The sequence below is a fragment of the Emydura macquarii genome, unplaced genomic scaffold, assembly GCF_026122565.2.
Source record: "Emydura macquarii macquarii isolate MOO-44397 ecotype Brisbane River unplaced genomic scaffold, CSIRO-AGI_Emac_v2 contig_1253, whole genome shotgun sequence".
Taxonomy (NCBI): domain Eukaryota; kingdom Metazoa; phylum Chordata; order Testudines; family Chelidae; genus Emydura; species Emydura macquarii.
Genome location: NW_027131390.1, coordinates 20,852,549 through 20,924,637, shown reverse-complemented (window position 1 = coordinate 20,924,637; position 72,089 = coordinate 20,852,549). Strand labels below are relative to the sequence as shown.

General features: G+C 42.1%; 1 protein-coding gene and 1 long non-coding RNA gene across 2 annotated transcripts; one reads left to right on the top strand and one right to left on the bottom strand.

The window, feature by feature from the left end:
• Positions 1–19,179: 19,179 nt before the first annotated feature.
• Positions 19,180–29,500, bottom strand: LOC137153941 (G-protein coupled receptor 83-like). Its single transcript, XM_067549732.1, has 5 exons — positions 29,120–29,500; positions 27,606–27,731; positions 25,106–25,239; positions 24,063–24,560; positions 19,180–19,561 (listed from the first exon to the last, which is right to left on the bottom strand). Exons 1-5 carry the CDS (start codon positions 29,498–29,500, stop codon positions 19,477–19,479), a joined length of 1,224 nt encoding a protein of 407 aa, XP_067405833.1. The 3' UTR covers positions 19,180–19,476.
• Positions 29,501–46,934: 17,434 nt separating this feature from the next.
• Positions 46,935–71,208, top strand: LOC137153196 (uncharacterized). Its single transcript, XR_010919718.1, has 2 exons — positions 46,935–47,012; positions 70,807–71,208. It is a non-coding gene; the product is annotated as an uncharacterized lncRNA (long non-coding RNA).
• Positions 71,209–72,089: the final 881 nt, after the last annotated feature.

Below are 72,089 nucleotides of genomic sequence, written 5' to 3'. Positions count from 1 at the left end.
GCTCTTACATAGGCAGAAAGGGGCTCAGATTCCAGGGATGTTGGTCTGTACCCTCTCATCATCTCTGAGTTTACTGTTCAGAAAGTGAAATAAGTATAGCTCCTGCCATTTACTCAGAGCTCATCCAGTTGTGACTGTTCATTACATTTCCATAAGAGGGGGGAATTGTTTTTGTTAAGCAGCTTAGCATGCTATCACAGAATTAAAGAGGGAAGCTGAATTGTTGCTGGATCAAACAAAAAAGTAATTCTGATTTTCTCTATGAATTAAGTGAAAATGTTATTAGTGTGCAATGAACCACAATCAAAATATCTCACCAGCTCAGTAGGATATACATATATCCTAACAATTAAGTGTGTGGCTGGTTTACAAAAGCACCTAATCTCTTTTGCATCAATGGCCTAATTTAGAAGACTAGAGAGAAAACAATATGTGTATGTACTGCAATGCAAAGAGAATAATCACGTCAAATCTTCCACATTCATATGCAAAGCTGCTAACCATTGTAAATATGCTATTTTTTAACGCCAGAATTTTGTCTTTAAAATAAATGAATGGGGATTAATGGAATTCAAAGCATTCAAACGCTTGAATTCAAGGCTGGTGAGAAGGGAAGGACAGACCATTCCCGTAATCTGTATGATGATCGCATATTAACACTTACAGGGAAAAAATTGAAGTTGGACTGAATTAAACTTTGTGTGAATGGGAGCAACTCTATTCACTTCCCTAGAGTTCTGCTTTCTCGTACCAGCTCTGAACTTGGCCTTAAGCAGAGATGCTTTAGCGCTGTGATGCCTGGATGTTAGTCCTTGATGTTCAGAGCTGGAAGCGGCCATGATTTAGGCCAGGTCAAACTATGGGGTTGTGAAATACCCTGCTCACCACAGTGCTGCGCTGTCACTGCCCCATGTGGACTCTGCAGGAGTGAACTAAGGGTTCCTAGTTCATGCTAGCGAAGAGCTCTTCAAACAGGACGACATTAACACAAACTAGGAAATTTTTAGTTCTTGCCTCTGGCGTTCATGCAAGGTTACAACAGCGCTGCCCTTTAGTGGTGTGGCACTGTTCACACCCCTGTAGTCTGAACTGTAGGGCAGTATGGATGTAGCCTTTGAAAAACTTCCAGGAAACCAGACTATCTTCTCATCTTTAACTTTTTTTAATATAGTCTTTACTTTGTGAATAAATTTAAGCATTGTAAATTTATACAACCTTTGGAGGTGGGACCTGGTAACATGCTTTAATTCAGCTGTCAGTGTGTCATTGCTATTCAAGGCAATAGCAGCTTTAAAATATTTTTCCTTACTAATGCTTTTGATTGTTATTTTTTCTTTATCTCTTTCAAAAGAATATATGGATATATAATGATTTTTTTTAAAAACTTTATAGCACATTCTATTTAGAGATTTCAGAGTGCTTTCTAAAAACTGAGTGAATTCGTTCCCAACTTATATTGGTATAAGTGGGAATAAGATGGGCCCTAGAGATTTAGAAGAACAGTAGCAAGCCTGTATCCTCAGGGTCTGGTAATACACAAAGAACATTGGATTACACCAGTGTTTGAAAAATGGGCCCATAGGCTGCTTGGTTATCTGTTTCCTATCAAAGACATTTCTACTGTGTGTTAGGTTCAAGAATACCTTGCTGTAATCTCTATTAAAGTTACAGAACAATAACCCATAATAAAGAACCTATTAATTTGTCTGCAGAGCTATAAAAATCCCTTGTTAATGCCTTTTCTGAAAGCTTTGGAATCAATTGCTAATTTATTGTAATTACTCAGGTCCAGATTCTGCCACCCTTCCACACAGGGAGCAGTGCCTTACTCTGAAAGCACTCCATTATCTCCAGTGGGGTTACTTTCAGAGTAAGGTACTATTCAGTGTGAGTTAAGGTGGCAGAGTCAGGCTCTCTGTGCACAAGACAGCAACGGGCTGTCAGTGGAAGGGAGACAAAATGAAGGTTCATGCAGAGAAATAGTATAGAGCACTTTATATGTTGAAAACATTTTACAAACATTAAGTAATTAATCCTCAAAACTCTAGGGAGGTGAAGGTTTAATAAGGAGTGGGTTGGAGATGAAACTCTTTCCTGCTATGAAAGCTTACATCTCTATTAACGCAAAAAGAGATGACTGAGTTTAATTTCTGTTTCTCTCAGGCACTGGAATGGAGATGAGGGGCAGATCTGAAAATGCAGAATGTCTCTTTTTATTTAAATAGAACAATGGAAACAAATGTAGGGAGGCAATGAATAAGGCTTAGGGCTGAGCCAGGACACACATTGAGGCAGTGTGGTCTAGTGGCTAGGACACTGGGCAGGGACTCAGGAGACCTGAGTGCTATTCCTGGCTCTAGCCCTGACCTGCTGGGTGATCTTGGGCAAGTCTTTATTTGCCTCAGTTTCCCTATCTGTAAAAGGGGGATAATAGCATTTAAGGCCAAAGGGGACCACCAGACCATATAGTCTGACCTCCTGTGCATTACAGGCTGTAAGATACTGACCTCCTTTATAAAGTTCTTTGATATCTACGGCTAAATTATGCCATATAAGAGCTAGAAGTTATTGTTTCCCAGCTTTGCCATAGGTAGTAGCATAACTGAGTTCCAACAGCCCCGCTTGGCCTGTCTGTGTTGTGGCCACAGTTGAACAGTGGCTGTTGGACATATCTGTCGTAGGACAGGGATAACCAATAAGAATGATGGAATTGGCTGATTTGCAGGAAATACCACGTTTCGACAGAAACACATCTGGGAATAGCTTCACTAAAGGTGCTAGTTCCAGGGATGGTTCTATTTTTGAAGTGGCTTCTACACACTTTTGCCGTGTCATTCCATTTCATGCCTCAGAACTGTCCTTTGAGCTCTACTGTTGCAGGAGAGAATTCCCTTTGAAGCTCTATTTGTAAGGAAGTGAATCCGTGATCAGATTGACTTACCTCATGTAAGATGGTAAGGACCTAATTTTTATTTAATGGATCATAAATTGGGTAGTAATATAGACATAATGTAAATGTTGGCCTAATTTAATGTAGCCAATAAGTAAGGAGTGCAAATGATGCCCTCTTGTCTTACTAAATATCCTGTTGTTCAGTTTTTTGAATGTGCCTGACTTGGGTACAGGACAAAGAGGAGATCATTGTGACCTGCCAAATGCAATCAGGGTAAACAAGAAAAGTCCCTGTCAAATAATAAAATCAATAACTTTGTTATTGTTAATAAGTAGATAAACATGTTGTATAATCTAGTGTGTAATTTGGAATGTCACATGGTAATAACTATTCATTATTAAATAACAGCCCTTTCTCTGATTTGTTAATAACAGTTAGGGTGTCATCTTGGGTATAAAAAGATTCTACTAAGATTTAAGCCTTTGCCTTTATCTGTGTGACTGTAGCCAATTCCTTGGCCTGTCATATCCCAGATGATCACAGGGGTGTGGCATTCTGTACTTATGCTAAAATAAAGCTGTTATCTGGATTTGAACTGAAAGTTAGCAGTGATTTGTCTGCTACAGCCAGCAATGGCTATCTGTTTTGCTAGGTTTGTAAGAAAACCTGTGGGTTTGATAGGTGGTCCTGAAATATCCTTACACTGTTATACTTTTTAAATACTTTGCTTTAAAAAAAAAAAAAAAATTCAGTCTTTTTATCCTTTGACTGTTAAATTCCAGGCTGCCTAGACCACTCTGTTCTCTCTCTCTCATTATATATTGCTTATCATTATACCCAGTTGAAAGTGAAGCAATAATAAAATTTAGAGCCATTTTTCATAATAGCCTCTTAATCTCTTTTGAATATAGCTAAGAGGTTCTCAAAAAGATCTTTCTTCTTCTACTCATGATAATACAAAGAGGAGTGAGAACTACTACATCTAAGGACAATTACAAGTAAATTAAAAACCCCAAAATTATGTGTGACTGAAGCCTCAGATGTAGTAAGGAAACATGAATTTTATGCTGAGTATTAAAAGTGTCTTAATTTATATTATCTGAGAACATGTATGCTTCTGTGAGTATCTGAGGGCAGAATGTGGCCTGTTAATGTCTGTCTGAGACTCTTAGAATGCTTGGGTCCTTACTCTTCATCCCCATCAAGTTATCCCAGCGCTACCAAACTGCCAGGGACAAGCATGGACTATTTGAGTGACCCACCTGTGAATAAAACTGACTGAGTAACCACAGGGACCCATGGTAGGATGGAAGAAACCACTGGCTATTCTCTCTGCCTTTTATGGCCCATGGATGGGTTAGAACCCCAAGGCTTCTCTTACCCTAGGGGGGCCCAAAATATGGTGAATGAAAGAAACTTTGACCCTTCCTCTCACTTTTCTGGTACTCAATGCAGGCTAATTGAGGCCTAAAAGTTTCTTGATGGTTTCAATGGGGTGAAGATCTGACTCCCACTGCTTCAGTTGCAAGAATCTCTGCCTAGGGCTCACTTAATTCAGAAGATCAAATTTCCCTCAGCACAACATTCACATTCTGATATAATATATTTTAAGTGGCGGACTTTCTCAGGATGCTCGCTCACTGATCAGAAATGTTGTCCCAGGGCAGAATTTCTAGGAAATGTCTGATTCACACATGCCAGAGAAATATTAATTCCATTCAGTGTTTAAATTTAATAATGGCCTTTTATCTGAAGGACAATCAGTTTTGTCAGGTGCTTCTACAAAACCCTGAGAGCTCTTTCTTTTTCTCTTCTTTTTGGATAAATGGCTTTTCAAAAGATTCCAATTTAGTTTAAAATAAACCCTCTCAGATAATAGGCTCTATTGATGAAGATCTAAGAACCCAGTGTATCGGACAGAAGTAATAAATGGCCTTGAGGCACTGAGTGCTTTTCAGAAGAGGACAGTTTGTTTGCCCCTGTCCTGGTGGAATTCCTCCAATAAAGTATCAATCATAGAAATGTAGGACTGTAGGAGACATTCACCTGGTATACAATTACTGTGAAATTTGATGGCAGTCGACAGGAGAAACGCAAACTACATAGGGTAGCTTTCGTATCCCCCATCAACTTCCTACATTCTAAATAGCGCGGAATCCCCACTATGCTGCTCTGATGGGAAATGCCTTCCTGTCAACGCAGCATTACTCTTTTCTGGGGGTGGATTTATTTGGTCAACTTCTGGATCAGTTGAGTGGGTCTCCACTTCCGTTCAATCGATCCCAGAGAATTGATCCGGCAGCGCTGAATTTGCTGCCATCTGTATAGACATAACCCTAGAAAGGTCATTAAATCCAGCCTCCTGCACTGAGGCAAGACCAAGTAAACCTAGACTGTCTCTGACTGGTGTTTGTCCAACCTATTCTAAAAAGCCTCCAATGATGAGGATTCTATAACCTCCCTTGGAAGCCCATTCCAGCACTAACTACCCTTTTAGTTAGTTTTTCTTTATATCTAATCTAAATCTCCTTTGCTACAGATTAAGCCCATTATTTCTTCTCCTACCTTAGTGGACAATGATCAGTTCTCCATGTCCTCTTCATAACGACCCTTGACATGTTTGAGGACTATCAGCTCCCCCTTCAGTCTTTTCTCAAGACTAAACATGCCCAATTTTGTTTAACTTTTCTTCAGATCAGGTTTTCTAAACCTTTAAACATTTTTGTTGTTCCCCTCTGGATTCACTCCAGTTTATCCACATCTTTCCTAGAGTGTGGCACCCAGAATTGGATACAGTTCTCCAGCTGAGACCTCACCAGTGCTGAACAGAGTAAGACAATGAACTCCCATGTCTTGCATATGACACTCCAATTAATACACTCCAGAATATTAGCCTCTTTCGTAAGTGCATTACATTGTTGATTCATATTCAATTTGTGATCCACTATACTCCCCCCAGATCCTTTTCAGCAGTATTACTGCTTAGCCAGTTATTCTCCATTTTGTAGTTGTATATTTGATTTTTTTTTTAACTTCCTAAGTGAAATATTTTGCATTTGTTTTTATTGAATTTCATCTTGATGATATCAGATCAATTCTTCAGTTTGTCAAGGTTGTTTTGATTTTTAATCCTGTCCTCCCAAGTGCCAGCTTGGTGTCATCCACAAATTTTATAAGCATACTCTTCACTCCATTACCCAAGTCTTTAATGGAAATAGAGAATAGTACCAGACCCAGGACTGATTCCTGCAGAACCCCACAAGATGTGCCCAAACCATTGAAAACTACTCTAAGTATGGTCTTTCAACCAGTTGTGCACCCGCCTTTTAGTAACTTCATCTATTTCCCTAGTTTGCTTATGAGAATGTCATAAATGTGTCAAAAGCCTGACTAAAATAGATATATCATGTCTCCTCCCTATCCAGAAGGCCAGTAAACCTACCAAAGAAGGAAATTAATTTGGTTTGACATGATTTGTTTTTGACAAATTCATGCCAGCCGTTCCTCATAACCTTAGTATCTTCTAGATGCTTACAAACTGATTGCTAAATTTGTTCCAATATCTTTCCAGGTATTGAAGTTAGCCTGACTGATCTACAATTCCCTGGGTCCTCTTTGTTCCCCTTTTTAAAGATAGATACTATGTTTGCCTTTCTCCAGTCCTCTGGGACCTCACCCATCCTCCAGAAGTTCTCACAGATCATTGCTAAGGGTTCTGAGATTGCTTCAGTTAGTTTCTTAAGAACCCTAGGATGCATTTCAACAGGCCCTGCCAATTTGAGTACATCTAATTTATCTAAATGTTCTTTAATCTGTACTTTCTCTATTTTGGCTTGTGTTCCTTCCCCGTTGTTGTTAATATTAATTATGTTGAGTACCTATCATCATTAATCTTGTTAGTGAAGACTTGAAGCAAACTAGGCATTAAACACTTCAGCCTTCTTGATGTCATCAGTTAATAGCTCTCCTTCCCTGCTAAGTAGAGGACCTATACTTTCCTTTGTCGTTCTTTAGCTCTAATGTATTTAAAGAACCTCTTCTTATTGCCTTTTATGTCCCTTGCTAGGAATAAGTCATTTTGTGCCTTAGCCTTTCTGATTTTTGTCCTTACATGTTTGTGCCATTCTTTTGTATTCCTCCTTAGCAATTCACTAATGTTTCCTTTTTTTTTTTTTATTTCTGTTTGATTTTTCAAGTCATTAAAGAGCTCCCGTTAGAGCCATATTTGCCTCTTATCGTTCTTCCTGTCTTTTCTTTGCATTGGAATAATTGGCAATTGTGCATTTAATATAGTCTCTTTGAAATGTGCCACGTCTCCTGAACTCTTTATCCCTTAGGTATTTTTCCCATGGAAATTTACCTACCAGTTTTGAGTTTGTCTGCTGGGGGTTTTTTTTAAGTCCAATTCTGCTGCTCTTACTCCTTCCTTTCTTTGAATAGTGAAATCTATCATTTCATTATCACTTTCACCCAAGTTGCCCTCCACCTTCAGATTCACAACCAGTTAATCCATGTTGGTATTTATAATGACCAAATGTTTCAAATTTGAGTACATTGAACTAAGTCCTTAAATAAAAACAATGCAACAATTATTTGGCTTAAATATCATAGTTTTAAAAAATCTTCTCTCTTGATTTTTGAGAACCTGACTCATTCATTTTAAACAGTTGGGGCAGGGGTTCCTGAAATACTATAGGCCAGGCTTTCAAAGGCTCACAGAAGGGGTGAAGCGTACACCTTCACACATCACATGTGGTTCAAAAGGAAATGCAAGTAGAATGTAAGGAAATGCAATTGTTCCTGGAAGGGGGTGATTCTCAGTGTAGAGTGGTTAAAACTTATTTACAACTGTGTATATTTACTTTACTCTCCCCTTTCTTCAAAAATAAAAGCAATTGAAGACTGAAACAATTACATCTCCAGTGCTGGTGATAATATCACATTGCAAGTGGAAGCATTGGTGAATGGAAAAGTGGGAGTTTTTGCTCAAATCTTGCAGCAACATGGAATTTCAAGAGTACAGTTGAAGATGCCAGAAGCCAATTGCAAATGGTGTCTTTTCCTTTATCTGCCACTGCCCTGCTGTGGAACATTGGGCAAGTCACTTCACCTTTCTGTGCTTCTATTCTCCAACCTGCTATTTGTCTTGTCTGCATAGACTGTAAGCACTTTGGGATGAAATTGTCTTTCTACGCATTTGTATAGCACCAACACATCTGCGCCCCACTCTCCACTGGGGCATCTAGACTCCATTGTAATATAAATAGCTGGTGCTCTCTGGCTACAGTCACAGTTAAATTATGTTCAACATCTGTTCAACACCCACTGTTCACACTTGCTGTCAGCAAAGGGCAAATGTTGTTGGAGTTTAAACAAAGCTAAAGTGATTTCTGATTCCCAAGCAGCTTCTGTTGCTATCAGATGATTCCTAGGCTGTCGAGCTGTAGGACCATTCTTAGCAGAGGAGATGCAGTTTTATTTTCACACATTTTGCTGTGTCCTCATTTTCGTCAGATTCAGGAGCTGTAACCTCTATCATCCTCTTGCTAAAGCAAGGCCATTTCCATTGTGGCAGATTCATCACTTCTTCCCCTCCCCTCCGTACTAATCCATGCTAATTGCTATTCCATTTTCCTGAGGTGTCCTAGTCTATCTGTCTTCATCTGACTTTTTTATCTCTATTTTCTAATTTGTTCAATGTGCCAGTGGCAGGTGGATTTTTAATGTGTCTTTGGAAGGTGCTGTAAAAATTTCTATAGAAGATTGTTTTTAATTGGCAAAAAATGCCAGTGAAAGAGAAGGGGAAAGTAAGGTTATTTTCAGTTAGCAGGGAGCGAGTCTTTAACAAGAAGAAGAAAATGGAAAATCCGAGTCTTGAGGACAGAACAAGATAATAAAACAATTTTCTGAGACTCTCTGTGGCACCAAGATGCAAATAGCTTTATATGAATGTTGCAAAGAATGAAAATAAAACTCGGCTTCCCTGAGACCAATGGGGAAAGTGTTATGATCAGCTAACCAAGACCCTTCTAGAGAGTATCAAGGAGGATTCTAGAGGCTGCTTAAAAACAGAAACATGTACAACTGACAACCCTATGTAAAAGGGAATGATCAACCTGTTAGCATGCAATCTCCAAGGCGGCTAACAGAGAAAAGTGGAGACAGAATGAATGACAGAGCTGGAAATGTTGACTTTTATCAGTGAAACAAGCCCTGAAGACCGTAGTGAAATGACCAGACTGTTAGAGGATAGTGTTGTCTAGATGCTCTCAGTCTGGGGCTGAATTCACTTAGCATTGAAGAACACCAACTCCAGAATCTGAACTCCTGTATGATGATGAACGTCCTCTTCTGTCTTAGCCCACATTCATCCTGGAGAAGAAGGCTTATGCAGCACAGTGAGCAGGGCTATATATTGTGAAACCTATCATCACAGCTAGTTAGAGGTCAAGAGTTTGCTTGTGCATACAGAAGAGGGGGAGGGTAAGGACGATGTACTATGTGGGAAGCCTGTAGTGTACCTGTTCTGTGGATAACAAAGCACTGACTCCTTTTCCCTGCTCTTTGGGCTAAACTCTGCTCTGAATTCACAGCACTTCAAGAACATGTGCCACATCAGAGTTCCTGCTAGTCTGGGGCTGAATTCACTGACTCATTTGGAAGAGAAGAGCATTGATGAGGCAGATCAAGAAGAACACAGAAGACCAAGTAGGTAGACATGTGGGTAGAGATGGAGATCAGATTTAGGCATGCAGCTAGACACTTTAACATCAATGGTCTTGGTCAGGACAGGTTCAGCGGAATCCAGGCTGGATGGGGAGAGGAGATGAGTCACAGATGCTGCCTTGAGCCTCACATGTTCAAAGAGGTTTTTCCTTAGTAACCAGATGGAGAGACGTTGTCATGGCTAGAGTCCATGATCATTCACAGAGCAGTGCAGATGAGGAATGAACTTGGGGAGGAGTGACAACATGGAATGAGGATTCTTTCTTTTGTCTGTAGTCTCCACTACTAGCCAGGCCTTGTCTGGTTAATTAAATGCTCTGGGGCCAGATCTCAAGTGATGAGGCAGGTGGAATGTCTGTTATGCTACCACTTTGTTACTACTAGTAGTTATTAGTAAACAGCATTTAACTCTTTTGCACAGAGATGGACCAAGTAGGTAGAATGTGGGTAGAGATTTGGATCAGATTTAGGCATGCAGCTTCCTAAGCCCTTTTCACTAGTGCGTTTTGCCTTAGTGGATAACACCAGAGAGATCTGTCTCTAAGTAGGCGGAGAGGGAGTGTCAATGAAGTCAGTTATACTGGAGCTGAGCCAGTGAGATCCATCCCCACTCAGTAACCTCCTGCAGGAAACAATGAGCCAAGAGCAGATGGGCTTTCCCTCCCAAGTCAAAGGAAAGTTCAGTTTCACCCAGGGCACTTCCCTAGGGTCACCCTAAGAAAGAACAAAAGTAGGCAACTAGGCGCTTTGTACCAAACAGTGTAAAGATTACTGCCTGAAGGACTTGCATTGGTTAAAAAAACACAAAAACCCTCCTGCTATTACAGACCTGCTTATAGACTTAAAAGAAAATTGTCTTTCCACAATTATGTGATTTTTTTTTTTGTGTGTGTGTTAATGCTCATTCAGTCAATGTCTAGGAGGATTAGCGGGAACGTTATGCACCCTATTGTGGCTCTATTTAATAAAGCTATCCTATTGTAATTCAAAGGCACTTGCATCTATTACTACCCGATGTCTCTCCTTCAAAAGGAATCAGACTATTAGTATTTCAAATCTGTTTCATGCAGTCTGTTATACAGATGAGACAAGCTACTTTTGCAGACCCATTTACCATACCTTATTTTTTTTTACTTACAGCAGCGATTGTGCGACTGCCTGCTATTAAATTTCTTTGGGTGTAGGAAGGCGCTGTGGCCTTCCCCAGAGTCTGGACCCGAGGAAGGGCTGCAGTGACCAGGGTGGACCGAAACAGGCCCAGCAGACAAGTCTGCCCAGCAACAGAGAGGCTGGGCTGTGATAGGTCTGGCAAGCCAGTCTGCCTGGCAACCAAAAGGCTGGGCCGTGATAGGACCACCCAGCCCACCCAATCAGTGACAGCGGGGCGGAGCTCCTACAGGAAGGGGCAGTATAAAAGACATGCCCCAGAGCTCAGTCTGGAGGAGACTGCTGCCGGAGGCAGATGTGCTGCCCTGCTGGCTGAGGCCTAGGCTGACCCGACCCAAGGGACGCTCGCCTCCCAGAGCAGCGACCCCGACCATTCCCCAATCCTGCCTCAGGGCCTGGGGACTGGGTAGGGCCTACGGGTAGCTGGACCAGGCCACGGTGACTGGACTGAGCAACCAGATCCCCAGGACTGGACCGAGACCCCTGAGCAACCCGGATGGGAGATACCCCTCGAGGCCGGATGGGACTTGGAGGAGCTGCCTGATGCTGAGCCCCCAGAGACAGGACAGGACCTGGACGAGCTACCTGATGCTGAGCCATCCCAAGAGCCCTGTGACCTGGAGGAACTGCCCCTTGCCGAGGAGTGCCCTGCCCTGCCACCTGTGGATGAGAAGGGATTGGCGGGCCTACCCTGGACTGCGTATCTCAGCAACCCCAAGGACCCTGACGAGACAGGTACCTGGGGATACGGTGAGGAAGTGGCCCAGGGACAGCCATAGACAGTGGCTGAGTCTGGGGCAAGGGACCCCATCGGCTTGTTGCGGCGGGAGCCCCGCTGACTCAGTGGCAAATGCCGTTGCCACTGCTAGGGCCCTGGGCTGGGACGCAGTGGAGACAGGTGGGCCTGCATCCCCCTCCCCCCTTCCCTAGCCACCCCAGGAGAGCCTCCTCCTTCCTACTGCTCCAAAGAGTGGACCCACTGCGTGCTCGCCCGCCCTGCCCAGGGGCTAGACTACGACTCGTATGGAGACACTATTCCTCATTTAGGAAGACACTGTGGCCTTCCCCTGAGTCTGGACCCGAGGAAGCACTGCAGCGACCGGGCTGGATCAGAACGCCATCCAACACAGGGAAATACAGTATAACATTTTCTTGATATGAAGGATATAGGGAGAGAAGATACTGGGGTTCTCCTTGGCAAGATGTGTTTAGAATGATCTTTTCCCCACTGTCCTATCTTTTGTGGGTTTAAGGATCCACACCAGTTATGGTGATGGGTCTAAAATATTTCATTCTGTGGACCCCTGAGTAAGAAATGCTCTTCCCTGCATCAGTCCAATCCCTGACAGCTTTATACTTAAAATATTGTTCTCATTTTTGGCTCATGGGGTGATCCAACATTCAGGGCCTTGCCAGGTTGTTTCTGTTATGAGGAGAATTTGATGATAGGGACTTCACTGGTGCAATCCTGTTTATTTACAAATAATGTACTCAAAGTCCTGTCTCCCTGAACACACTAGAAACAGGTGCCAGTTTCCTACTTTAGAAAGTCTGCCTTTCTAGAAAGTCCTGTGCCCAAAAGAAGCTCTGTCTTTCTGCTTCCTCCCAGGACCATGCTCATCACCACTTCTTCTCTGGCTTTCTGCTTTTCATGCCCGCACACACATACAGCTGCAATCATAAGAGGATTTATACGAAGAGACCAATTTATGAAATGACAATAGTAGGATTGAAGTCAAAGTCTATGTGATGACTGATGAAACCCAGGAAGCATGATTTCGCTGGATTGGACACATACAGAGGATGATTGAAGGGGACCTAGTAAAGATAGCATGGCAGGAAATGGCGATAGGAAAGAAACCCCCAAGGAAAGCTGAGGACAAAAGAATCGAAGAAGATGGGAAGCAGGTGGACCTTAGTGCTGCTTCAGACAGACCAAGATGGTGGATGCTTGCATGATGACGTGACCTCAGTTGTTGGGGAGAATGTGATGAATGTGGATGAGCCAGAAGTTCAGAATGTTTGAACATTGGTTTTTGTTTTATTTTACTGCAGAAACCAACAAAAACCCTGGAGTTGGTCAAATAAAAGACATTACCTCATCCACCTTGTCTCTCTGAAAACTCTGGAGAAAGACACCACTCTTTATGAAGAATGTGACCGTTTTGGAGTTTGTAGATAAAGGCATAAGTGAAATAGATCAAGTCAAAGCTAGAAGGTTTGTAAAAATAACAGACCACTTAGTATCAAAACCAATATCTCAAAGTCAGTTTCTAACTTCAGCTTTGATGGAAAAACCTTCTGTCATGAGATCATGGGATTTACCGATCTTAAAAGAATTTGTGTTGGATTTTTTTTTTTTTGACTGGGTTGGAAATGGGATCAAAAACAGCCTTATAAACAATCTTAACTACAGGAAAGTGACTGATCTCTCCATCCTGACATAATTTGCATTGGGGAAAGATTCACATTTTGCCAGAAGATGTGTATGGCACACATCAGGATTTATGCAGATGCAAAGTTCTTTCATTATTTATGTGCAAATTTCTCCATGTCCGAAAGAAATCAGTTCACTTCAGAATAGTGAGCGGAAAAATCCTACTGACATAACCCTCCTCCTGCAAATTCACGGCACTGAAATGACAAGCCCCTAAACACCAGCCCTCACATGTCCAATTATGCTTATGTGAGATCCAGAGCCAAGGAACACAGCTCTCTGTTCTCTGAAATGAGACAGTACCCCAGCACACTCTGAATGGCAGTACGGGGTGACATGGTTGAGCATGACGCAGAGTGAATGTGCTGCTTTCACTTGTGTATTTGCATCGTTTTCAGTGCGATTGAAAGCACAGAATCTTCAAACTGTTTCCGAACACGTTCTAAAGCTTTTCCAATGTCTTCCTGTCACTTCAACACTCCAGACTGAGCAGCAGCCAGGCAAAGAGAAGGTGTATTTTTAATAACCTTTCAGTGTAGGGAACAGGCAGCGGTACTGATAGGCTGCTCAGCACAGAGGACTAGAGAATCCTATGCTTCCACTATTGTTAACGCACCCAAGTGGCCTGTATCCTGTGTCCTGCAGTTCCTGTGAGGCCTTATTAATAATCAGCCAGGAGATCTGAGTTTATAATTCCTCCTGCTGGCAGTAGTTCTATATGCAGTTTCCACAGGCTACTTCCCTGCTGGGCTAGCAATCTTAGGAAGGAATATGGATGTGTGGGGTGTAGGACATTACCGGTGATAGCAGTGTTATTACTCACAGCTGAGAAGACTGTGGACAGCCCCTTTGGCTGCTGTTTCTGTCTCATCATCTGGGGTGGGGGTTAGGTTCAATGGAAGTAAAAATGTGGTGTTTCTGTTTTGTAACCAATAGTGACAGAGGCTAGTGTTTGCCCTGTAGAGTGACTGTGGGGAGAGCTGATGATCTAGAGCGGGATGGGAATTTTTCTATGAAATGGCCGGCGTTCATCAGAAAAAGCCAGTTCATCAAAATCCTTTTTTTTCCCCCCGCCTGGAAATGTATTGGTTTTGACAACTTCTGGGAAGATTTTTTCCTCTGAGAGAGTCAGAAAAAGAGACACCCCAGAATTTGCAGTAGCCCAGGAGTCAGGACACTCACTTCGATGCAGAATTAAACGAAATGTCAAAAACTCAGTTTTTCACAAGGCAGCCCTCATGTGTGAGCGCTTGCGGTTTTTTTTTTTTTGGTTTTTTTTTTAAACTCTGATAACATTTCATCTCTGTTTACCAGCTCTCACACTTCTCTGCAGGAATACAAAAGATATCTTCTACCAAACACTGGAAGCCTGTACAGCTGCCAGTAACTCAGGGGCTAATAGCACACAGCCTAAAGGAGCTTACATATGGCACTTCTACAGCAGTCAAATGGCATCTGAGTATTTCTACAGTGCTGTAACACTTTCCACTGCCAGACTGTAGGACTATTGCAGGCAGTATTGTTGCAGCCATGTTGGTCCCAGGATATTAAGAGACAAGGTGGGTGAGGTAACATCATTTATTGCACCAACTTCAACACAAGTAATGATATTACCCTCACCCACTTTGTCCCTCTGAGGTTTTTGACCAAATTTAGCAATCTGATTAGGAATGTTTTATGTATTTTAAATATTTTTAATCCCTCTTTTCTGAAAAAGGTGGTTCAGAGCTCCTCACAAAAGAGTCTCCAACCTTCTTTCTACCAAAATTTGGGGGTCCTGGCTGATGAAGGAAGGGGAGAGCGGAGCCAAGCAAGCTACGTCGCTCTCAGCTGTTATGAAAAATCAGAATAGGGCAAATGCCAGACTCTGCCCTACCTAAATAGCGCCTCTGATTTTCAGGCATCTTAAATGGCTTTACAACCAATACAGAACAGATCTTAATATCAATATAGACAGTGTATTGCAAACAAATTAGAAAGGCCCTAATATGAGACATTACTTGTTACTAAATTATTTTATCTAAGTTACTTATTACTGCACACCGCTAGCCGTTCATCATTGGACTTCCCTACCATCACTGTTTCTTTGTCTTCAAAAGTAGAAGGTGAAATCTTGAAGAGCTTCTTTTATAGAGAGCTCCTGCCAGACTTCCTAGAGATTATATTGATTGGACAGCTCATTTCACACTATATCCTGTATTATTAAAACTCTGTCAAATGCAGAGACTCAACTACAGCACATGAATTGTTAGCTCTGTATCTAGTATACCAGTTGCCACTTTGGTTAGTATGGAGACACTTGGCCAGTTTCTCTACTGCATGCAATTTAGTCTGAGTGGCATGGAGGGGACGGGAGGCATCTTGTAGCTGGTTATGGGTCTCTGATTTTTTTTTTTTTTTTTAACCCAGCCCTGATTTCAGGTTAGACCAGCCTGAGCCTGAGAGTCCATATGCCAGCTGGGGATTGCTAAAACACATCAGTCTGCTCACTCACTGCCCCATCCTTTGCACCTCTAACATGTTCCCTGCACTAAGAGCTGTGGGGAAGAAGGTAGAGGAGCTGGCTATGCTGGCTTTATGCCTCGTGGGGACTCCCCCGTACTAGCAGTTTATAGTCGGTCTCCATTCCTTCATGCTGCCTGAGTGGTGCAAAGGGAGCAGACCAAGGAATCTGCCCTGCTGTCTCAAGGCTGTTTTCATAACTAATTTATAACCCTTCCTCTCACTATTCAGAACAATCCCTCAGAAGCCTGAAACAGACATTTGTTGCCTGATTGGAATCTTGTTTGTCTTCTATAATGTATGCACACTAGTTTGATATTGTAGGGTGACTGGATTGTGCACAAAGGTTTGCCGAAGAGTGGATGAAAACTTCAGAGTAAGTTTCATTGCTGCAGATCTGTAACATAACCTCTTGGGAGGAAGGTTTTTGTTCCTCTAACAGAGGTTGACACTGCCCCTCTCTCATGACTTCTTAGTAAATAGTATTCTCTTCTTTGAAAAGAAATGTGGAATCCTAGCTCTGAACATCCTGAAAGGTCAGATTCAGATCCTGACCCAAACATCACCACTTGGGCCTGTCGTTAGATGTATCCTAAAAAGTACCCTAAAACTTAGTGAAAGAACACATGCCTTGCACCAAATTCAGACCTGAAGTCAGTGAAGATACACCCCTTAAATCACTGCATTTAGTGGATTTAGAATGTGTCCCCTGCACTCTGAGTGGGAACTCTGACTATTTTATTACTTAAGTGCTATTTCTAAGTAAATTATTACTTATTTCAACACTCTGTGAGGTGCTTTACAGACAAGGCCCTTGCCTAAAGAGCCTACAGCCCAGAGAGATAACATACAACATTACTGCAGGGAAGAATAGGCTTTAAAGGCCTTTTTTAAAGATGTGCATTGTGAGGAGGCTTGATGGACTGTGTTATAAAGGATGTTCCAGCAAATAGATGGGAATGGTAAAGTGTACATAGAGGTCAGTAGGACAGGGCATGTTTATTCCAAGCGGCAGATGGCATGGTCATACTCCTGGACTCACTGAAAGTAGCTCATGGTGAGTGGACGGCATGACCAAAAGTTTCAAATTGAGCGCCCAAAAGTCCGGTTACTCACTCAAAGCCAAGCTAAACAACACCAACCACCAGCTTGCAAAATTGGTCTAGAAGATTCACAAGAGCAGGCTTTTTTCCGAGTTTACACATACATCTGACTTCCAGGTGGGCCTGGAGTACTCAGAATGAATCTGCATGGTATTTTGATCGATCCACTCCTGGATGGGACTAGAAAAGGTAGCAGGAGGGTGAAAATGAAGGACAAAAAAAAAGGAAAAATAACTTTCTAAAAACTTTGCCGTGGTTCCTGCAGTTCAGGGGCTGATATTTAGTCTATCTGAGCCATCCAAATAACCTACAAAAATATCCTGATCGTGGCGCTATGTGGTACTCACCATGTAAGAAAAGATGGTTTGTCATATTCTTTTAATCAGTCTTTTCAAGTCACCGTAGAGTGTGAAGCACCTGCAGCCCTTGGAGATGTTTGAAAGATCCCTTGCCAGGAAAGTCTATAACTCGTAGAAGCACAGAAATTGTTATAGGTGGATGTCCAAGCATGCTAGAGTCACATAATATGGAGCTGATGAGGTCTGGCTAAATGACTTGCAGCTGGCAGTTCATTATTTTCTTTGTAAGAGTCTTTATCAATGGGGAGCTACAATGAATGCAGCTTTATTATGTGGTGTCCCATGTGGCTTCCTGTGGGAATTTTTGCCTTAATTTTAATGTTTTGAAACAATAAAGGATGATTTTAACTAAGACTTTGGGACTGTCGCTATGTTTGGACTCTTCCTCTGAGTGTCCCTCATAGGCTATGACAGGTGCTTTAGCAAGCAGCTGGCATCCAGAGCCTGTAAGCTTGCTTAGGTTTGCTCAGTCTGTGACTCTTAGCCAAGGCTGTAAGTCACATTTTCACATTTTCTAAAAAAAAATAACCATTAGATCAGTTCTGTAGCAGATTCTCTCCTGCCTTCCTATTCAAGCTGACTTGGCCACAAAACCTAGTTCCAAGACCACACAATTGACTACAGACTGCAGAGGTGTAGTTGAAATGCCACTAATAATTGGGTGGTGAAGAATAATAGATCTGTACATTGGCTGATCTTTAATCTATATAATTATAGCCACACTTTTCTAAAGGGCTATTCATTCTGAAAGATCCCAAAACATGTACAGACCGTGGGCCAAGTTGTAGCCCTGGGAGCCTCTGACGTACTAGGTTTGGGAAGCACTGTTAGTGCTCTAGTAGTAGTGAAGGAAGATATGTATGAAGCAAACTGTCAGCGGGGTGATGAGGTAGGGATGGAGGCAAAGCTGGCAGACATTTTCAAAAATATTCTAGGGAGCAAACCCCTGGATCCCATGGCGCCCAAAGTTGCCATGCTCACTCCACTACAATTTATGCCATCCAAACACTGTGTTTCACTAATACTCAATGTATTTTCAAGAAATAAGTGTAAATATTTCCCAGAAAATTCTGCATCGGTTTGTTTTCTGCTTCCTTGGTTATGGTTTTGGGAGCTTTTTGTTCCAATACATAGATTAACTGGGTCCTCCCCATTCGTCTCTGCTGCACATGGGCTCCTGGGACATGGGATTTTATCACAGGTAAAGAGGGAAATTGTTAGACAAAGCCCCTTGTCAAAGTACTGGCAGTAAATCACGCATCATTAATTCTCAACAAGAGCCACAGCAGAAGAATGTTATTAAACAGACATTTTTATTTGGCTTTTACCTGTCCCAACAACTTTGTTCATTGTTTCTGTTGTATTATAACTTCACTGAAGCTGCATTCTCTGAAAGCAGCAGCACCAAGTGGAAGTATATGAGACAGCAATTGGGATTGTCAGAATTCTACAAAACTTCAGCTTCAAATATTTGCCTTATGGAAAGACCTTTATTTTGCTTTTCAAAAGAAAACCCAACGTTGGCAGCTCATCCCAGCTTGGATTTGTACTGAAGAAAACATAAGTCAACTAACAATTAGCACAGAATCCTGTGACGCTTTTTTGGTGCTTCCTGAACTGTAGGTCAACAAGTTATACCCCCTCCACCCCAGGAAGAAAAAGTGCTGAAGTGTCAGTCGGTTCCCTGACACTCACAGTCTGATAGCCACCCAAACAAATTCTTTAGGACACTGCTAACCCTTTATTTTGCTTTGCTGGTTAACATTTAGTGTACCCCAGTTCCCAAACTCTCCAGAAGCATTCCTATGTGGTGTCCAACCCCTGTCACTGGACACTCTCAGTGATTACCAGGCAAGCTGTCCCCAGAGACACAGTGTACACACAGCTGGAACATTGCAACTCAGGATCAGGTTCTTTATAACAACATCACTATAATCCACCCATGATGAAAACAAATATAAGTTTATTAACAAAGAACAGAGATCGACAGATTCAGGTGATTTTCAGTAAGAATATAGGAAACAGAAATAGTTACAAATAAAAAAAAAGTATAACACATTTCCTAAAAACTAAAATTTAACTTAACAGGCTACAATCCTTGTCTAAAACAGTCTCACCTAAGCTTTTCTGCAGTGCTTGCTAGTTTTCAGTCATAGCCAGGATCCAGATTATCATGAATACCCCTATGCCCTCAGAGGGATTTCCTCAGGAAATGGATAACAAAGAAGTTCTTTTCTTTCCTCTAATAGTCTACTAAACCGTTGAAATGTATCCTTTTGAAGTGCACCCTTAGATGAGACTCTTCTTCCAGTTGCCTGTTCTCGTGTGTGGCACCATGTTGAGTTCACATGACGCCTTGCCCCGACCCGTTGACCTGTTGACCAAATATGTAAATCCTTTGCGTTGGTTCCACAATGCTTAATTTACATTAGAGACAGGGAGATAATTACCTTCTCTCCTTTCTGGAAGAAACCAATTTCTCCCTTTATAAAGCATAATATCAGGAAGTATCAATAATTCCTTAGATTGTGTGACTACATTCATTTCGCAATGATATTAATGACCAGCGTGTCACTGACTATCATTTGATACCTCACACAACGTTCTTTAAAGATCAATAATATGACAGCAATGAGTTAGGTGTAGTGAATTTGGCAGGTCTGATAGGAGTTGCTGACAGAACAGTGAAACTTTTGCTAGTAGACACTGAGGGGTTCCTCATGTCAGAGATATGCAGTTAGAAAATGGATGTAAACAAATGTATTCAACTCTTTGAACAAACTATCAGTTAACGGGAGGCTACAGCTCAGAGTATATATACATTACAGGGGTGCATTAGCCAAAGATATAATGTGAGATATATACATATCATGTATTTCTGTAATATCTTAAAGAGATCAAAACTAACTAATTCTGCAGCTAAGAAAACACATATCATAACGATGGGCACTGAGCCAGCGCTGTTGCCCTGCTCTGCTTATCCCATATACCATGCGTACACGTATAGTAAGTAAACCAGTGGGATCAGAATGTCCTTACCCAGTGCAGATGAAGCTTTGTTTTATGGCTTTTGTTTGTTTGTTTGTTCTCCCCTAAGTACCTCCTTTCTTGAATGTGAATTTTTTTTTTCCATGTGGCATTTGCAGAACATTTCAGTGTTTGGATTTTTTGACTTCTCACTGAGCTTCATATTGTTAGCAAAAAAATGTATTTCCAGTTCAGTTAACCTGGCTTTAAACAAGAAGGGGGATTATTTCCAAAAAGGAAGAAATAAAAATACATGGAGGCAGTTAGAACCTTTGGACCTAGTTTACAAGCAAAGGGCTAGTCTCTACAAACTTTAATTTACTTCATGGAGTCCCAGTGACTTCAGTGCAAGCAGGTGTGGTGGTACACTTGTGGTCTCCTAATTCACCCCAACTCAAACTTACTCCAGATAAATATCATGTAGGAATCATTGCTGGCAGTTTTAAGGAAGTCTGGTGAAACAATCATGCTGTAAGTGCAAACTGATATAGTTGATTGTGTCAAAATTTTCCCAGTGTAAAAAGATGAGGATTTTTCATATTATTAAAAGAACCCAGCACAGTAAAAAATGTTTCTGTAAACTAGTGTCCAGAGCAAAGTCATTCTCTGGTTTTTAACACCGCATGACTTGGTTGTATAAATGTTTCAAACCCCTAGTTAAAAGGCACATGAGATTTACACAGCAATGCACATCCAGCCAGTAAACCTGTAAACTAGTATTATCATTAGTTTTATGCTACCACTTATATATAACAAATTAAAACGAAAGAGTAAATTGTTTACATCTCTTGTGCAAACTGATTTGAACTCTGTTTACATACATCTACTGGTCATAGAATTTACTCATTAAGAAAGCAGACACTTGAAAGTCCATATAAATCACTAGTTTCCACATTTTTGAGTGATAGATACTTAATCTTTGTTAAAAAAAAAAAAAGTGACTTCTTCAATTATCTTCAGTTTCATGGTCACATATTCTTGTATAATATTCTGTATGTAAATGTGGGTTGGAAAAGGCACTGAGTTAAGGCAGAGTACCATCATTAATAATATAAGAGGAACTGAATGTTTATTAAAAAGATTTGAGACAGAAAAGCCAATGGGTTTTCAGTATCTTAAGGAACATGACATCAATATTTCCTTTTATCTTAAGTGTTATTGAGAAGCTCTGGTCCTTCCCCATTGCCACAACTTCCTAGTATGGATCAGAAGAGGCATGAATGACCCTACCTCATTGTTCCTTGGCTTCCTGGTTTCTTCATGAACGACAAATGAATTACCAGGTTACATAATCCCAGTCTGTTTCAATATCAAAGTACTTTGATTTCCACTTTAAAAGACTCCGTAAATTCTTAACCCTGTTCAACAGTGGGCCCAGATCCTCAGCAGGGATCAATTGGCAGAGCTCCACTGAACTCAATGGAACAATGCTGAATTACACCAGCTGATGATCCGGCTCAGTATGTATCACACTTAGGCCTTTGGTTAATAAAGTGAAATGTAATTATTCTTTTCATGTTTCAGATAGAAGTATAACTCAGTAGTAAATATTAATCTAATTCTCCACTCATACCAATGTAATCTGAGAGTAATTCTGTTGAAATCAGTAGTCCCATCAGTGTAAAACTGATGTGAGAGGACTGCTGATTTATTGTAAGAAAGTGAAAAGTGTTAATGCTCACTTATGGAGTGATTTTTCAAAGCCAAGAATGGTGATGTGCCCACTGATATTCACGGTTATTGAGCCAAATTCAGTTCTACCTGCTGACTTCAGTAGGAATTGCAGCTTTATACATCAGGATGAATTTGGTCTGTCAGTTGTCTAGATCTCTGTATCCCTTTGAGGATGCTCTCCTGAGTGTTCTGAAACACCATATCTATCAACTATATATTTTCAGATGTTTCCCTAAATGAAAAAACACTATAAGTCACAAGCACAGTAGAATTACTAGTGTAAGCTGCAATGTTTGGGGCCACTGCTGTAGCATAAGTTAATGGTGTGTGTGTGTGTGTGTGTGTGTGTGTTTTATATAAGGGTGAGTTCATATCTGAGCTTATGAATGAATTTGACACCATTTAATTTCATCATTTCTGTTTCAGTCATCAGGTTTGAAAAACCTGCACATTTATTTCTTACTTACAAAAATGATTTTTTAAATGTAGGTTACCACCTGGCTTCTTGCAAAGCATCATGCTTTGTTCACAACTGTCGAAGTACTAGCAGTTGTCATGCTTCCTATGCTGGAAGAGTCACTAATTGTAGCAAGTGACATTTGAATGACAGTCAGTCCAAGTCCCACCAGAGTACTGAAGCTTACTAACCAAGCCATGAATAGTGCAGATATACTTTAATATTTTGATTTTATAAAGAAACTTCAAAGTTACATCTGTAAATAATTTTAATCTGCTAATGTAGGTAAATGAAGGTAAAATGCCAATTAGTGACAATAATAAACCACAGTACTGGTTTCCCTAGCGAGTTTCTAGTACTGAGAAGTGCTAGATTGATAGCTCTGGAGGCTGTAGAGTCCTATATTTATCTAAAGAGCAGGTACAAATTGGATATAGAAGAGTCAGAGCACTTCAACCATAATCTAGAAGGGTGAGATAGCAAGTTTAGACTCCATGGGCCATTCAGTCCCTGGGTTCTCCCTTGAGTCTGCCAAGATTGCCAATTGCGATGGTAGAATCTGTATTGTGGACACCTATCCATTGGGAACTGTATTTAGATCACCAGCTTGTTTCATATAGGCCAGTGAAAAGCTGTTGAAAGGCAATGACTTTGACTAACTACTAACCTGTGTGAGAGTCAAATGGTCAACTTAGTGGTTGTAAGTATGAAAGGCCTCATAAAATGAAATATGCTATGAACTTCTGCACAAAAAGTTAATATTTTTCTGTGTAGAGAATAGAAAAACGTGGCAGAATAGAAAAATTGAGAATTCCTTTCACATGTTAATATAAGTCCTGCATTCGACTGAGACCCAAATGTCTTGTTTTGTAGAGAACAAGTAAGGTGGTGTGCATGCATATGTTTAATTTTGAGAGCACATGTTAAACTTTGTGTGACTATAAATATGAGTCAGTTTCATCAGCTCCTTTATTCTTGTAAATTACCACATCTGAGATGCTTTTACTTGATCAGAGATTGTAAGATAAATTTTCATTTGTTTTGTTTCAAAGAAACTGTATTTATTTTATTCTCAAATAGAGTACTTTGTGTTCTAGCTTGTGTTCTTATTTGATTTTTAAGATCATCTTAAGTATTACTGAGAAGCACTAGTGCTGTGATGAAGGAATAAACACTACATTGAGTGGTTCAGAATAATCAGTTGTCCTGGTTTAAGATTACTAGCTGAGTGACAAACATATATACTGGATGATTCTCCCCTTGACCTAGCAGGCAAAGTCCTGGGTCACAAATTCAAAAGTGGTTGAAAAAGTTACAGATCAGTCTTGAATAAATTATTAATAAATCAAAAGCATTAAATCAATTTAGTTTGTTCATTTTCTCCATATAATAAACTGCACATCCAAAGTATATATACTGTAGTAGTAATTAGGTCTTCTTTCTCTTCTCTAGATTTAAAGGCTCTATATCCCATTACCCAGTCTGTTGAGTTGCTCCTGCTTGTACTGTAATTTAATGTAAATACATTTAATATCCCAAATTTTCTAGATTCAGGACCCAGGGAGCTCCACTGACTGTCAGTTCAGTGGCTTAACTTCCTGTCACAATTGGCTGGACACTCAATATGTCTGTCTTTGCAGAGTTCCTTTGGGAAGATGCTCTTGCTTTCTGAGAACAGCTGCCCCTTTTATAGTGACAATTCTCAACCCAGGCATACCTGAAACGAGGGGAGATGGACTGCAGTGCGTGACTCTGGGCTGCACTCTTTCGCTGGCACACACACAACAGGGACTTGAGCTCAGAGCGGAAGCTCTCATTAAGCCAGCAGTAAATGAAGGGGTTGTAGCAGGTGCTGCTCATAGCGAACCAGTGGAAAGCAAAGTACAGAGCGTTGTTGCTGTGGATGGCCCTGCAGGAGATAAGCACCAGGTAGCAGTTCAGTGGGAACCAGCAGACAGCAAAAACCACCACCACCACCATCAGCATCTTCAATGTCATCTTCTTCTTCCGCTGATGGGCAAAGTATTGCTCCATGGTGACATCTCCAATGGCATTCCTCAGCCAGAGCTTCTTGGCTACCATTGTGTACGTGATGGAGATCACAAGCAAAGGCAGGACATACAAAAGGACAAAAGTAGTCAAGTCCAGATACTTCCAGAATAGATCAGCAGGGGGAGGGAAGCTGGGGAGACAAACCATTCGTATAGTTCTGTTCCTGGAGCACAAAAGGAGAAAACCTGTCAATTCCACAATCAAAAGCATGTAGTACCAAGTGGACAGGCCCCTTATAAAATATGTATAAGATTTCTGGGCATATATGAAGAACAGAGAGAGGAATTCATTCAGACACAGGGATTAGTGCCTCTTTAAGTGAACAACTTCAATGAAACTTTGGCCCAAAATGTAGATTTTATTTACTTTTTTTGGGGAAAAAACCCCAAACTTTTATTAAAGCTTCACAGAAACAAATAAAAACCCATTCCAATATACATCTGTCAGTTGTAATGGAAATAGTTAAAATTAACCTCCCTCTGTAGTGTCTGCTGCACTAAAAAAAATGAAGGTGAAACTGACTAATTAAGATTGAAGTGACTTGATTTTCATTGTCCATTGTCTGAACTAAAAGTGAAACAGACTTTTCAAGTTTTCAATTTTCAGCTAATTTTTACTAACAAAGGAAAATAAATGTGTGTGTTCATAATTTATGGCTGTTAAATTGAAGGAGTCCCTTAAAAAAACCATCCTGTTTATATATCTTACCCAATATAAAATCTTGCTAGATTCTGGTAGATGGCATGGGGCAGAGAGAAGCAGCTGGCCATAACCCAGATTATAATGATGCAAATTCCTCCTTTAGCAATTGACATCCGGGGTTTCAGAGGATGCATTATAACCTAAGGAGGACAAATAGTTCAGAGGATTTTAAATCTTCTCGTAGCAGGCTTTTAAAAAAAAAGTCCATTTGAACCTTTCTGAAATGATAACAACAGGGCTAGCTGTTTAAAAACATAGATTACATCTGAAAAGTGATGTATCACACCAGCAACCAGACACTTCTCTCCTACCCCCATTGCTGCATTTAGAAGCAGCTAGGAAACATGTTCACAAAGACAACAGACCAAGTTCAGCACCAGTGTAAACTGTGGTGCAAGTTACAAGCCCAGGGCTTGGGCTTGCTGTGAATGGTAAAATGTCTATTACTGTGGGAACAGATCAAACCTCAGCTGTAAGGGATGGTCATGCAACTTGGTCATGTAACGATGCCCACATTGGCATTCAGTAGATGTGAAAGATGAGTGGGACTTATGCTGATTTGATGACTGTGGGGACCACTTTTAGTGTCTGGCTGAAGTGAGTACAACTCCCACTGAAGCGTTTCTCACTTACACCCTGTCTGTGTTTGTCCCCAAATTGTGTTGGCAACGGTGTGGCACAAATCAATGGGGGAGGAGGTGAGGAACAGCTGCTTTTTCTTCCACCCTCCTGCTTCTTGCTTTTGCTGCTGAAGGAAGCTCACAGGAATTGTGGTCTAGTCACCCTGATTGCTACTTTTTCAAATGCTATTTTAGCTTTGCATTGTGTAAAGACCTGGAAGCAAAACTGACTCAAGCTTTCCACAGCTGAGACAGTGTGATTTTGTGGACTGAGCACAGGCTTGTAAATAATCCCAACTCTGAACTGATTCCATCTGGGCCCTAGAGCAAGTTGCTTCACTTCTCTGGGCCTCATTTTTCCACATCTGTGAAGCAGGGATGATGATACCTGCTTCACAGGTCTTTGGAGAAAGATATTTAGGGTGTACAGTGCCTGGAAATATAAAGTTCTATGTCAATACTAAGTGTTGTTATTGGAACAATAGCTTGCAACGGGGAGAAACACATTTGATGCCACCCACAAACACAGCTTCAGAGACCAGCAGAGATGACCTTTGAGCAACAACAAATGTATAGATTATTATGTTAACCACTGAAGATGAAAGAGGCCTATTCAAATCATCCCAACCCATCTCTTTTCTAATGAAGGTTTCTTCTCTCCACTATTTTCTTGAGTGCTTTTTCCAATTAGCAAAGTCCCAAGTGATAATAGGGTTCCTATCACTGCTTTTGAGCAGCTGCTCCACACTCTGATACATTCCAGGATTAGAAAATAAAACTCGTATCAGGAAATGACTTTTCCTTGCTCAGTTGCATCCCGTTACTTCTAGATATATCCCATTGGACTTTATTCAACAATTTCACTCCTGAGCTACATGCCAATATTAGAGGAAATTATCATGTTCTCCCTTAGTTAAACTAATATTTTTTAATAGCTAGCAGAGCTCTGCAGTCAGACTAAGGCTCTGGTTCTTATTTCCCCAATCATTTGCAATTTTTGATCATGCAATATATAAAATATTGTATTTCAAAACATTTTTCTTGTGAAATGCAATGCTATGGTGCTGGAACGTCTGATGACCAAATGGGGGAATTTGTTAAAACATTAGCAGTAAATCAAAACCTTAAACATTTCCAGCAATTGCTTAAATTTTCTCATAGCAGCTGGCATATTCGACTGACAATCTGAGCACTTAGCAGGCTCCATCATTCTTTCAGAACTTTGTCTAACTGTAACATTTGTCAAGTGAAATTTCTTTTCAGTAATAGCTGTTAATATTAATGCCAACTGTGCTAGAAATATGTGCAACCCACACCTGAGTGCACTCTTATGCAATTTAACATACTAGTGCATGGTATTTAAGATCAGAAACAATAGTCTGGATTCAGTCAAATGCTAAATTATATTATCATCCATGGAAAGTAGGTTTGAACTGATATTGTCTGATGCAACAACACTGTAGAGTTTTTTCTTTTCAGTATTTGCAGGGAACAACACCTTTTGGGAGGGACGGGAAATGTGTCCAACTTCAGCTGAATGTACAGAAAAATGGTATAGACCTCCATGTTGCCAACTTCACTCATCCAAAAATCATGAGTCAGGTCTCAAAAATCATGAGTGGCTTAAAATCATGTGGGGTTTTTTTTTAATTAATTTTTTAAAATTATTTTTATTTGCTTTCTGGATTTTGGCCCATTAGGGCACCCTGGGCTCATGTTTTCAAACTTTTCTCCACAACCATGATACCTTGAACATTTTTTAAAAATGAAAGCTGAGATGCTCATGAAATGACAGTGTGCCAGGTGCTGGGGCATTAGAGAAAACAACCAATATTCATCCCTGTATTTACTAAAGTTTAAATTCAGGATTTTTATGTGTTGCATACCTGGTGTCGATCCAGTGCAATGGCTGCCAGGGTAAGCACAGAAACATGGACAGAACAGTACTGGACAAACCGGCTTATGTGACACATCAGCTTCCCAAAGACCCAGGTACTGCTTACAAATCGTACCTGAAGAACAAACAACATTTAAACACACAAGACATGTCAAATGTAGATTAAAACAATAGGCATCATCAGAAAAATCAGACAGTGGATGCAAAATGAGGATAATAAAACTTGTCTTCCAGGGTTATAGTGAGGATTAAATAGTTCATATATTTATAAAGTGTTTTGTGGCTGTACCATGCCCATTTCTGCCCAACGGTAAACTGAGGGCACAAGGGGATCTGAAGGAGGGGGTAGAAATATCAAACAAACCAATCTGTAACAGCCCTGCTTGAGCCAGGAGCAGTGCTGTTAACAGGTATGTGTAGTCCCTGGAGTTACACTGTTGTAACCAAGAGAACTGGGCCATCCTAGTTGAGAAAGCAGCTAACACTATAACATTGATTTTTACATTGCACTCCTTCCTGTGGATTCTTTTATGCAGTTTGTGGATGGTATGTCTAATCACACTGACTTCAGATGGGTGTGGGTGTTCTGCAAATGACCTGTTCATGGCATCACAAACTGTGATGGAAAGCAGAGCACACCAATGTTTCAGATGAAGATTAGGAGTAAGACACCTGCGTCTCCCCCTGAAGCCTGGGAGAAAGTCAGGTTCATGCTCCACAGGCTTATCCGCTCCTCCCGGCTGTCGTTTAGACCGGCTGCAGCCACTGCCAAGCCAGGCTCGCTCCAGCAGAAAGGAGAGAGAGAGACTGTGGAGCAGGATGGGCTGCGGTGTGCACACAGGAATAGAGGGAGCCGGTGGAAGAGCGAAGCATGGTCCCTGCTGCAGCAGGCAAAGCAGGGATGCTTATTTCATTTCCCTGACAATAAAGAAGGTGAGGGAGAGCGGAAAGAAAAAGAAACAGGCTCTGTTCAGGCATTGATTGCATAGCTCCCCCCCACACACACACAAATCCACATACAACCACAATCACAAATGAAATCCTCACACACACACACACACACACAATCTTTCTCACACAGACACACACAATCTCTCACAACACACACACACTCACACAGACACACACACACAATCTCTCACAACACACAATCACACACATGCACACACAAAATCTCTCTCACACACACACAATCTCACACACATGCACACACAAAATCTCTCACACACACACCCACCATCTCTCTCTCACACACATTTTGCAAACCTGACAGCAGCTGAAATGGAGCAGGACTAGGACTCGCTTTCCAAGTGAACCCTCCAAAGTTCCCCGCCCCCCTCGATGGGCCACCCACCCCTTGCTAGCTCCAACCGCCTCGTTAGAAACCTCTCTAGGGCTCCGTCCCTTTGCAATGCCACGGCCTGCTGGGTGCCTGCCCCTGGCAAGCGGGGGGCAGACGGGGCCATGGCAGAGACGCGCGGGGAGCTGGCGCGGGCTGCCTACCAGGGTGAAAGGTGTGTTGAGCAGAGTGATCATGATGTCAGCGACGGCCAGGTTGACGATGAAGAGGCTGGTAGCCGAATGCATCCGCCTGTTCTTGATCACCACGTGGCAGACCAGGATGTTGCCGAAGAGTGAGATGCCGATGATCACCGAATAAGCCACGATGAGCAGCGCCTTCCCCGTCCGGCTCTGGGACTCCCCTTCGTACCGGGCGCCCCTATCAAAGTCCCCCATGTCACCCAGGTCCAGATCGCCATGGAAGAAGGAGGATCGGTTGCGGGAGCCGTAGAGGGCAGAGAAGAAGTCGGTGCCATTGCGATCCGGAGCCCAGCGGGAGGGCTTGGAGATGTACTGCAAGGGGAACCACACGTGTCTGCTCATGGCTTCGAAGCAGCCCTCACGGGCGGGGCAAACCCAGAGCGTCGCTTTCCTGCCCTGGAGGGAGATGAGGGTGGTGGAGCAGGGGTGTGCTCAAGGGGGGGTAAGCAGGGGCACGCCCCTCTCCCCTCGCAATAATCGTCCCAAAAGGGTTGCACGCCACGGGGCTGGAATGATTCCCCTCCTGCTCCTACTCCGCTAGGCAGCTCGGAGATGTTAGCCGGGAGGGAGGGAAACCGGCTTGCTTTCCAAAAGTCGCTCTTTTGCTTGCGAACTTGATACACTTCCCCTTCCTTCCTGCACTGTTCTCCCCTGGGCTTTACTCCCAGGGGCTGGGGCCACAGGAGGCAGCTGCTAGTCTTTGAAATTCCTGTGTCTCTTGCATGCTACAAGGCCAAATCCCAACCACTTTGTCTCTGGATTTAGGAGCTCCTGTTCTGTACTTCCAGCTTGGCTGCTTCACTCCTTGTGGGTCTTTTCTGCTTCTTTCCCACAAGCTGTTCCTGGCAGTTTGCTTCCTTGCTTTTTCACATCGTCCTTTAATCTGTCAAATCTCCGTCTCCCAAACTGCTTCTTAAATGTATCATCTGCGCTTACAAGGACCCCCCAGAAGCTTGTCAGATTTAAGTGACAAGAACACCTGTTCCTCTTCTTTCAGTCCTTGCAAGAATCCTTGAGCTCTGCACGGGAGGCTGCCTGGCATTAAGTACTGACTGGTCCCTGCTTTTCTGGTTATATGCAGCATGCTGGATGACATGCTGCACGTACGATAGCCAATAGTGTCTCTCTCCCTAGTTGCTACTGCGGTGTATTACAGCCCCAGAGATGGCTGTGGGAGAGCTTGACAACAGTAGAGTTACAAACTAGATTGAGCCTTTGTTTTTAACCACTTCCCTCTTTCCCACCTCCCCTCTCTACACACAGCTACACGAGGCGAAGCTGCTTGCCTGGCTAACCTGCAGCGTTCCATCCTTTACGATTTCAGATAGCCAGAGCGCAGACCCAAAGCTCTTTGTCTCCGGAAAGCCTCCAGGTTAATGTCAGGCCCTATTCTCCCCTCCAAGTTTCCATGATGCCTGCCGAGCACACCAGGGTGTAAGAACCTGAACGGGGTCCACAGAAGAAAGGGATCGAGAGAGGATTTTTTTTAAATGAGAAAAACTCCTAAACTAATGTGTCTCTATTCTCGCCCAGGCAGGAGAAGAGAGACTCCATCCAACCAGAGCCAGAGCTAACCTGCAGTGGGGAGACAGCATGAGCAGAACCCCCAAACCTTAGGGGTGCCTATGGCACTTGACACAGGCATCTCCATACACACACCAGAACCACATGGGGAAAGAACCCCCCATTCCATCCTCTAGGTCTGGGGCTTGAGCCCGGGAAAGGGAGGATGACTGCCTGGTACTTATCAGAGATCCAGCTTGGCTGCGGGGGGAAGAGAGGGAGCAGTCTGAGCAGGGCAGGAAATAGTTTTCCACTCCTGCAAAAATGGGTGAGGTGTCAAAAAACATCCCATTCCAAAACCCGACTAGGAAAAAAAATCTCAAACGGGTGTAATCCAAAAAATGGGAATTTGTTTTATTTCAGGGATGGAAACAAAGCAAAGTGCTGGGGAAGAGAGAGAACAGTAATTCAATCAATAGTTCCCCTAGTGAGGGGAGAGAGCTATTCACTTTGAAAAGTCACTAAAGGTAAAAGGCATTCACTGTGGAGCGAGGAGGTCAGAAGAACACAGCACAGTGCTCTGCTCTGCATGCTCCACCTCTGGAAAGGCAGCAGATATAAAATGCTTCGCCTTCTAACTTTCCTTTTATCCAAATTCAAACTTTCTTCTAGTTTCAAATTTCACTGAACCCCAAAGGGCAGCAGCATCCCAGCGCCAGGTCCAGGTTTTCATGTGGTCTTGCACAGGGGTATTCCAGGGTCAAGGAAGGTATGGTGCAATTGCCACCACTAGCTTTGTTCTCCATTTTGGTGCCAGAATTTGGGGCGCTGGGGCTAAAAACTGATAGAACTGGGCTAGATCCAAAGGGAAGAGGGCTCGAGGGAGGTTTTTTTTAAATGAGAAAAATCTCCCTCTTCCCCCACTTGTCCTTCAGATCCTTGTAAGTAGGCTAGGTGTCAGGGAAACAAAGGTCTCCTTGCGAAAAACAACTCAACCTTGCCTTTCACCACCATTTACGGCTTGACAGAACAAGCTCTTTCCCCATACCTGGTGGGCCGGGCACGTGCACACTGTCCCTGGCATGGGAGCTCGCTAGGGCTGACTGAAGAGAAGTACGCTTACATTACTGTTGCAGGCCGGGCCATCACTTGATGTGTGGCGTGGTGCTCCCCTACCCTTTCTCCTGGTCGTGCAAAAACACATTTGGTCTGAAATCGTCCCTGGTGTTTCCTTCACAAAGAGTGACGCTGAATGCAGGTTAAGTTGAACAAGTGGAACTTTAAACCCTATGCGCTGCTCTGTCCGTGTGGTTGCAATGCTCCAAGCTTCACTCCCCACTTTCCCTATTCCCCTGCTCTCAGTAACAACCCCTCCAAGGAACGTGAGCCCTCTGACTACAGTTCCACTGTTCGTGATGCCCCTCAGGACTTTTCCTAGATTTTTAAGTGAAGTGTAGACAGCATTCCTGGTCGTCATGTCCCACTACAAGACAGACAGGTCACTCTGCAGTGGAGCAGGCCATTGTGTTGCTTGTACTTTGACGTTCTATTGACTCCTGGTGCAAGGGAGGCCTAACAGGTGAGGCTGGTAGTCAGGCTTCTCCCTTTGGACAGTGGAGTCTCGGGGTGCCCTCTCCTTTACCCAGCTGCCTTTTTTTTCCTCCTGCTGGTTCAAGCTTATTGTGGGAGGTTAGGCTTCTCTTTCTGCCTGATGCTTACAATAGCTGAAATTTGTGTGGACAGCTAGCTGAGGGGAACCATCTCCATGAAGCTAGGTGCTCCAGGTCAGCTGACTCCTCTTACCAAGCAGTAAAACTGAAGGTTTTTCCCCCTATCTTACCCTGTACAGAGGGGCTGACCTTCCCCTAAATATTGCACAGGTCTGGGCTAAGTGCGCACGTCCAGGTGGCCCTGGCCATCTAGAGGCTGTGGAGTGGGTCATTTAGGCATGTCAGTTTAGGTTTATAACCTAGTAATTCTTCCTGTTTTTTTCCCCAGCCTCTCCCTCTCCCCCCACCCCACTAACCTGGGTCTCAAGCACACAGGTTAGGCTGGCAGATGTTGTTTCACTTTCCCAGGGGTTAAGTCTCTGCTGCTGTCTGTCTGGATACTGCTTCTCAGAAGTCCCCCAACTGGCAAAGGGCTTATAGTTGTTATTATCATTTATATTACGGTAGAGCCTAAAGGTCCCAGTCAAGGGTCAAGCACCACTGTACTAGAGACCTACACTCAATAATTAAGGAAAAAAGCCCCGACCCCCAAAGTTCAGGCATCTGATGAGAGATAACAGCTTGATACAGCAAACAAGCAGGGGAAAGGAGAAGACAAGGTAACAGTAAATCTGTCATGTTGAGTAAAACAGGCAGTAATCACAGCACACCTACTGCCTAGTCATGGTCAAGTGCTTTGTAGGCATCACAGCAAAGATGAGTTTTACGAAGGGATCTGAAAGAACAGATTTCATGAGGAGCTTCTCCCAAGCATTAAGGGCAGCATGAAGGTGTTTGTGAGAAAAAATGACTAGTAAGTGATGAAGGCTGGCATAGTTGGCAGAGCAGAGGTGGAAGCTGACACAGAGTTTATAGGTAAGATAAAGATACTAAAGCAGTCAGTTTCTGATGTGGTGGAGAAGGGGAGCCAGTGTGAGACATGCGAAGGTGTGGTGGGTGATGTAGGCAGCGTGATGAACCAAGATGAACTTAACAGCAACCTTTTAAATGGACCTGAGGTGGACAAGATTGTATTTGTTAAGGCCAAAAAGGAGGAAGTGGCAGTTATCAAAACACAAGATGACGAGGGCCTGGACAATAGTTTTAGCTATGTGGACTGAGCAAATACTGAATATTAGGGATGTTGTGGAGAAAGAAGTGGCAAGAATTAGACATGGTCTGGATGTTTGGGTCTTGAGAGAGGGCTGACTCAAAGATAACACCTAGATTATAGACTGAATAACGAGGAAAATGGTGATGTTGGCCACAATGACTGAGCAAGGAGGGATTGATTTGAGGGGAAGGTTTAAGAATTCACTACTGGACATGAATACCATAAGTTGAGAGCAGGACATTCATGAGGAGATGTTAGAAAGACAGGCTGAGATTTTAGTTTGGACAGATGGAAACAGTCCTGGAGTAGAGGGGCAGATCTGTGCATAACTAACATAAAGATGATAGTTAAAGGGGTGTGTTTGAATAAGCTCCCCCAGTGATAGGCTGTAAAAGGGGGATCGGCTCCTTTCCAAGGATGAATGCTTGTGAGCCCCCCTACGGAGGCTGGAGAGGGAATGAGGAGGATCCACCAAATGAACTACTAAATATCAATTCGAAAGGCAGGAGGAGAATACAGCTGGATGGCCTAGAGGACAGTGTTTCAAGAAGAGGTATTCATTGGTGGCAAAGGAGAAGAGGTGATGTCATATGGGGAACTCAGTGAGAAGAAGGGAGAAAGCAAATCCAGGGAGGAGAGGGCAAGGAGGTAGGAACTTCATCTGTACAAAGTTCTGAATGTCACAGCCCCCTATATTGATACTAGAGAAACTCTTCAGTTTTGGTCCCTTGACTGGAAAGTTTCTCTGTGTCAACAGGGACCTATTATGTGGAGGGGAGGAATGGATCAATTAAAAAAGATCCTGAATCTTATTTGCCAGGCAGTGATTCTACAAAGGATCACAAATACCGAGCTATATAAGATTTGGAACTGTAAAATACTATTAATATTTTTTTTGTTCCCCTTTGAGATTGGAAGGTTTCTCTGTGTCAACAAACATGGGGGAGGGGGGTATGAGTGCATGCCCTCAAGGCTGCAGTCCTAGGAGCAGAAACCTAACATCACCCCACTGTCTCAGCACCGAGAGGGGCAGAGTCACTGGCCAGAGCTGAAGCAGCAATGTGGAGTTTGGGAAGAGTGGAAGAAGGCTGACCTGAAATTTCCACCGTTCCTGGAGTAGCAGGAGTATCAATGGGCTAAAGGGAGCCTCCTCTTTCCCCACTGGTTCTAAGGATATCACTCCTGTGATAGGCTCCAGCCAATCCACAAGCCAGGAACTGGTCATGTGAATACCAGGCCAGTTATATAAGCCCCACAGGAGGAACAACAGCTCAGTGTCACTTCAGGATTTGGAATTCTTTCCTGTCTGACAGTGGCAACAGACTCCCCAAGCCTTAGCTTGCTGCTGCCCTGCTCTCAGTCCTGCTCCAGCCTGGCTCTGGACTCCTGATTCTAGTTCTGACTGCTAGGCCTTACCATTTCCATCCCGGTTTCTGACATTAGTCCTTGGACACAGCAAGCAACAGATGAGAGAGAGGGAACTTTATGCTTCCTCAGCCCCAGGCAGGCTTGCTTCCACTTAGTGATATTGTGATCACCTTCTGCAGATTTGTGTCAGAGGAGGGGAGTGACCTAAGAATGGGGACTGGAGGCTCTGGGGGTAGGGAGGGAAGTAGGGTGACTAATGGACAAGCAGCATGATAGAGATTTAGTATTTTATGAGGAGAAAGCAATAGTGTACGGGAAGGAATAAAACAAAAAAGTGAAAATCTACAAAAATGGAACAGAGGTTCTAAAGCAACGGTGCATGGAGTAGAAAGGCAGAGGGGCAGAAATTCTGTGTTAATGGAGAGACTTTTTTTTGAAAAAGGTGTGGATGGAATTTAGGACTTGATTCCCTTTTCATTCACACCTGCTTTGCACTGATGTAATTCTATCACTCCTGGAATCAGTCACTCCTGATTTACACTGGGGTAAAGCCATTCTCTGGATTGATATTACAACTTGTGTTCATATTGCTGAATGAGAGCACATTAGAAACCTGAACAACCATGTGACTTCCTCGTCCCCATTTCCCTCCCTTTGTTTGCTACCAACCACTGTGGCATCATGACTATCTAACTTGTAAGGTCCTCTGAGAGGCCTTGCAGCTTCCTATATGTTAGAACAAAGCCAAGCACAAAGGGATCCTCCTCCTCCGATCTTGCTTCAGGCCTCAGGATGCCACTGTGCTATTACTACTAGTGATAATACTGCAAAGGAAACCAATCGAATCAAAACAACCCGACAGAAGTCTGGAAAAAGAATGTCATTGCCTCAGACATATGAAAAGCTTGAATGAATGTGCTGCTGGAAGGTGCTTGAATATTAGTGATGAGCAGGGCATAAATACCTATGAGGTAGAAATTCTCCTCTTCAAAGTGTTTCCACTCTCAAAGGAAGTTTAGTGCTAGAGTTTAAACTGGGTAATTGTCCTCTATTCTATCTTTCTACCTAGTTCAAGTATTTCTAAAAACACGAACTCACTGTGTAATCTAAAAGCTGAAGAAAATTGCAAAGCAGAAGAATCCAGAACAAAAATTGTTTTCTCTCCCCTTTCCCGTGTTATAGGAGTGTGTAAAGTTAGACAACAAAGGAATTATTTTTCACTTGCATTACTGTTGGCCCTGTGCCATTATATATATGCAACACCTGCCAGGAACACCACCACTTAAATATGATCTATTTGCTTTTAGGTACTCACTATAAAAGATTATTTTAGAGCACAGAATCTAACCCTTGGAGAAGAAGCCCTATCTCCAACATGCAGCAAAATCAAGAGCGAAAAGGATGTGGATTATTGAGGTAAATGGATTACTTCTGACTGAGTCAAAAGGCAAATGATTCTTATCTATTTGCAGGCACATTTCATTTACTGAAAGGTAGAGTAACAAAGGCCTCTGGACAAACAGCACAGTATACAAAATCTTTAGAGTGCTTGGATGAAGTTGAGAATGGATCATACATCCACAGGGAGGTGGTTTTCCTGCTGACTCAAATAAAATTGTGCTGGGATGTTGCTATGTGCTGATGTGAGCTGATAACATAAACTCTGTATGTTATCTAGCTTTCTCAGTAGCAGAAATAGCAGTGTTATGGGGGAAAAACCTGTTTTTAAAGATGGAGGGCCAGATCCTTACTGGTGTACATCAGCATAACTCCACTGATATCAATGGAGCTGGCCTAGAATCTGAACTAGTAAAAGAGACTCATTTAAACTGATCCTTTTTTCTAATGGTCTCAATCCTGAGTTCACTGACACTAATGTAAGTGAGGAATAACTCCACTGGAATCAATGGAAATATACCAGTGTGAAATAAGAATCAGGCCCCGTGTTAGTAGTGAACCCTCTGGCAAAGAGAAATGGCCGCAGCTTTTCTGCAGGTGTCTTGTTCGAGCAGAACTGTTCATTCCCTCAGTGATAGCTTGGTGGTGTATAGCTGTCCTCTGCCCACCATCCTCTGGCCATTCTTCTCCTCAGTTCCCCTAGGGAGAATAACTGCAAAGTACTTATTGCTTCTTTTCATTAAGTTCTGTAAACTTGAGCCACTCCGAATGACTGCAGCTGTTACACACTAAATGGCTGATCTTTTTAGGTTCTCCAAGAAGGGAAGAATTATTTAGAAAACTAACAAGTTGCTGTAGTTAATGAGTCTCCCAATCCCAGTGGGCATCATCTGATTTTAGAAACCTTTTTACGGTGGAGTGGATGGCTCTGAGGATTGGTTCAATATGACATATGATAGTCGTTGCATACACATCTGAGCCCGGGTCAGCAGTGACCAAAAGTCATTGCCATTCATTGCTTTGTTCCATACCCCAAATCTAGGTCTCTTAAACTGTAAGCTTCTTGGGGCTTAGACCGTCTTTTCATCATATTTATGTACAACACCTAGTCCAAGAGCCCTCTAGGCGCTACCACAATATATTTATGATATATACAAAATAATATTGGTAATAGGAAGATGTCTATATTACAAACACCATCACAAACACAGTTGGTTACCCTGGCTGGCAGCCTCAGAACACAGCCACAGGCCAGGGCTTCCAGGCCATAGGGATTCCAGTCTGATCCCAAGAAGACTCTCCAGTGGTCAGTGGTGAGGCAAATGTTAATGGAGTGCCATAGGGAAGTTTGCACTGCCATTGCTCATGCTGTGGACCTGCTCTGTGGAAAAATACCGGACTTCAGTCTTTAGTTCCTTCAAGGAATTTTTGTCGTATACGTACATTTACCTATATTCTCTATCAATTATAGATCATTATTGGGAAAATTTAGCAAAATGGCACCTAGACATGGGTGTACAACACAGACCATCTTGGTAAGTGCTTTATAACAAAGATGTGTAAGTTGCTCAGCATGTTATGCGGTTCTGAATTACTCTGTCAATGGATCAAGCACATTAGCAGCAAACTGTTGTTCTGCAACAATCATCCAGTTATAAAAAATTACAAATGGTTCGCTAATGGCCTCACAATTTACATCAAGTATCACAACCAAACAGTGGAGCGGCCTGTCTCCTGTACACAGTGGAGCACAGCAGGTATAAGTATATTTGTTGATATTATACACAGGGATGAAAGCCCCTGCATATATTCCTCACTATCCCCAAAATTTATTTACTTACCATAATAGTTGCAATCTGAGAGAATGGGGGAAAGTTTTATTTCTACGGAAAATAAATTTTCCATTTTCATTTTCAACATTTTTCATTTTGACATTTCTGATTTTAATTTTTTTGGCACTTTTCATCTCATGAAAATGTTCAATATTTTGCCTTTTTGTCCTGTTTCTGGACAAAAAAACAAATGCCAAAATATTGGTATTTTCCATGCGCTGAAATATTCCTCTTTCTGAGCAGCTTTATTAGGGACTAGTGAAAGATGAATCCCAAAGAGTTCAGAGAAGCATCCCAAAAATTCTGATACTTCTTGGGGTTAGCAGAGAGGCCAAAGTAAAGAATAATAGGCCTTTTAAAAAAGAAAATAGGAAGATACATTTGGTTGAAGTTTGACAGAAAGTGCAAATCTCTTCTTATTTCATCTGCTAAATTATCATTTTCCATTGCAGGGAAATAGCCATATGATTCCCTTTAACATTAGTAGAGGTCACATGACAGTGGCCATCACTAGTGTTGAAAATCTGCCTTGGAATGTAAATGGGTATATTTTAAAATGCAAACTGGACTGGTCAAATTATTTGTTATGAATGCAGCCATTTCTCAATTAGCAATTTGCCCTCTCAGCTTGCTGTTCTTCAAATGTTTGTGTTATTTGTAGATCTTTACTAAAGCTCATTGAAATTTTCTGACTTTTCAATTTGCAGTGAATTTTTTGTCAAAAAATTAAATTTTAGATGAACCCCTCCTCTTTTGAAATTTTCAACAACAAACCAATTGGATTTTTTTTTTAAACCAACTCTGGTGTTTAGAGAGAAATAGATTGTGTCCTGGTTTGAGTAGCTGCATGAGGCAGTAAGGCAGTACCTCATGTCCCGGTACGCCCTTCCACCAGCTGCTCACATTATGGAGAGGAAAGCAGCCTTCATGAGATTCCGGCATCCTCCCTGCCCTGCATAAATGGGCGGGAGTGGGCAGGACAGGTTGGCAAGTAGGCAAAGCCTCAGCCCCACCCTCTACAATGCTCCATCTAGTGGAGCTATGCCAGAGCACCAGATCTGTACCCATCCGGGCAGGGTGCTTCCCCCTTGGAACAAGGAAGAATTCAGAGGGGTTATGACTCAGAGGCTACGTCTGCCCTTGTGAGTTTGAGTTGTATTTCCCAGCTTGTGTAGACATACTCACCATAGCTCTCATCAAGCTAGCATACTAAAAATAGCCGTGTGGCCAGGATAGAATGGATTGTGGCAAACAGCGGCCCGGGCTAGCTGTGCCAACTACATATCCATGGGGTTCAGGTGCAATTGTATTCATCATGGCTGGCCCATGCTGCCACTACCCATGCTATCCCAGCTACCTTGCTATTTTTAGCGTGTTAGCTTAATGAGAGCTACCATGAGATCACCCTTAGTCACAATCTGCCTTCTGGCCTGATCTAGGTCAGCACAACATGCTGCATGTGGCTCAGTGCTTGACGCAAAGCCACAATTAAGCCCTCAATGATTTGGATGAGTAGCTTTCAGCCTATGGATTACACATTCACTCTTTCACTTCATCCATCCACCATCTATGTTGCATGGTTGGTCATCTAAGTCACACGCCATTTTTTCCTGCTCCTTGACTGTATGTCTGATTCGTTTTAAACGAAAAGACTCACATGACAGTTAAATAATAAATAGTGCACTCTCCGGTATGAATTTTCAGGAAAATAATTAATCTTGCCACGCTTCATTAACTTTTCATGAGTGAGTATGTCGCCGGAAACCTGGCACTTGTCAAAATAGTTGCAAAGGACAAATCCTATGGCTCCATAAATGACAGCAACTTGAAATCAGTTCTTTCATTCATGAATATATTGACAAACTGATGCTGCTGTTCATTTTTCAAATAGTAATGGACCAGCTCTTTCCCTCTCCCCTTCAGTATTGTCCCATTCGATTAGCAAACTGGAGCAACACACTCTTTTGGACAGAATCTAGATTGGACCATGGTCTGAACTCTATTTACCTTTAGAGAAGTTGAGTGTTTTCTATGCCGACTGAGTGACTGGACATGTTCTTTTCATGGAGAAGAATGCCTCTTGCATACTTTCATGCTGAGGGTTGATTACTGGCTGTCAAAGGCAAGTCAGCCATTGATTTTGCTATACATGGGATGTTATTTAATGGCATCGGTGCAAGGCTGCCTACTCCTGCACTTTAATTTAAACTGATTTGAAGTGAATAGTCTCTAAAGATGTGATTCATCTTCATTATACAATAGTGTTTAAGCACAAGCCAAATCACTATGATTAAGCAGTGCATCAGCTCTAGCTTGTGTAACCACAGTCCTGACATGTATACATTTTTAAAGTAGTGTTGACATCTTTTAACTATTTATTCACTTCAGAAATTAAAGAGATGGTGTCAAGACAATTTTAGTGATTTTTTCAAATGTTAATTTGTTTATGTGTTTAAACCTGAGCTTGAAATTTGAATCTTCAATTTGCTTCATTAGATATCCACCCTGTTATTTTGTTGTAGGGTTGATCATGAATGTTGAGCTGTGTACCTTTTTTTTTTTTTTTGCTATAAAGTTGCTCATGAGTGATGGGCTGCTCCAACTTTTTCCCTTTCTCAATCTCCCTGCCCCTTAAGCAGCCACACAATAGGGAGGCAGGAGCAATATCTTCTTTCTCCACTCACATATTTCTGGGGGATCAGTCGCAGGCCTGACTTTCTGCTCTTTATATGGTGAATAGGATACAGATGAAGGGCCACTGGCTGAGTCTTTTCTTAGAACAAGCTAGCATGGAGTAAGTCCACTAACCTTCACTCTACCAGCAGAACACTAATCAGTGCCATGGTCCAATGTTAATAAGGAATAATAATAATCTAGCTCTTACATGGTGCTTTTCATCTGTAGAGCTCAAGGCACTTCACAAAGGAAGTATCATTATCCTCCATTCTGCAAATGGGGGAAACTGAAGTACAGAGAGGGGAAAGTGATTTGCTTCAGGTCACCCAGGGGGGAGTCGCAGAGTCAGAAATAAAATCCAGGTCTCCCGAGTCACCGTCCAGTGCTCTATCCATGAAACCACAGTGCCTCTCTAATTAGGGGTAGTCCTGCTAACTGGACCCTACTCAGTCAGGGGTTCCAAATCAGGCTCTGCATTCTGGTGTGATATTCTCAGGCTGACCATGTGTGCTGTGTCATTTTTTCTTCCTCTGTAATTAAGGGGGGAAAAAAGACAGCGTGAAGGATCTTCTTTTGATACAATTGACTCTGATTGTCTCTGCCAAATGGAGACCGAGAACAGGTTCAGCAGGTATGTTAGAACTGAGGAGCGTTTATACAGTTGTGAGGAGCTAGTATTGGCATTGCAAGGGTTGCTGTAGGTTGCACTTGACAGAGCTATGTGCAGACCAAAGACTGGAACAGCAAGAGTGCTGCAAATTAGGACTGACAGTTTTGAATAGAAGATGCTGATAGCATTGGACTATACCTCTTCCTGGCTAAAGCCAGTGATAATAGTCACTTCACATTCCTGAGCATTAGAGCCCTTTTCACAGTGTAAAAAATGTACAGCATAACCAACATCATAGCAAAAGTGCTGGTATTTCAGTCCGTTTTTCCACACCGAGCGAGAATATTTTAGTCTATAATACACCAGTAATTTTTTGATCAGGCAGTGGAAGTCAGTTCAGCCTATGATGTCCGAGTTTCATAGCAAAGGTGTCAGTGCACACTAAGCATAACAGGGTCAAAAAAAAAAAAAAGATGCATCCATTAGTTGATAAATGAGTCTATAAAGCTCAATTACATCCCCAGCACGTCCTTTGGGTCTTCAGGTTTCATATTTATGAGGACTGTAAATTGAAAAGAGATGCTAAAAATCCAAATAACTTTTTGTAAGATCATTACAGTAAGCATTTTCCTTATCAGAAAGTTCTTAGCGCATTTAAAAGACTTATTTTTCTTGCACACGGCTCTTCTTTTTTTTCTTCCTCTTCTCTGTGTTTTTTCTCCTTTGTGTTCTGTCTGTGGTGCTGAAAGCTGATCAACAGGACTCGGCTTGTACCTGTCTCTTTTCAAATAATTTCTCTGAGGAAAAAGCAGTTATTTTGGAGATGCCCATATTCACCCAGGCAGGATGTTAAAGCCATTTATCTCTCTGGTGCAGAACATATTGTGCAAAACAACAAAGACCTTTTTAAAGCATCCTAGAGCACTATCGCCTTCTATCTGAAATTTCCTTAAGAGAATGCATCATAGAAAAGGAGAGGCAACTGCAGCAATCAGAGAGGCCAAACTTCTGGATGTGAGCACAAAGTACAATAGCAGGTTAAAGAAGAATCTCCTGGCAAGACAGTGAGAGGTCTGATTTAAAAGTGATAATGTCTTAGCTATGTCAATTGACAGGAGCGATGGGAGGTGTGTCAGGAGAGGCAGTAATTTTCCACTGTCTGAGCAGAGCCATGACAAAGGAAATCCCAGGCTAGGAAAGTTGTGTCTAATGAGGAAATTTCCCTCAAGCTGCCTATTTTATCAGCCAGCTCTATGAAAGATATCTGATCCCTACAGATCAGGGATGACCAACACAGAAGTCCGTTGTATTGTTGTTTTGTGTAAAATCTTCTTTAGGGTGTTTATTTTTAACTTAAGTTTGGAATATCCTTTAAATTCAAGATCTGAGAAATTTTCATTTGCCTGTGTTGTATCTTATAACCTGGGGGTGTGTGGATTTCTGCTGCACTGCTAATTAGTAATTACCTATGGGAAGGTTGAGATAAGATCTTTAAAGTGCTAGGGACCAAACTCATCTCACCTATACCAGCACAAATCCAGAGTAACTCCATTAACGTTACTGCAGCTACTCCAAATTTACCCTGGTGCAGAATGTGCCCCAAAGTGCATGGACTACAACAAGTGTTGAGGATGCACAGCACCTTATAGCATCAGATGATTAGTGCTAGAAAATAATTATGTGTTTCTGTGCATAGCATCTAGCCAAGCCCTTTGGGGCATAATTTGTTCTCGACTATTCCAGTATAAAACTGGATTAGCTGCAGTGACTTCAATGGCGTGACTTTGGATTTTCCCTGGTATAAGTCAGAGGAGAGTTTGACACCCTAATGGCCTTATCCCAATTTTCTCACAGGTAATTAGTGGTGCAGGAATCCAACGTTCTCAGCCAGCAGGGAGTAAACAGCCCCTGTGCTCATCTGTAAATTCTCACATACCCATTAAAGTCGCACGACAAGTCACCACAGGTCTTGTCTCACTTGTCCCATTTTCTAGACACAATCTAGTTTTCATTCTTTTTTTATTTTATTGTTCGAGAGCAGCTTGACCTATATTTTAAGGCAAAAATCACACACACAAAAAATCACAAAATCACTTCTGAAATAGTAGCATTTGTTGGCATTTAAATAAGATATTACCATTAAGTAATTCCTTTGGTATTTATTGTCATACCAATAAACACAGTTCATTTGTTCTGTCCAAATGTGAATTTTATGAAGAACTCTGTAAAATTTCTGCTTCAGTTTAGCCTTCACATTCTGAACTCTTAGATGAGTTACACAAGCCTGGAAATGGAAGCCCTTTGTTGGCAAGTAGCAATGTGATATAACTCTGATAAAGCACTTCAGTTCAGCTCCAGGCAGGACTATGGTAGTTCAGTCACCTATGACTGATTACATTTCTTATCTCCACTGATGCTGTCAACAAAGGATCCAAGGAATGCCACATTTGATGGTGTTTTTTGTTTTGTTTGTTTGTTTGTATGTTTTAGAATGATAGAAGATTAGGGTTGGAAGGGACCTCAGGAGGTTATCTAGTCCAACTCCCTGCTCAAAGCAGGACCAACACCAGTTAAATCCTCCCAGCCAGGGCTTTGTCAAGCCAGGCCTTAAAAATCTCTAAGGATGGAGACTCCACTACCACCCTAGGTAACCCATTCCAGTGCTTCACCACCCTCCTGGTGAAAAAGTTTTTCCTAATATCCAACCTAGTCCTCCCCCACTGCAAGTTGAGACCATTGCTCCTAGTTCTGTCCTCTACCACGAATGAGAACAGCCTAGCTCCATTCTTCCTGGAACCCCCTTTCATGTAGTTAAAGGCTGCTATCAAATCCCCCCTCATTCAGCTCTTTTGCAGACTAAACAAGCCTAGTTCCCTCATTCTCTCCTCATAAGTCATGTGCTCCAGCCCCCTAATCATCTTTGTTGCCTTCCGCTGGACTCTCTCCAATTTTTCCACATCCTTTTTTAGTGGAGGGGCCCCAAACTGGACACAGTACTCCAAATGAGGCCTCATCAGTGCCGAATAGAGGGGAATAATCACTTCCCTCGATCTGCTGGCGATGCTCCTACTAATGCAGCCCAATATGCCGTTAGCCTTCTTGGCAATGAGGGCACACTGCTGATTCATATCCAGTTTCTTGTCCACTGTAGCCCCCAGGTCATTTTCTGCAGGACTGCTGCCTTGCCAGTTGATCCCCAGTCTGTAGCAGTGCATGGGATTCTTCCGTCCTAAGTGCAGGACTCTGCACTTGTCCCTGTTGAATCTCATCAGATTTCTTTTGGCCCAATCCTCTAATTTGTCTAGGTCACTCTATATCCTATCCCTGCCCTCCAGCATATCTACCACTCCCCCCAGCTTAATGTCATCTGCAAACTTGCTGAGGGTGCAATCCACCCCATCCTCCAGATCATTAATGAAGAGTTTGAATAGAACCGGCCCCAGCACTGACCCATGGGGCACTGTGCTTGTTCCTGTCTGCCAACTAGACATCGAGCCGTTGATCGCTACCCTTTGAGCCCGATGATCTAGTCAGCTTTTTATCCATCTTGTAGTCTGTTTGTCCAACCCGTATTTCTTTAACTTGCTGATAAGAATATTGGGGAAGACCACATCAAAAGCTTTTCTAAAGTGATGTGGGCACTGAGCTAAGACCCACCAGCTCATTTTAGACAGCACACTGAACAGCTGGTATTGTCTGTGTCTTCCAGGACCCACCAGGGCCAGATTTGACCTATATAACCTAGAAGTGAAGGGCTATGTTCCAGATTCTTGTGCAATCTGGCCTTACTCTCTTCTAAATGCAGTCCAGAAATGCGTACAATTTGCATTGTACTTCAAGACAGAACCACCTGGCAAGCATATGTCAGAAAAATCTATTGGGCAGGTGCTCTCTGAAAGAATAATGGAGTTGGATAAGTCAAGATTCCCTGTGTCAACATCACTGTTGAGGTAATGGGATGTTACCACAGGCAATAGCAGCAGCTTGAGTTAAATATCATTCAGTCTTCCCCTGTTGTGTGTCCAACTCCATTTTTCTTTAGTTTGCAAAGGGGGGTGTCCAATTCTGTATTGTGTTCATGTGAATTTTCAGTCCTTGAATTTTGATGCACAATCTGGGCTGAAACAAACCAAAATAAAACCAATTTTAATCATCATTTTTATCCTTTATTATTTAGTTCAATCGCTTTAAAGAAAAAGAAGTAAAGTTTATGGGCCTGGTTTTCCTTTCACATTGGAACTCCTCAAATGTCAGTGTGAAACTGATATTAAGTGAGTGAAGAATGAAGCTCAGGCCTGATTTGCTCACAAGGTTCAAGGGTGGTAGATGTAAAACGGAGAGGCTATGGAAGGAAAGTGACTAGGACCATGGAGTCCCTTGGCCATATACCTTGAAGGAGTCAGTGAGTGATAATGGCCTTATGTTCATCTACTTTTCATATAACTAGTTACTTAAACTTTTTAAATCAAATCTTACCTCAGCTGTGTGTGCCCCTGAGCAAGTCCCTTCTTGCAGTCTTCATGTTCCTCCCATTCCTGCTAGAAAATCCTTGGAGCAAGGATTCATTATCCTTTGAGGTTAAGAGTTGTTACAGGACATTGGCATGGATCAAGTCATGGTAAAGCCAGCTGTCTGTTTTCCTGTCTGACAGAGTGATGCTGGAGCAGGATATTCATACCAAAAGGAGCCAGCAAGTACAATGGATGTGCAACTCACAATGAAAGCAAATGAAAGCAAATACTGTTAAACTATTTGGGTAATTTATTTGGTTTCTCTTAGTGCTAACTGATTTTTATAGTTTTGCTGGGGAAAATAATTCATTATTAGAAAATAAATTATAACAACATTCAGAAAAGGCATAAGTTGTTGCTGCCAGTGACCTGTGAATAATGGCTTAGATATGAAATACCTCATACACACTCAGAAGAGCTGCTGCAGTATATTAGGTAGCTCTTCTTCTGAAGACAAAAAGCAAAATTCAGCCCTGCTGTGAGACCACTGCCTTCAGTAGCTGGAATAGAGTCACACCAGGGCTGAATTTGGCCCCTTGTCTAGTACTTTCAGAAGAGTGAGTGACACCATAATTTTCATAAGTATGTGCTAACATTGTTAGGGTTATACTTACACCATCTGCCTGTTTCCATTTTGGGAGCCTCTGATCCCAGCATGTTTATTCAGATGTGAGCTATGAAGCACTTACTAATGATGCAGATCAATACACGTAGGATTGCTGATGAAGTGTCTTGCACAAGATAACCATGCAATCCCGCTGTCTTTCCACTGCCATGAAATACATTAAATGGCAGCATTAATTTTTAAAGAAAAGAATGAAATGAATAGGAAATGGTACCATTCAGTTGCTTTGTCCCCCTGTCATTGGAACTGGCGATGGGTGAAGCATGAAAATTTTGGCAGCTACTCCTTGTCACAGGGTGGCTGGTCCTCAGTAACTGAAATAGGTCCAGCTGCCCTGTCCAGAGCAAGTACTTCCAGCTGAGCCAATTAAGGGGGCTGGGGAGGCTTCACCTGAGCTATAAAGGGTTACAGGGGGGCAGAACTAGAAGTGGGCTGCAGGGAGTGAAAGACAGCTGTAGTAGTGCCTGAGGAAGGGACCACACTCAAGAGAGATGGGGCTATACTCAAAGTAAGTCTGGGTATAAGATTTCTTCTGTTTGTTTTTGGGACCTTTGTTAATTTAATTAAAAACCCAGAGCCTAAGAAGGGCTGTGATTGGAAGAGAGACTGGGTGGAGTTTGTTTAGGGAGTCCTGAAGAAGGGGACAATGGAAGTAGGTGAGTGCAGAGGTACCTTGGGTCACAGTGGGCCCAGAGGCCACTGTATTACATACCCAAAGTTGAATTGCAGGCTGGAAATTGCCTGTTGTTTAGTAAGATTGTTGTCCTGCCTAGCTCTGGCTGGAATAGAAGTGCTCTGAGAATAGTCTGGTGTGCAGACAGGAAGGCTGGCCCAGTGGTTAGGGTGCTAGCCTGGGACTGAGAGGAGCTGGGTTCAGTCTCCTGTTCTGCCACAGACTACTGTGTGCCCTTGGGTGAGTCATTTATTTGCTCTGTGCCTAAGCTCCCCACATGTACAATGGTGATAACAGCACTTCCCTACCTCCTGCAGGTGCTGTGAGGATAATGTATTAAAAACTGTGAGGTGCTCAGATACAATAATGGAGGTCCTATAATTACCTAAGATAGATAGTACTTCTGGGCCTTCTTGAAGCACAGAGCTTTTACAAGTATTTCCTGATTAAATGAGTTCTGTAATGAAATGATTACATTTTGATATACTATAATTGTATCCTGGCTGTGGTAAGGACAGGAACAGATGGCTTCAGTGGTCTTTTCAGTCTCCAGTTTCTATGGTTTACTTATCTGTGGATAGCCATTTGGTTTGAGTGACAAATCAAAATAAGTGCCTGCATTTGGTCAGATGCCTATAGCATACTTTTCAGCTGCCTAAATTGTACCCTCTCATTTGCATGTGCATCTGTTGCACAAACAGATCGTGCATTTTTCATCAATTTAATATTTGTGTATCTAGATAATTTGCATGCACGTGTGTGACTTGTGGCCATATTTTATAGGCCCTACTAAAGTGCCCAGATTCGAGTTTATACATGTAGTATCTGTTTGAACTCAGAGCATTTAACTTTACTATTATTATGTCTTATTTTCTTTTGTTGTATGTTCTATATCAACACTTCATAAATAAATTCTAAAGGGGCCCTAACTGATGTTTATCAGTGGATGAACTCTGACTTAGAAATAGGAGGTAGGCACCCCCAATAACTGGGAATTGGGTTCTACCACCATAGTTTAATAAACCTGAAATCCTCCTCATATGAGGAAGTTGGGCTCTTCTAGGCTGAATTACTCGGTGATAGTGACACTTGCTGTCTAGTAATTGTACATGTCTGCATCACTGGGAATGGCGGGAATGAATCTGAGGATCAGCTTGATTTTTTTTTTGTTTTTCTAGAACCTCTAGTTTTCATATCTGCTCAGGATAGAAATACATGTAATTTGCTCATTCCATCAATTTCTTCTTTTTATTCATGTAAATGCAGTCTTTCTCTGTTTCTTTGCACTGGATGCCTCCATCTAATAATTGAATACATAATCAAATAAGAACAGAAGGAGACAGAAGAGAGGAGCATCATAAGAGTAGGAAGACTCCTATTATCACTAGGACATAGAACTAAGTGAGTCATGTCCCACCTGCACCTACTCCTCTGACCTCCCAATAAAGGTGATGTGAGTTACCCAGTGAAAGGACATTAGTTTGGGAGTGGAGACAAGAGGGCTATGATCACATGGTAGACATGCTTTGAATCAAGATGAACTTGGACAGAAGACAGTTAGAGAGGCTAGGTTAGCATTGCTTTGGATTGTGATAATACTGCCTGCTGTTATATTCCTATATGGTAACACTTGTATGATTATAAAGCAAGGGAAACAAAAGCCACTCAAATGGTAATGTATAGTCTGGACAAAGGGACCATGTAGGAAGCTGTCATTACTGGAATGAGATGGCTGTAAAAGAAAAACAATTTCTAAAATGTGTTCATATAAAATATTATGCTTTGTGTTTCTATAATCCTTGCATCTCAAAATCTCTGAGCACTGTCTTACAAACACACAGAGAAGGCACAGTTTTATGTGAAAAATCAGTGTGCCCTTCTCCCCTCTTCCCCCCCCCCCCCCAAAAAAAAAAAAGGCAGCTGTGGGGATTTTTTTTTTTTTTTATCTGTTTAGAAAACAAACAAAGGAGTGAATCCCCCAACTGGAAAATGTTCAGCAATAAAGGGAGTGGATGAAACACTGAGTTTGTTCTGTAAAAGGGCAAGCTCTGATCTCAAACAAATGCTACAAATCTCCGCTCTCCAGAATCCTCCTTGGCAGGTCCAGACTTTGCTCTCTGTGTAGAGCGCTGTCATACATGAACAGTGGTTATGGTGGCAGATACAGTGCAGCCTTATTGGGAGAAAAAGCATTACCATTGTGACTTTGGCTCTATCAATAGAGAACTCCCCCTCTCAAAATCCCCCAAGCTCCCCTGAGTGAAGGTAATGCTGTATTCTGGTTTTCACAGTTCAGGGCTGCCTGCGCCTTTTGACTCTCTCAATCCTGAGTGCCCCTTCTCCAGGTGACAGGCCTCTTACCTTCACCTCTTGGGTGAAATCCCATGATTCTTCCACTCTTTAGATTGTGTTCTCCGAATGCAGCACCCTGTTTACTAAGCATGATAGTTCAGAAGCCCTGACTGGATTTGACTGTCCTGAAAGACTTGGCCTTCAGGAGCTGTGGCCAGTGCATGAATACAGTGAATCAAAACAGACTTTTCATTTAATCTCCTCCATAGGAGCAAAGCATAACAAGAAAAGGGTTTCTAACATAACAGTCTGTATGCTTCTGCCTTCCCAAAAGCTTAGGTAGGTCTGTGTTATCCCAGAACCCTCATCTCTGGGTGTGTGGGGACAGTTTGATCTCTTGCAATCTTTGCTGCTTTCTCCTGAGCTTTGGAGTGGATTTAAAAAAAACCCTGGAACCTCTAAAGTTCTATGTTGGTTTCCTCCCTAGTGCCAAGAGGGGGTGTTGAACACAGCATCTTCAAAGGGCATGACACCTGCTTTGTCCCTTTACGTATTTGTATAGTAAATGGACGGCTAACAGAAGAACTCCTCTGTTTTCCTAGCGTGCAGCCTAATTCATGCCTAAATTAACCATTAGTAAGCATACAGCAAACAAGACAATAATAATCAAACCCACAGATGTACAGATAATATTACAGACCTCTTCCACATCCTTCATGGTGGTCACCTTTATAAAGTGGTGCTTGAGATGCAACCGTTTCCATCTAAACTTACAACCGAAAATAACTAGAGTTGGTCAAAAAGTGAGATGAAATTTTTGCAATATTTTTTTGAAATTCCATCCCTTTGCCTCCAAATTTCTCTGGGGGAAAAAAGTGAAATTTTCAATTAACTCTTAAAGGTGGTATCTCAGATATCATGGTGCAGAGTTGTTGTTGGTAAGTGTTTGATTTTTCTAATAGTGGTCACTTGTACACATACCAACAGTACCCTAGCCATTGGACCATCTTTCCTACTCCATGAGTAGGATGGACACTGCCTTGTACAATAAGCATCCCATAAAATCACCAGCTTTGCATATATACATACACTATATTGCATGTGTAACCCTGTGCAACCAGCATATCCAAGTGCAGAACTGAATCCTAGGTCATGGGCCAGATTTTACCAAAGTAACTGAGAGAGGCCATGAGGCAGGGTCTAGAGATTACCAACAATGAGGCAGAACTGAAGTGGAAAGTTTAAACTGCTCACTAGCTCTTTAGGAATTTGCATACTGAATATAAAACACCTGAAATTCCCAGTTCCACAGCTTGGAACCAGCCTGATTTCCTTCTACAATATGTCTTGAGAATTACTGGAATTTGTTTGTTTGTTTTATTTGGCTCACAAAACTGTCACGCCTGTTCATCTCAACCTTTTGTCATCTCAAAAGGAGTAAAATACCAAGATTGTTTATTCAGCTAGTGCCAAATCATTTTTAGGCACAAAAATAGCAGCTTGGGAGAAACAAACATCAATAGGAAACAGAGAAATGAAGAGGGAGAGATTGTTAGTATGGGCATAGCTCCAAGAAACGATTAAAGGAAGAAAATAAAAAAAAAATATAAAAGGGAAGGGAAAAAGCAGAGAATGTCTCATAGTTAACGAATGTGTGGACCTATGTAAACAAAGAAGACTGTTCATAGGCCCATTCTGCTCCTGGATAATTTATTTTTAATCTTTAACATTTAGTTCCTTCCTTAATAAAGTTTATGTAATGGGCATTGACTGGTTGAACTGTCAACACATTTTGTTACTTAAAATTATTTTGAATAGCTGTCTGAGTTGTCTTAACAATTTTTATCAAACTGTTTATCCAGTGATTTTTTTTTTCTGTGTCAATTGTCAAATTATTAACCACTTGTTTGCATTATCCAATAAGCAGTAGCCTTATCAGGCTTGGAGCTTAGATTCAGGTTAGATGCTTAACCAAAGCTTTTCTGTAATATCCTGGACAAATCTTATTGAATTAAGTTTAATATCTTTGGAGTTCATTGTATTTAAATGCTATTGTTTAAGTGGTGGTGTTGTGAGATTGTATGTAACGTCCCTAGGAGAAGGGGGTATACTAATATACTTCCTCTAGTTATCAGGCCTTGAAGCTTCATCCTGGAAAGGGAACCTATTGTCTGGCTGATTACTTATTCATAGTCTTTTCAAAGGCTCAACCTGGATTCTCTAGAGAAATCATTAGACAAAGGATGTTGGGATAAATAATCTGGTGGTTAACTGGCTCTAGGCCACAACCCCACAGCTCTCCTGTCAGCACAATAAAACCACCTCCCTAAGAGGTGGCAGCTATGTCCTCAAGAGAAGCTCTCGTGCCAACATAGCACTGTCCATAGCAGTGCTTAGGTCAGTGTAATTTGTCACGCAAGAGAATGGCTTATCCGAAACCTGGAGCAACCTAAACTTATACCAACATAACCTGTAGTGCAGAGAAGCCCTCGAGTTTTGGTTCTGACCCATCAAACAGATGGCCCCAATCCTTAAGGAAGGGTTGGAAGGACTGACACTGACCAGAACCCTTGTAGAGACTGGGGGGGAGGGGGGGCTGATCTGTAGTAAGCTTATTCGCATGCGTGGTAGGTCCTTTTATTGTTTTTAGTATGTTTTCTGTCATTTTTTTACCCTCAGAGTAAATAAGCTACCACACAGCTCCCTCTATGCAAGCTTAACTGTGGGCAGTTTGTCTTTACAGATGAATAGTGGATGGGTCGGAGACAAAAGAAGCTTGGGGCAGCAGAGAGGAACAAAGGGGCAGGCTTTTGGAAATGGGGGACTTTTTGACTGAGACCAGCCAGTGGCTGTAGGAGAGAGACTCCATATACATACATTGGAGGAGAAGCCATGAGTTGCAGGAGGGAGATCAAATCCCAAAGAATGCTCGAGTGGTGAGCAGATGTATGCCACTCCCAGCCTCCAGGTGTTTTACTGCTTTTTATCTAGATCTGCATAACTCCTATGTGCTCTCTACAGCAAAGAGTAACTGTTTTAAGAAAGCTGTTTTGCAAAGCATGTCTACTTAAATTATCAGGTGTCCCTGACGAGGTAACTGTAAATCAGAGTGCCTACAAGGTTGGAGCTCTTGGAAAGAATGATTAAGCAGCTGGGGATTCAGCACTAGTCTCACGGTCTAAGCAGTGGGGCTTCAGGTTCTCTGTGCTCAGAGGGGGGGTGCGAGAGAGCATCTGCACCCCAAGAGTGTGCAGAGAGACCCAGTGCCAGTGCATGGACTCTGCTCAGACTCAGGAAGGCTGAAAAGCATGTGGGACGAGCACTGAACTCCAGCACCGCACCTTGGTGAGTGTCCAGCAAGGAGGGTTTGACTAGAGCTGTGATGAGGTTTTCCTGCTGACTCAGTTTTAAGTGGTCAATGTCATTTGCAATGTTGCTGTAGCCTGTTGGTCCCAGGATGTGAGAGACAAGGTGGTGAGGCAATATCCTTTGTTGGATCAACTTCCGCTGGTGAAATCAACAAGCTTTTGAGCTACACTGAGCTCTTCTTCAGGTGTGGTGGCCACTGTGAAATGTCAGATGAAAAAGTGTGTGGTGACAGTGTAATTCAGACTCCAGACACGCAGCTGTAATTCTGTCTGCAGCTATTGGAGATACCAACTCAAAAACAAGCGGGCAATATTTGCTGTTAAAACTGAAGGAGTTTTGGAGGGTTTCTCTAATGCCTTTTTCAAATGTGTATGTTGAGCTGTGGAGTATGTGATTAGAGCAGGCACTCAGTGTACTCTGTTTGATTTATGCAGAAGAATGAGTTTGCTTAGCTCTAGATAAACAGAACCTTCCAGTACATTAAATTGCATGGCTCAAATTGCCTGTTAAACTGCTTTTTAAACCGAGGTTAATCAATGTCGTGCACACATGATTCCTCATACATTAAGTTATTTGGTGCGTTAGGAATGTTTAGGACTTAAAACTGAGAGAACTTTTTTTTGTTTTGTTTTACTTTTGAACCCGCTTGAACTACAAAGGTTTGAAGGATTGACTGAACTTGAATGTTGTTAGGTTCATATTCTGATTGGGAGAGACTGGAGGAAAATGTCAGATGTAGAAAGAATGGGGGCAGAGGAGAAAATCCAGGGAAGAAGTGAGGAGGAAAATGGAACCGAGTGAGGGCAGGGTGAAAACAAAGACTGACTGGAAAAACAGAGGAGCGGGAAGAATAGGGGAAAAAGCAAGGGTTTTTTTTTTTGTTTTTTTTTTTTTAAAGTGTAAACCCAGTCACCTATACATGACAACCACTTTGCACCACTCCAGCTTTTGGGGTGTGTTGATCCCTAACACAGTGTTGTATGGCTGTAAACACATTTACTTTTTTACATTGAATTGGCTTTTTTAAAAATAGATTTAGTAACAGGAAGGTTCTCAAGATTAACTAGTTTTGAGGAGAACTTAAGAGATTCACAAACCTTCAGACTCCATGAGATTTCCTCATCCCTGCTAACAAACTTTCCTGTTCTGAGAACAAGCCAGTTATATGCTGAGATACTGTAGTAATTAAACTCCTGTAGAGTCTGTGTTATGGGAACTGGATTGCTCAAAAAAACTGGGAGCCTTTTCTGCTCTAGGCCACAGCTGATTCCAACTTCCCTTAAGTGCTGCAAGGAAAAAATGCTTCCCACCCTAGTATTTGGCAGTGTGCAAAGTTTGCTGACAATAATCATGAGTAATGTAATGTCATAACCGAAAGGCGGGGTGGGGGGGGGGGGGGGGAGGGAAGGCTTTCATCACCCCAACAGGTCTTTGGGGCTGTTGTGTTAAAGGACGGGAGAGAGGCCTCTGCCAAGATGACCATCTTAGATTGCATCATGGCAACTTGCTCTTGGTAAATTAACATTTTCATTAAACTAAACATTTGGTTGTCAAAACAATGACCAACCACATGCAGCGGAAAGTAAATAGTATATATCAATAGAGACAATTAAAGCCAAAGGCCTATAGGTCACCAGGTCTTTCAGCTAGCTCAGTGCTCACCTAAAGAGGCTGACATTTAAGAGCCAGTCAACAGACAGTGGTATGACAGGAGCCAGCTGGTGCCAGTCAACTTAACTCCAGTACCTGAAAAGACAATGGAGCAAATAATTTAAGCAATCGATTTGCAAACCCCTAGAAGATAAGGTCATAAGTAACAGTCAGTATGGATTTGTCAAGAACAAATGGTGTCAAACCAACCCGACAGCTTTCTTTGACAGGGCAACAAGCCTTGTAGATGTGGTATATCTTGACTTTAGTAAGGCTTTTGATACTGTCCTGCATGACCTCATAAAAAAACTAGGGAAATACAACCTAGATGGAGCTACTGTAAGGTGGGTGCATAACTACTCTCTGGGAATAGTTTTCCAACAAGTTGTTAGTGATCACAGTCAAGCTGCAAAGGTATATTAAGTGGGCTCCCGGAGGGATTCGTTCTGGGTCTGGTTCTGTTCATTATCTTCATCAATGATTTAGATAATGGCAGAGAGAACACTTATAAAGTTTGCAGATCATACCAACCTAGGAGGGGTTGCAAGAGCTTTGGAGGCTAAGATTAAAATTCAGAATGATCTGGATGAACTGGAGAAATGGCCTGAAGTAAATAAGACAAAATTCAATAAAAACAAATGCAAAGTACTCCACTTGGGAAGGAACAATCAGTTGCACACATACAAAATGGGAAATGACGGCCTAGGAGAGAGCCCTGAAGAAAGGGATCTGGGGGTCATACTGGATCACAAGCTAAATGAGTCAACAGGGTAACACTATAGGAAAAAACAAACCTCATTCTAGGATGTATTAGCAGGAGTGTCGTAAACAAGACCCAAGAAGTAATTCTGCTCTATTCCACATTGATTAGAACTCAGCTGGAGTATTGTGTCCAGTTCTGGGTGCCACGTTTCAAGAAAGATGTGGCCAAACCAGAGAGAGTCCAGAGGAGAGGAACAGAAATGATGAAAGGTCTAGAAAACATGACTGATCATGGAAGTTTGAAAACTTGGGTTTGTTTAGTCTGGAGAAAAGGAAGATTGAGGGGGGACATAACAGCTTTCAAGTATATAAAAAAATCATTAGAAGGAGGGAGGAAAAATTGTTCTCCTTAACCTCTGAGGATAGGATAAGAAGCAATGGACTTGCATTGCAGCAAGGGCAGTTTAAGTTAGACACTAGAAAAAACTTCCTAACTGTCAGGGTAGTTAAGCACTGGAACTGATTGCCTGTTGAGGCAATCAGTGTGGAATCTCCATCATTTGAGATTTTTAAAAGCAGGTTAGACCAACGCCTGTCAGAGATGGTCTAGATAATGCTTGGTCCTGCCATAAGTGCAGGGGGCTGGACTAGAGGACCTCACAAGGTCCCTTCCAGTCCTATATTTCTATGATTCTCTGTAGGGGCTTGTGGATGTGATTGATGCTGCTTTTGTGATTTGGGTGCTTGCATCCACCAGGAAAGGGACTGAGACCCCAGAACTCATTTCCTAGAAACCATGTAACATAGCAGTCAGATGACCACTTTGTCCCTACTGAGCCGGACTGGAATTCAAACAGATGCCTCACAGCCAAAAGGCGCCACATCCAATGTATAGTCCCCAGCTGCATTACACTGTAGTTATTCACAACATAAATATCTGCTACATCTCAATCGGGAACTCATCAGCCCCCTTTTTGGCGAAGACTGAATGGACAATGGAGACAACCACCCTCTCACCCTTAAAAAGCCCAATGATGGGGCATTGCATGTGCAGAGTTTGAACTTGTGCTGTATTTCTTCTGTGGCTTAATAAAGACCTCATCCTTAGTGGGCTGTAGTTTAATTTTTTGGGGCAGTGGGATGAAACAGGATAGTGGAAATGTTCGTGGATGGGATGAACTCTTAGGACATTTTTCTCTTTCTTATACAGACTTTGTAAGAAATATTAATTTCTAGATGGTTTTTATCTGCAAGGAATTACAGGAATTTCAATATTTTGGAAGAGAGAGAACACAGGATATGTTCTTTGTGAACATTGTAGCTGCCTGTTGCTTTGCAAATCAGCCTGTGGTCAGCAGGTTGTCATGTCAGTATATGACGTTGTTAAATACTGACAGGCAGCATGATACAGAAGCAGTCTTGAGAGGGGTGATCAGAATTTTATAAGTGGCAGATGCCCACATGGGAAATAAAAGGTGGCAGGGAAATTTAGACTTCCACTTCAGGAAGTGGGTTGAGATTAAGGACTCCATTTCTTCCAATCCATGGAGTCATTGGCACTTGTGCACAGTGGATGTAAAACAGCTCTGCAGGTGTGAATGGGGAATTCTGATTTGATATTTGACACACCCTTTGCATAGGTGTAAATGACAACCCAAGGACCCTAAATGGTGACTCTAGGGCTCAATGCTTAGTGATGATGATTCACTGACACTTCCTCAAAGTGTATCCAGAGATTCATGCATTCGGGTCTCCTAAATATTTAGAATGTAAGCTATTTGTGGGAAACCGTTATTTGTTCACCCTGTTACAAAGAGGTTTACTGAGCTGTGTATGCAAAGGAAAGGCATCTCTTTCCTCATATTTGATAAATAGCTTCCAATAGGGAGTGCTCTAGTTTGATTATGTATAGGAATTTAGGGTCTCTCTACACTCCATTGTAAACCTGCATCTGTGGGACCCGGACTTGTGGACTTAGTATTTGCAAGCCCATGCTTGAGCATCCACACTGCATTGTAAACTGGAATTAGAATTGCTTGACCTGGGTTTCTCAGCCATACTAACGTGTCCGTGCTGCACTACAAAACTTCTGACTTGTGTCTGCAGCTTGCGCTCATCCCCACTGCACAATGACAAGGCTTAGATCTGAGTCAGACTGTGACCCTTCTCTCCAGCAGTGTCCTAAGAGCCGGGTCCTGAGTGCTTTCTGAATCAAGTCAAGCCGATTTGTGTGTGGACGGAAGGGGTGCTTGGATTCAAACCTGAGTCAGAGCTCCGGCTTTGTGCAATGTAGACATACTGTGAGAGAACTCTAATTTCAGGAAATGTTTGTGTGAGCAAGGAACAAAACCTGTGTGTTCTGTCTTACCTCTCTCTCTGTGCTGGAACACGGGACATCTCATATCACTGCTCTTCTCTGCAGCTGCCTTCTCTTCATAAATCTCTCGCTTTGTTATGCATCATGGTAACTTGAGCCAAATATTCTGCTGCTGTCAATGAAGTATCATGTCCGCAGAGAATTTGACCTCGTATGTTCAGTACCAAAGGTTCCAACTAGAAAACAATCGAATGACCCAATCGAAAAGAGGGAAGACAAATGAGTCAGATGTCACGGGTGTGGGTTTTTTGTTGTTGTCTTGATCTATCCAGATCTCTGTGGGGAAGCAGCTTTGGTTACCCATTAGCCACTATTTCCCTGGAGTGATTGTCCTGTATTACCTAACCATTTTTTCCATTGTCTTCCTTGCTACACATAACAGATCAGTGTATCTTTAATTCCCAAGGGTTGCAAATTTCTTGATACGTGTCCAGATGAAAATAATCCACTCTAATCAAAGCTAATTTACACAAACTGCACTTCTTCAACTAAATAAGAACATTTCCCTCCTCCCCACATGCAATTTAGGTTTCTGCGGCCAGCTGTGACCAATATCTAGAAGCAAGTAAATCTCCCAAGATGAACCTAGATGTAAATTGGGAGGACATTGTCAGGAATTTCTTCCTAATCCCTATAGGTGATCAATTTAAACTCTATAGCATGAGATTAAATTGATCCTTTATTAGGATTCCAGCCTGCATGTTTGTGGCCATGGCATTATCCTGTCACAATATTTAATTTGCATGATGTCATGTGGCAGTGAGTTCCACAGGTTAGCAATATTCTGTGCAACATGTTATCAAGGGTCCCAAAATGGAATAGACAAACCCGTTAGGTTTTCTCATAAACTAGAAGGGACCATCATGATCATTTAGTCTGACCTCCTGCACATTGCAGGCTACAGAACCTCACCCATCCATACCTGCAGTAGGCCCATAACTTCTAGCTGAGTTACTGAAGTCCTCAAATATTGATTTAAAGACTGCTACTGTAGGATTTTTTTCCTTATTCTCACTGACCTTTTTCCAGTTCTGAATGTGCTCTGTATAGAGACAAGGTGGATGAGGTAATATCTTTTATTGGACTAACTTCTGTTGGTGAGAGAGACCAAAAGAAGCTGCTCCAATAAAAGATATTCGCTCACTCATCTTTTGTCTAATATCCTGGGACAAACACCACTACAGCACTGCATCAAACTGTGTATAGAGAAGTGTTTTTTTTTTTTTTTTTTTTTTTTTACTGTCTCTAAATTTGTGCACCATTAATTTTAGTGAACCCCTCCTTGTTCACATATAATGGAAAATGATGATAAAGAGGAGGGCTGATCAGCTCTGGTTGCACCCTTATAGTTGTGGGAATGTTAATCAAGAACCGTCTAATTCTTCCTTTCCCCAGTCTAAATAATAGCAAGGTCCAGAGCCCATCATTCCAGAAATAAAAAGGTGCTCATGCTGTCCTGAAAAATACTAGATCTTTTTGTTACCAATAAGCTTTTGAAGTCCCTTTCAGACCAAAACTGGATTAGGGAGATTACTAAGAAGTGAAATCCCTGAAGAGAAAGGGTTTGGAGACAGTAGGAAATCTGTATGTCTCCTGCTTCCTATTAGGTTCCCTGCTGCAGAACATATGTCTGCAAAGTAGCCAAGGGCCTCTTCATCTTCCAAGTTGCTCTCCATTTAAACCCTTTGGAGAGCCATCTTTATATGTATACATGTTCCTAAGCATGTATTTGGCTGTTGGCCTGGAATGTGCCAGCTGTACATTCATGAGCAGATCAAAATTGAAACAGGTGCAGCTGCCATTTTCTAAAAGTGTTTTCTGCCTGTTTCTTAACCTTCTAGAATTAAAGACTGTATTATACAGATTAGGGCAGGCAGTGGAAGCTTCACCCACCACCCCTCCACCAGAGGATCTGATCCAACTCCCTCGGAAGTCAATACATAGACTCCCATTGGCTTCAGTGAGAATTGGCTCAAAGCTTTGTGTGTCACTTTAGTAAAAGTGCTGGCAGCGAAGGAAGGAGAGGGCAAATGCCAGGGAATCTGTTTGCTCATTGGGGGTGGATTAATTATGTCGATGGAAAAGATCTCTGCCATCAGCTTAGAGCCGCTGCACTAGAGATCTTACAGCAGCGCAGCTGCATCAGTATAGCAGCGCCACTGTAAGCTCTGTAGTGTAGACATAGCCTGAGTTATTACAGAGAATTCTTTCCCAGGTGTCTAGCTGGTGGGCCTTGCCCACATGCTTAGGGTCTAACTGATCGCCATATTTGGGATCAGGAGTCAGACTGGCAGACCATGGGTATCTTTTTCTTTGCCTTCTTCTGCAGTATGTGGAAGGCTAAGCAGGATGTTGGACTGCTGGTGGACATGTTTCCCAGGATGGGGTTGGAGGTATTAGCCCACAGGGCTTGGCAGACTGCAGTCCACCCATGGAAAAAAGTGGATAGGCCTCAGAGGAACACGAACTCAAAAGTATCGACAACTGGAGTCCCATGGTGACTCAGCTATATCAGCCCAGAGTATGGGCTGAGCTTTATCAAAAGGATGGAGTGCATCTCTTTCTGGTATAGGTGCCGATTTTTTTTTTTTTTTTTTTTTTTTCTTGGATGATCTCTGTACTGAGTTGGCCAAGTTTCTAGGTAGCCTGTATGGAGTTGGCAGAGACAGCCAAGCTGATGCTGGCATCTCCTTTTGGCAGGTGCAGGAATTCCCAGTACAGAAACTCACTTTTTTAGGTCTGGAGCTTAAAAATCAGTAACACAGTGGGCAGCCCAAGAGTATCTCCTTACAAGATGGGGACATTGTCTAATCACCTGGAGGCAAATGCAAACCAGGGGCTGGGGCACTACACAGGGGGCTGCCCTGCCAAAAACACTTGATGGCAGTTCTGGGTAGGAGGCCCCCACTCGACTCCCAAAAGGGGGAGGGATGATGTTTGTTTGGCTTCCCCTGTGATGGGAGCCTCCAAGAACTGGCAAAAAGAATCAATGGGGTGTAAGCGACTGTGCTGGGCTGTCCCTTGATGGGAACCTTGCATGTAATTTGACACAGTTGCAGCTTGATTAAAACCCATATCACGTGTTCTTGTCGTCCGTGCAGTGAGCTCACTAAAGGCTTACACCAAATTCCTGGGATTTGCTGATGCGCATCTGTATCTGCTTTTCATACCTTGGAACGTAGGGCTTGCATCATTTAAAAGCTGTATTCTTTTATCTTCGGTCATCATTCTAGTTAATGACCTACAACAGAAACTGTACCTTCACTCACTGATGTGCTGGTTTCTATAGTATCTTCCTTCTGAAGGTCAGGGAGGGACTCTCTAGCCCAACAGCTAGACTCAATGACTCAGCTGACACACAAAAGAGGGTAATTCATACAGTCAGGATGTGCTGCTGCCAGGATACAGGAAGATGCAGGATGCTGCTTTTTTCTATTAAAGAGTTGTTAAACTTCTGAATAGATACTAGTGGGTTTCTAGGCATTTCATGATTATTTAGTTTATTATTGAATGGAGTTGACCAGAAATTTTTATAGGAAAATGCTGATTCATTGAAACTGAAATTTTTTTTTTTGTGGGGGGGCAGGGGGGGTCTGTTTTGACTAATTTCTTGCCTCAAAAACTTTTTGAAAACAAACATTTCAAAATTGTTTCAATATTTAATTTGGACATTTTCCAAAAGAGTCTGGTTTCCCAGTTTTGAAGCCTTTTTTTTGTTTAGAAATTTAAGCTAATTATATTTTTTAAAAAGGTCAAAATCAAAATGAAACATTTTTGAAATTATTGAAATATTGCAATTGGTGCAAACCACAAGTGCTATCTGGTTTTTTAGCTGAAAATTTATATTTAGCAGGTGTGCCTGCAAGTAATATCTATTAACCTAGCCTTAATTCTTTGTTTATAAAGAATCTTGATGTTTGCCTGACCATGTGTTTCATTACACATGGTTTGCACAGTAAAGGTAAGTCTGGGACTGGATGTGTAGTGCAGGAATGTAGCCATCTGTCTGTTCTCCATGTATATGTGGAACCCCCATTTACAGCCACAACTATCCAGTGGAAAAATGCCCCTTGTCTCACTCTGAGTGAAAACTTGGAATGAGAGAGACTGAACCAATTCCCTTGTTTATCAGGCCCATATTTCAAACTAAACATTATGAATTTATCACTGCACTCTAGTAGTGGCATTATTTTTCCCCATGCACGGTCAGCATGGGCTGCTTCATGTGTTCTCACCATATGTGGTAGTTCTTCAAATTAGGAGAGATTAATTGAATCTCAAAAGCAGAGTCCATATGTAAAACATGAGGTTCAAAGATGCATTTAGCTAGAAGCAGAACCTGTGACTATGTATCCCAGTCAAAACGAAAAAACTAAATTGCTAAGCACTTAAAGATATACAAGTAACTTTGTTCTAAGGGAGGGCAGCTTTCTACAGCTCCTACCAACAAACAGAGGGGACATTCCAGTACCATTTTGTCTCAGCAGGTATAACGTCTTCCCATGGACCATAGGATCCTGGTTTAAATCCTGACTGTAAGATGTGCATGCACACACAAAGCATCAGGAATTCATCTATAGCATAAGATGGCAGACTGAGTCTCCTCCAATGTCAGGCCACAAAGCAGAAAATTATAACATCTCCCCCCAAATGTGTGTGTTTGGGTGTCTTTTAAAAAACAAAACACAATCCCAATTTTTTTTTTCTTTTCAAACTTTATGTATAGAGATCACTCATCCCCCTACCCCAGAAATGCAACCACCTTTGGGGTGCAATGAACTGGCAGGACTGCACAATAGCTGATGTTTTTGTTCATTTAGGAGTAGAAATGAGCAACATATTTGCCCCCTGAAACAGCTGGCGGAATTTTAGTTAGGCAGAAATACCTGCCTGTGTTTGTATATGGCCCTAGTATCTGAGGCCAGGGCCTATATCCTCAAAGGGTAAGGGTCCTAACTTTCATTGATTTTCAGTGGAAATTAGTAGCCTAAATACCTTTTTGAGGATTTGGACCTGAGTGCTTCAGACGTTAAATCATTTGTCATCACATCATGCTTGTGAAGGTAGGTACTGAAGGACAGAATAAGTAACATGTTTAAGATCTCTCAGGAAATCTGTCACAGAGGTAGAATTTGAACACAAATGTCCTGAGTCTCAGTCCAATGCATTAGCTGCAAGACCATCTTTCATTCCCCAGCTTGAAGTTTGGTCTGGACTTTGGAGTTAAAAGCTCTCTTTGTGAAAAGCACCACAGGCTCATTCATGGACAACCAGCATTGAGGAATCTCAAATCTCTCACATGTCTGTCTTTGACAAAACACTTTACTTTTATTAAACACAAAAAAGATTCCAAAGAGTGAGAATCCAAATCACAGTCTAACCAGTTTATAAACCATCATGTTTATCAATAGCGGCTCTCCTATTGTTCTGCAAAACAGGATCAATTAATTGAACACAGCTGAAAGTTAAAACATTAGTTGCACCAATGTGTCACACTTGTTCCAAGCCAATCGTGTTGCAAGAGCGATGTGCAATAGACAGGCACAATTAGGGCTTTTAGCAACTGAACCATAAGATAATCATGAGTAGAATGCATCTATATATCTAATGGGTAAGACCTTGGTTTTACATCACATTGATAGCTGGTATCTGTAGCAGCAGAGTGTTCCTTACCACCCATTGTATTACAGCCATGGTTCAGTATTGATTGTCAGATGCATTCCTTCCACCAGCATCTGGGTGTTCCTTAGAATTCTCCTATCCAAATACTGTTCAGAAATGACCTTGTATTGCTGATATGATGAAATCACAGCCCAGGGCTGTGACACTCGTTTCTAGAAACGATTGTGGGTGAGTGTCCACATCAAGATGAGAAGACTGCAGGCAATTCAGTACATGCCTAGTGTGTTTGAGTCATCTATAAATCTATTTGATAAGAAATATAATGTGGGTAAGTGATAGTTTAAATTGTTCTCTAAATTATAGACCGGAATTACACATTGTTAAAGAGCTAACTATTCAAGTTCTCTTTAGGGAGTTGATTTTAGCAACTGAACGAATGCCAAATGAAACCTATATAAACAGGAGTTGAACTGGCTTTGAACACAAGTGAAAATGAACTCAATCGCCTTGTCTGCTCATCACTCGCACACACTTAAAGAAAAATGCACATTCATGCAATATTTATCATAATTCTCAGTTTCCACTCTAGGACTGGAATACAGGTTTGTGCCTTGACACAACTATATAGTGCTCAGGATGGGAGTAGCAAGGGTTGCTAAAGCTCAGGGAAGAGGTGTACTGGCAGAGCTGTATGTGAGACGCTTGCACGGTGCTTGCCTTCAGACAGTGCTATTATGCCTTCACTTTAACGAATGCTGAATTCACTCACAAACATTTTAAAAACAGTCACTCATACTTGATTCCCATCAAGCAGTTTGCAACATCTCTTTATAATGTATAAATGGAGGCTCTGAGAGAAGTCACTGATAAACCTGGTGTCTGATCTAAAATTGGTTGGATTAAATCTGGCAGTTTTTAAATAATGTGGTCCTTGTGTCTGACACAGACATCTGCTGATAGTCCTTCCCTTTCCAATAGCTTTCAGCATATTGTAATCAGCAAGACTGCATATTTCATGTGGTAACTGGAAATGCTGTGTCTTAATCAAATGAAAGTTTATCTGATTTGTCTGTTTACTGGATAGTATTTGACAGCTTAATAGAAAAATGTCATGGTCTTTTCTCCCAAATTTCCCTGAAGAAGGTTCTTGTTTGATTTGTTCTGTCTCTCAATGTCCTCAAGTTGCATGCTGGTCATAACTTCAAGGATCAGTTCCTTCTGTGGTGTGATCTTTGCCTTTGTATCTAGTTCTTTTCTGGATGTAAAGAATATTAAACAGTCTTGTAAGCAATTCACTGAAATGTTCCACAACATGTGTATGCTGACTGTAACATCATGATGGTACCTAGCCACTTCTGACATCTCTATTCTCTTTGTATGTAAGTGCTTTGAGAGAGGTTTTAAAACTAAAGCTAATAAGCATCTGTCAGCTTTACCAATCAGTTCCATGGAAGTAATCAATAGAAATGCAGCTGGAGAAGATACATTTTACGTGTGTTTATGCTGCATAGCATGCTCAAGCATTTTGTGGTCATTTATGTTGCTTTCATATGAGTAGCCCTTCAAAGACTAAGGGTTTACCAAATCAGGACCTTACTTTGTTCACCTATATTGCTTAGCAAGAGACATAGAACATGAATCAGAGAGCAAAGTGCTGGAGAATAAACTCCAGGGAAAAATTCCACTTTAATGGGAAGTGCCTGTAGGAGGTTATGACTAGAAATAACCCAAAGGATCTTTTCCATCTGTGTTTTCATGGTCCCATAGAAATTAATCTGAATCTAATGCTTAGTCCCCAAATGTGCATCTTCTTTCTTCCTACATGATACACAGAATATGCACTTTCAGTCTTATCTCCATGGTCAGTCATTTAGTCCCGTACCCCAATTAGGACCGCTAAATAAATGAATGTTCACTTATCACAGAGTGTAGGCGAATGATGGAGACTTATTTCCCCCATGGTTGATTTAATCAGTCTGTTGCTCATGACACATAGCCATGTTCTTCAGAACCCACAAACATCCTTAATTACTGACAGAGTTAGAATAAAAGGAAGCAGATATTTTCACCGAGAAAATAGAAGAGCTGCTGTGACTTTACCCGTGGTTACAGGTGTTCAAACTGGAATCTGGAGAGCATGCTAATAAGGATCAGTTGCTTCAATGTATGACACCAAAGAGATGAGAAGTGCTTGGGGGGAGGGAGGCAGAGGAATATCCACAAGCACATCTGAAGCATCTTTGCAGAGGGAGATGTTCTTATGGAAACTTTGACTTTTCATCAGAAGTCTGAATGCCCCCAAACTTTCCTTGGAAAGCAGGCACATGCCACAGAAAACTTCATTTAGTCAAAATCCCAATTTTCCACCAAAAAGCAGTTTCTACAGAAAATTTGACCCCCTCTGCTCTTTCTATCTGATTGCAGCCTCTGAGAAGTAATACAGGGCTCTCAGTCCAATTCCCTGTGGATAGGTTCCTGTGTAACAAATCTCCATCCCATTTCAGCAGCAGCTGAGCCTCTTGGTAACAATCTCCATAGAGAGCCCATGAGCTGAGGTCAAGTCTGCACTATGTCTCTCAGGTGTGAAAAATTCCCACCCATGAGCAATGCAGTTATACCAACCTAACCTCCGGTATAGACAGCGCTGTCAACAGGAGGGCTCTTCCTGTCGCTATAACTACTGATTCTCAAGGAGGTATATTAACTATGCCAATGGGAGAAGCTCTCCCATTGGTGTAGTACTGTTTTCACTGAAGTACTGCATTCTCTTTCAGGAGCTATGAGCCCAGTACTTTCCAGAAACCCTAAACTTCACTTAGAATCCTAGAATATTAGAGTTAGAAGGGACCTCAGGAGGTCATCTAGTCCAACCCCCTGCTCATAGCAGGACTAACCTCAGCTAGATCATCCCAGCCAGGGCTTTGTCAAGCCTCAGCTTAAAAACCTCTAAAGATGGAGATTCCACCACCTCCCTAGGTAACCCATTCCAGCGCTTCACCACCCTCCTAATAGAAAAACTTTTTCCTAATATCCCACCTAGACCTCCCCCACTGCAACTTGAGACCATTGCTCCTTGTTCTGTCATCTACTATCATTGAGAACAGCCTAGCTCCATCCTCCCTGGAACCCCCTTTCAGGTAGTTAAAGGCTGCTATCAACCGCCCCCCCACCCCCATTCTCTTTTGCAGACTAAACAAGCCTAGTTCCCTCAGTCTCTCCTCATAAGTCTTGTGCTTCAGCCCCCAAATCATTTTGTTGCCCTCCGCTGGACTCTCTCCAACTTCTCCACATCCTTTTTATAGCAGGTGGCCCAAAACTGGACACAGGACTCCAAATGCAGTCTCACCAATGCCAAATAGAGGGGAATAATCACTTCCCTCCATCTACTGGCAATGCTCCTACTAATGCAGCCCAATATGCTATTAGCCTTCTTGACAACCAGGGCACACTGCTGACTCATCCAGCTTCTTATTCACTGTACCCCCCAGGTCCTTTTCTGCAGAACTGCTGCCTAGCTCATCGGTCCCCAGTCTGTAGCTGTGCATGGGATTCTTCTGTCCTAAGTGGAGGACTCTGCACTTGTCCTTGTTGAACCTCATCAGATTTCTTTTGGCCCAATCCTCCAAATCGTCTAGGTCACTCTGTATCCTATCCCTACCTTCCAGAGTATCTACCACTTCCCCTAGCTTAGTGTCATCTGCAAATGTGCTGAGGGTGCAATCTACCCCATCTTCCAGATCATTAATGAAGATGTAGAACAAAACCAGCCCCAGGACCGATGCCTGGGGCACTCAGCTTGTGGCCAGCTACCAGCTAAACATGGAGCCATTGATCACTACCCGTTGAGCCCAATCTAGCTAGCTCTCTATCCATTTTATAGACCATTCAACCTATACTTGCTGATAAGAATACTGTGGGAGACTATCAAAAGCTTGCTTCAGTAATGTGCCCTGAGATCTCATAAGGGTATTTATTCATACCCTTAACAACTTGTCCTGCATCTGTGTCTTGGGTTCTGCCCTGTTACATGTCATGTTGGCTACTGTCTCTCAGCCAGGGCCTATAAAGCCAATGGAGGTTTCAATCTGTTATTTGAATGATCTTTCTAATATCACAGAACAGTCTGAGCTATTCAGTCTTCAGAAGTGTGAACAAATGAATAGGCTGTAATCAGACACCATAGAAATGTATCTGCTCAGAGAAAAAGTCAGGACACTGAAATGACTATTGAACAATGTCATTTACACATGCTATGGCTCTCCAGGTATTTTTAAAGTATTAGTGTGGTGGTAATGTCCATAATCCCTAATCAGGATTGGGGCCTTGTACTATGTGCTGTAGAAACATATAGATAGACATAGTTTCTCTTCAGAGTTGCACTAAGACAAGAGACCTGCGAAGGCAGGCAAGAAAAAATGGATCAAATAGATTCCAGTTTAATATACACGTGCTATTTTTCTTTAGTTTTATAATTTAATAAATTTCAGGCTGAGGAACAGGTGAAAAAAAGCTCACTAGTTAAGTCTTGCCATTAGTGATGGCCAAAGCTCAGAGCACTTTGGCGTTTTGATTCCATGTTTATCTGAACTGCTGTGATTTTAGCAATCCAGCTCAGAAGTCTCGGATAGGTTTTTTTTTCTTCTCTCCCTGAGACACAAAGCCAAGGTCACGTTGTGATATTTCATTCAGAGCTTCTGCTAGAACCAGGAAGTGCAAAGAGCCCGGAATTTTCTTTAACAAATGAATCAAACTTTCAAGCTTTAAAAAAGCTCATTTTGGACAAAGGAATTAGCTAGCTGTGACATTTTATCCAAGCCACTTACCTCCACCCCTGACACACATACAAATCAAAGCAGAAGCAATATGAGCTCAGGACTTTTGGTATTGAAAACACAGGCTTCTAGCTAAGCAGTTTCACCAGCTCTGTAGAAAAAACTACTATCCATGAGCAGTTCCATCTTATTCCAGTAGCACCCCCACACAGATAAGTTCCGTTTTGCACAATAGGCTGCATCTAAGTCTCCTTTTCTAGGTTATCTTGAAAGGACTAATTTAATGTGCCAGTAACCCATGACATTAATGTCCCAGAGCTAATATCTGGAGGAGAAAATATTCATGGGAAAGAGACATTTCAGTCACAGGGCCAAATTCAGACCTAGTGTGTAAGCAGGTACAATTCCAGGAGAATCAGTGGCATTAGAACTGCTTATATCAGGACAGAATTTGACACCGGGAGCTGCAGGGTTTCACGGTTCTGAAGGTCATTGAAAGGGCGGTGCAGGGAATAGACTACTCTGCTGGATCATTGCTTACTTCCATCAAAGCAGTTTTGAGCTGCAATCCAATCCATTTCACACGTCCAACAGCGCATCCATCTCCAGTTGGGGGGTTTTGTCCTCATAATATAGGTCTCTTGCTATGTATGCAGTTCTGTTTTATTCTCCTGGGGGGATATTTTTGAAGTTCTTCAAATATTTCAGTGCTCCTGTAGGTTTAAAACCCCACTGCTAGTTTTAAAATATTGCAGATTCCAGTTTGGATTGCTTTGAACCAATATTTTAAAATGTCTGCCATTTCATACTCCTTCACTCCTTGCACTTGCAGCTGATGCATATGCCCTCCAATAATAACATGGAAAAACAATGAGGAAAATATTGGTGTGTGCCTAATTTCCCCCTCTCCACCCAACCCATACACACTGACAAATATACTAGGTTTTCAAGACAAGTGAGAAGAATACAATCTTCTCTGTACACTCAGCTCTCTTGCATCTCATGGGATCAGGTGTCTTACTGATATTTTTCAAAGAGAAACATATCCCATTGCCTCATCTTGCCTAGGTAAAAAAGTTTGAGGAGCAAAGCTGCACACTCCACAAAGCAATGAGTATCTCTTCTGTGGAATGACTTATGAGAAACACATAATTAACAGGAACTTGTTCTGAGATGATTTTATGCATGACTATATTATTCCTATAAACTGTGTGGCAAATTGTCCTTATTACATCAGGGAAGTTTATTTTAGTGCCCTAAAAGTTAGGGGCTAACAGCAGTAGCTAAGAACCAGGCATAGCATCTGTGTAAACTCCATATGTCACCCTCCATCAATACTCCACGTAACCGGGAAATTTCTCATTCCTGAGTCCCAGCTCAGACAGTCCTGAGTGTGACATCATTCCTGCTTCTCTGAACATGGTGTCACTCTGTCAGTTGCCAAGAAAGGCTGTGATGGGGGTGTGCTGCTCAATACCAACTCAGGATTTTACTGAGTTTTGTAATATTTGATGTGCTCCAGGTGCTGAAATCAAGAGATGGCATGAAAATCTGTTTTATTTTATTTAAAGTCCTAGCTCTCATGGTTGGGGAGAAAAGCTTGAAAACCTGATTAAAATGCACCATAAGCTGGAAAACAATTCTCTCCACCCCCTCCCCCCCTTTACTTTTTTAAATCTCATAGTTTTTAAACTAATCTCATGATTTTGGGGGCCTGTTTCATGATGATTTTTTTTAAACACTTGGGGTTGTCAGTATTGGGAATGTGGCCAGGAATGTGACACCATCTTCAGAGAAGCAGGAATGATGTCATACTTAAGTCTCCTCTGTCTGAGCTGGTGACGAGAAATTCCCCAGGTGACCTAGTGCAGGTGTGTGGGGTTAGGGGATGGCGTTTACAGAGAAACTATGCCTGGTTCTTTGTACTGCTCTTAACCCCTCACTCATTGAGCACTACAGTGAATTTCCCTGGTGTACCAGTGCAGTGTGCCACAGATAAATCATATAGTAGTGAATATAGCAGTGAAACATATTTCATGATCACAAAGGTCAGGACTAGAGCTGAGCAAAGCTTTTCAGCAATAGTTCATTGAGCAATTTTAAGTCAAATTCAGCAAATTGTTTTGACCAAAGGCAAAACTTGGAAAAAATCTAAACGTTTTGTTTCAGCATTTTTGAAATCTCGTTTTGAAACTTTCTTTTTTCAATTTATCTAGATTAACTTTTTTTTAAAAAAAGTTTAGTTTCAAGTTGAACGTCTCATTCAGCCCATAACACGCTTTTAAAAATTATTTTTGTTTTGGAAAGAAAAATTGTTCTTTTGGGTTGACCTGCAGAAAATCGGGCGGGGGAGATTTTTGTGGATCAGGCACCAAACCAATTATTGATTTAAAAAAAAAAAAAAAAAAGTAGTGATTGCAATGAAGCAGCTAGAGCAGTGTCTGCTCTAGTCAGGCTCAAAGAGGAGGACAGTGAAGCAAAACAAAGATTGCAGCCCTCAAAGCTCAAGTTAGATCAGAACAGGCCTCATGTGGCCCATACAGAAGCAAGGTCTGAAAGTTAACAGGCTTTCAAACAATCAGTAGTTTGAACTAACGCGGATGTTTAAAGTGGGAGTATTTGCAAAGTTTGTTGATTGACTAAAAGCAATGAAGAATCCTGCCTAGCAATCCAGGGCTCTTAGTCTGACTCATTAAATTGGTTTCAGAGCAGCAGTCCTCCTCTTCCTCACTGATCACTCTTGATCCAGAGAGACGACCTTTGTTGCAATCACTGCTTTTTAACAGACTCCAAAAAAAAAAAAAACCTACGTTAGCAGCACTCACTGCTCTCCCTTCCCACACAGCACGATTGTGGGACAATCCAAAATCCTGCTAGGACCAATGACGGAGAGCAAAGGGAGTGAGGGAGCCAGCTGCAGGAGACTGAAGCCTGGAGCAGGCTTACTAAATGAGCCAACCAAGAACACCTGGCCTGGAGAGGGAATCTCAAACAGGGAGCAGAAGCAGTTCTTGAGTGGAGCTGACTCTAAGAAGTCAGTAAGGAAGTCAGCTCTGAGCAGGAGAGCTGCCAGATGGACCCCAGAGTGGATTGTTTCCTTCGTCTGAGAAAAGGACTCTGGGGAAGCAGAAGGATTCCTTCACAGGCTCTGAGGTGAGACCCATGCCCTGGGACAGACTTTTGGGACTTTGAGTTTTACACTGAGTTCATTTTGTCTAAATAAACTCTGATCCAATAAGGGTGCTGATGGGATGAGCAAGCAGGTGGAATCTGTGTAAAAGGGCCTGGAAGAGCAAGGATAAAGAGCCATGAGGGAGTGCTGGGGTGACCAGCTCATTTACATTTGGAAACAGCAGTCTCCACAATAAAGGGTTATGGGGACTCCTTAGGTCAGAGAGAAGCAGCAGAGTGAAGGGTTAAGAGAGAAGGGTGAGGCTGTGGCTGGTGGACCAGCCTGAGGAAGCAGGGAGGGAGGTGAGTCAGTGCTTGTTCAGAAAACAAATTTTAATGAGTTGGGCTGTGTTAATTTCACAACACTCTTTAATAATCTTGATTTAAATGTTAAATGGAAACTTATTGAATAAATAGTCAAATCAGTTTGTCCATTTAATATTGGCTACTTAATTTGAGATGAAATCTAGATGCTAAAAATATAAACCTAGGGAGTCTGCTGTTTCCCAATTGAAGTCAATGGAAATTTTGCCATTGAACTCAGTGGGAGCAGGAGTGGGCCAAAAGCAAAATGTGATGTGTGCTGTCATTAGTGAGAGGCTCTAGTGTGAGTCTGCCATTCAGAGCCACTTGACCTAGCTTTATTAACAACGAGAAGGAAGAACATTGCACAAGAACATCCCATAACTTACTACTGGGTGCTCATGATGATCTGAGTAGCATGGGAGATGTGGAATTTATTTGGCTCGTCAGGAGTTTGAATAATTGAGAGGGCAGGAACCATTCAGCAGCGCAGTGGCCTCCTTCCCCTTCCTCGTGGACAAGATCTCCTCCTCCTCTCAATCCTGGCTGGGGGTCTGTGCTTTGTCCACTCACTCCCATGACAACAGGGTCGCACAGGGCTCCCCGCACTACCACAGGGCTGGTGACACCCAATCCCTGCAAGTGCAAGGTGTA

Excerpts from the sequence above, each read along its gene's own strand:
- LOC137153941 (XM_067549732.1), bottom strand. The coding sequence starts at position 29,500 with ATGAGCAGACACGTGTGGTTCCCCTTGCAGTACATCTCCAAGCCCTCC. Across the intron at positions 27,732-29,119 it reads TCAACACACCTTTCACCCTG|GTACGATTTGTAAGCAGTAC; the intron begins GTAGGCAGCCCG and ends TTTGTTCTTCAG. Across the intron at positions 19,562-24,062 it reads TCCATCTCCCCTCGTTTCAG|GTCAACGGGTCGGGGCAAGG; the intron begins GTATGCCTGGGT and ends TTTGGTCAACAG.